The 72,089-nt window shown below is 35.7% G+C and overlaps 3 protein-coding genes across 4 annotated transcripts; all 3 read left to right on the top strand.

The window, feature by feature from the left end:
- The first annotated feature begins 8,256 nt into the window (after positions 1 to 8,256).
- On the top strand, positions 8,257 to 11,904 carry LOC107803968 (CASP-like protein 2C1). Its single transcript, XM_016627770.2, has 3 exons — positions 8,257 to 8,500; positions 9,469 to 9,610; positions 11,586 to 11,904. Exons 1-3 carry the CDS (start codon positions 8,349 to 8,351, stop codon positions 11,862 to 11,864), a joined length of 573 nt encoding a protein of 190 aa, XP_016483256.1. The 5' UTR covers positions 8,257 to 8,348; the 3' UTR covers positions 11,865 to 11,904.
- A 14,707-nt stretch (positions 11,905 to 26,611) lies between these two features.
- On the top strand, positions 26,612 to 36,683 carry LOC107803966 (mitochondrial outer membrane protein porin 4). Of its 2 annotated transcripts, none has more exons than XM_016627768.2 (7): positions 26,612 to 26,730; positions 27,920 to 27,988; positions 29,261 to 29,328; positions 31,434 to 31,544; positions 31,701 to 31,787; positions 33,604 to 33,812; positions 36,082 to 36,683. In XM_016627768.2, the coding sequence occupies exons 2-7, from the start codon at positions 27,940 to 27,942 to the stop codon at positions 36,386 to 36,388; spliced, it is 831 nt and encodes a 276-aa protein (XP_016483254.1). In that variant the 5' UTR covers positions 26,612 to 26,730; positions 27,920 to 27,939; the 3' UTR covers positions 36,389 to 36,683. The 2 variants fall into 2 exon arrangements, with proteins under 2 accessions (XP_016483254.1, XP_016483255.1); XM_016627769.2 differs by having other exon boundaries at positions 26,645 to 26,730; positions 27,940 to 27,988.
- Positions 36,684 to 40,348: 3,665 nt separating this feature from the next.
- LOC107803965 (4-coumarate--CoA ligase 2-like) lies at positions 40,349 to 48,023 on the top strand. The gene is made up of 5 exons (XM_016627767.2): positions 40,349 to 41,446; positions 44,191 to 44,389; positions 46,041 to 46,254; positions 46,943 to 47,045; positions 47,771 to 48,023. The coding sequence occupies exons 1-5, from the start codon at positions 40,409 to 40,411 to the stop codon at positions 47,888 to 47,890; spliced, it is 1,674 nt and encodes a 557-aa protein (XP_016483253.2). The 5' UTR covers positions 40,349 to 40,408; the 3' UTR covers positions 47,891 to 48,023.
- Positions 48,024 to 72,089: the final 24,066 nt, after the last annotated feature.

Raw genomic sequence — 72,089 nt, 5'->3', positions numbered from 1 at the left:
ATAATTGCGATAATTAGGCTTTGAACTTACTTGCCTTCTCTGAATGCATGGAAGGAGTGACTAGCATATAATTGATATGCGAAAAGTGATATGCTTTACACGTTCACTTCCAAGACGTTACGTCCATGCGCCTCTTGGTTGTAATAGTTACGCTTGGCCTAGTCGATTGTAATGTGTAAGCCTTCAGATGCCTCCAAGCAAGCGAAAGTTTTCAAGGTAATTATCGGACGTATATTCGTGACATTTTTAATTTATTTTTCTTGATTCGATGATTAAGCAACATATTTCTAGAGCGTAGAATTATGTATGATGAGATTGTTTATGTGAAAGTGATTTGTAAGCATCATTCAAGTGTCAAGTGAATTAAAAACATGGGAAGCAAACGGCTTAAGAATACTTTTCTAACTTATGTATATATCATTTTATCAGAAATCAAATCTAGAAATAGCACATTAATATTGTTACATATATTCTCGGAAAAGAAAAACAAAAAGATTTTCTAAATACCACAACAACAACAACAACCCAGTATAATCCCACTTTGTGGGGTTTGAGGAGGGTAGTGTGTACGCAGACCTTACCCCTACCCTAAGATAGAGCGGTTGTTTCCAAATAGACCCCCGGCATCCTTTCCTCCAAGAACTTCCCACCTTGCTCTTGGGGAGACTCGAACTCACAAGAGGTTGTTTACCATCAAAGCAACCCCTCTAAACTTAAAGAGTCATTCTAAATTAACATTACAGGTCACAGATGCAATAAGAACAATAAGATGAGTATGAAATGGAGCTCACAACAACCAATGCATGCAGTAATGTAATCAAAAGCGGATCCAGATTTTGAAGTTTATGAGTTTCTGTAACGATTTCAAGTTAATAACGTAACTGAATTCATAATCAAATTAAATATTTATAGATATTTAATAAATTTGTTAATACATATATAAGGATTGTGCAAAAGCTATTGGGTTCTGGAGAACCCGCACGTTGCCCTCTAAATCCACCACTGAATGTAATTGATTGAAAAGGGATGCCTAGGACCAGCGGCAAAAGTAGGATTTTTACCGAGAGGATTCAAAAACTAAAATAAGTAAATACGTGAAGAAGTTAAGGAAATTTAATATCTAACATATATGCATATCGATGTAATCATAAAAAGTGAATTGTTTTAGGGATCGGATAAACTTTGATTTTTGATCATTTCGCAAGCCTGTACCCTTATAAAAAGTCCGCCCCAATAATTTAGCCTGAAAAGTGGGGAAAAATAGCTTTATATATATAGTATAATTTTTTACGAAGAAGATTTGGTTGAACCCCCTTCCGTCCACCTAACTTTGCCCCGGCCTATGACCAGTAACAATTTGTCCTCGGACCACAATAACAATTTGTCCTCTCTCCTCTCGAGCCAGGACCAAAACCCTCTGGCCGTTTGATTATCGGATTAGATTAATAATTTTATATTTTATTATTGATATTAGCTAAAATCAGTATAAATTTTTTGTGAAACTGTTAATATTATCTACTCCATTTCATATAGGATTTGGCTTGACCTGAAGCAGACAATCCCTCAGCGTTCTTTCCTTTGTCATATCTTTACTTTGAGACACCATAATCTCAAGTTAGGCGTACAACACAAATTATTTAAAATTTATTGGCATTTATTTACTTATTTATGAGATAACGAGCAAAATCAGATAACCTGTTTGATTTGCACCATTTTCCTCTCGTTTAAAGTCCATTTGGAGGATACGAAGATATAACCCAAATAACCGTTCATCCAACGGCTTAAATTAAAAATAATCGACCTATATATAATGTAATTCATACTCTTATATAATATATGTGCAGGGGCGCTCCGACAAATTTTGTGGCCTAAAGCCAAATTTTATGAGAGGCCTTAACTTTTTAATTTTTTTTTTATTATTTATTTGAAGTCTGTTTTTTTAGCTTTTTTTTAGATACAAAGTTATTTAATTTTCATATAGTCAATAACTCCTAATAAGTATTTCTTAATTGACAATATAGCTAATCCACTTAACCTTTCTTGTGGCATTATTGTTCTTAGGTAAGATTTTATCAATTTTAATTTTGAAAACATTCTTTCCGCTGAAGCAACGATAACTTGAGTTATGAACATTATTTCATAAGCAATTTAGGCATTTGTAAAAGAATTAAATCTTTTTATTTGATTAGGTGTATCAATTAAACTGTTACTTCTAACTGTACTATTTTCCTTAATACTTTTAATTCAGAACATAAATCTAAACCATCAATATCGAATTGATTATTATGCTATAAGGAACATTCATGATTAAGGCAATATTTTTTTCAAATTTCTAACATCTAGTGATCTTAACTTTTACTGCCAAATAGAAAATCAAAAATATTTTCATATGCTTCGAATTGTTCAAATCTATTTTGAAGTGAAAAAATAACCTTGTCTATTATGTATAAAAGTAATCAACTCTAAAAGACTCCTCGAAAGATTTTGAGATTTCATTATCAACATTTGCATCAAATTGTTACTTCATATATATCACACGTTTCTTACGAAATTCGGGTTCGATATCCATTTCAAGTGCAATTTCCTTGGTAGAAATTATAGCATTTGCAAATCCTTCTTCTTTATATTTCTTAGAAAGAAATCAAACTTTTTCACTTTACTAAACTCTTTTTTAAACTTATACATAATATATTAGGTGTAACAAAAAATGGGGCCCCCACAAATATGAGACCTAAAGCGGTTGTTTTACTTACTTTATGGAAGGGCCACCCATATAAGGTGGATTGGGCTGAATCTACATTCTTTTTGGATTGCCTATGTGTTTGACCAACAAATTTGACCCACCAAGTTCTCCAAAAGTTTAATTTTTACCCAAAATTTGGTACATTTGAGATATAAGCAAAATGGTGGGAAGCATTTTTCTTGTGAGTGGTTGAAGTAGGTTTCTTGTTCTCTTTTTAAGACCAATCTAATTTAAAAGTTAAATCCTGTAAATCCTAATTTAACAGAGAAAATCATTATAAGGAGCATCTTCTTTCTTTTTTTTTTTCCATTAATCATCTGGTATTCAAAATTTATTGGTCCGACTAATCTAGATTCGCATCACATAAAAAATTAAGAGGAAAATACTTCCTACCAAGAAAACTTTTTCGATCCTGAGCTGCTGGTTTCACTTTAAATACCAACTTAAATTACTCTCCTGTAAGCAACTGATCCTTCAAACTTTGTTACATTCCTAGTTTAATACTTTATGCGTCTGTGGTTTTATGTTGGGCAAAGATCATTTTTAACCGGCGCCCGAAACTATTTATATTTGATAGTAGTAAAAATGTATAAAAATTATATATCTTTTGTATATAATATATGAAAAATATGTATATATACAAAATTATTTATTCTTCCCGGTTGGTGCATTTCCTTAAGAAGGGGAGCCTTGGCGTAGCTGGTAAAGTTGTTGTCTTGTGACCAGAAGGTCACGGGTTCGAGCCGTGGAAACAACCCCTTGCAAAAATGCAGGGTAAGGTTGCGTATAATAAACCCTTATGGTCCGGCCCTTCCCCGGATTCCACGCATAAAGGGAGCTTAGTGCACCGGGCTGCCTTTTTTATTTCTTTTTCTTTTGAGAGCAACTATACAATATTGTTTTCCTTTTTTTGTTTTCTTTTGCTTCTTGGAGTGTCAATGGAACTCTTTTTTTCTTTTTTTTTGAAAATAATGTATAGGAATATTGACTAATCTCAAAATTGCAGGTAAGTTCTTAAGCTTTGTAAAATAAAGTGGAGGGACCTAACATTGAAGGTCAGTTATTAGGTGTCGTTTGGTTCGGAACACTATAATCGTAGGATTAATAGATAATATAACTAAAATTTAGATATAAAATTTACAATGATAGAGTACTTCTTAATACTATACTTATAACCAAACATGGAATATAAATATAATTTTAAATATTATCCTGGGATTAAAAAAAGACTCTTATATATAAGTTTTATCTATGCCATCCTGCAAATAGCGGTGGAGGCAGAATTTCCGCTAAGGGGGTTCAAAAAAAAAGTTGAAAATTTAGAAGAAACTGTGGACAATGGAATACGATTTTGAACCCCCTTGATCATTGAACTTTATTGTGGGATACATTTTGAACCCCCCCCCCCCCCCGACCATTAAACTATGCTTTTGAGTTGTGTTATATGAATACAAAATAAAATATATACAGGTACAAATCAAATTTTGCATTATATGTGCAGTGTAATTTTCCGGCGAAGAAGTTTGGGTGAACAATCTTCCGCCCCTTAACCCGTCCCTGCCGCAGAAGGTGACAGTATTGAGGGATCGAGTTAAATGCGCTAAACACAATAATTACATATCAAAAATTTTGTTAATTAAAACCTCATAGTGCATAATTAATGTTGTCCTTAATTTTATCTGGTTGGATCTCATTGTCGTGCGGTAATAAAAGAAGTTAGCAAAATTAAGATATGAAGTTAGGTATAAGAGACAAATTTTATGTACTTGTAATAAAAGTAGAAAAATAATTATTGTTGGTTGTTGATCATCATTAATCCCTAAAACAGAACATATGTGGTGTTTTGAATTCTTTATAGGGGTGTCAATGAATATTCGAAAACCGATCAAACCGACCGAACCGTACCGTATCGTACCTAATCAATTTTTAGATTTCTTTTTAAGAAATCGTAGATTTTTATATAAATTTATAATCGCACCGATAATTAGGGTAGGTTTTTTATTTTATAAAAATAAACCGAAAAAAATCGAACCGTACCGAATAAATTTTACATGTAGAAAATATATTTATTTAGTAAGTTTAAAAATAATAATGCATTAAATTTTCTTTGAGCCTTGGAATTATGAAAACTATTACAAGCCAACAAGTAATTAAACTCAAAATACTAATTCCTGAAACCTATTATGCTACTTCTACTTAAACTAAGTTATTTCAAGTATCTTTATTAGCAAGTTACAAAGTATTCTAGCGATTATGAGTAGCAAACTACCATGTATTGAATATGTTTCCTTTCATATAATTTAGATTTATCTTTTTGAATATTTAATCTTCTATTGACTTTATTCTTGAGTCCCAACTTGGTATATCTTTCAACTCGTGTGATTATATTTTCTTTGCCTTTGTTTAATTTCTTTTACGATGTTGCAGAATAGTTGATGGATCTATACTATAGCTATTTTTTTTAATTCATCACCCTTTAAACAGTAAAAATGTCTAGACAGTTTTGCTAAGTCCTATAAAAGAACGAATGTTATTGCGATTCTACTTCTACTGGTGAATTTTACATGATATTAAAAAAATACCAAAAATTGACCGAACCGTACCGATACCGAAGAGAAACCGACATGATTGGGACGGTTTCGAAAAGTTTAATTTTGGTTATACATAATAGAATAACCGAAAAATTGGTATGGTACAAATTTTATAAAATAACCGGCCGAACCGAACCATTTACATCCCTAACTCTTTATATCCAACATGATGTGAAGGCAAATACAAACATATTGATTTGATATATATATATATATATATATATATATATATATATACAGCAATTTAAATTATAAGGCTTGAACTGAAGCCATAGTAAACTTGAGAGATCCTACTATGAATAGGAGAAGAATTCCTGCGTAAACACCATAATCTTAATCAGCTAAAAATTGATCAAGAAATTGCTTTGCATCTGCTTCTATTCTCGCCCAAAGTGGGGTAAATTAAAGCAGAACCTTTTGCTATTCTCATCCCAAGTAATGACTTGCTTAGTTGCTTCTTTCAACATTCTTATCTTACAGAAGTTCATAATTGATATAGTAGCTTCATCTTTGTCCTGGAAAATAAAAGACAAAATAGGAACCATTTGCATGTGTCTCGTAGGGGTGTACAAAGGAAACCGACAAACCGCATCAACCCGATAAAAAAATCCCGAATCGAGGAAAAGATTGACTCTGTATTACAGTCCGCGATCCAGAAATTCGGATAAGGAATTCTGTTAACCCGGGAGAAGGTGTTAGGCATTCTCGAGTTCCGTGGTTCTAGCACAGTCACTCAACTGTTATTATTGGCCTATTATCTGATTTTAGAACATTTTGATTCTACGTGCATTTTAACTCTATAACCGTTTTTATTCACTTTTAGGAAGAAAATGAAGCATATCCTGAGTGAGTACCAAGAGAATTGTAAGCATATTCTGAGGGAGACAATATAAAATTCAAATAAACAGATTAAGAGAGAAAAAGAAGAAACAACTACTATACAACAACAACAACAACAATCCGTGGGGTCTGGGGAGGGTAGTGTGTACGCAGACCTTACCCCTACCCTAGGGTAGAGAGACTGTTTCCAAATAGACCCGCGGTATCCTTCCCTCCAAGAACTTCCCACCTTGCTTTTGGGGAGACTCGAACTCACAACCTCTCGGTTGGAAGTGGGGGTTGCTTCCCACTTTTTTAAGTATGTGACTTTTTGTAACGGTTGTAACTTCTTCTTTTTTAAACCTAAGTTGAATTGAGTTGTATATAAATAATAAGGAGAAAATTACAAATAGATTTCTTGGCATTAGAGATATGCCACACCATTGTTGTCATTCCCGCTTTATATAGATATATAGATTTGATTTCTTTTACACTGCTTTATGATGATTTCTTTTAGACACTGTTTTTATATTTTAAAATTTTAAATTTCTCATTCCACTTTTAGGGAGTTGATTTATAGTAATATAAATATTTGACTTATTTTAGACCATGAATTTCAAAAATAATTTTTTCAAAACTTTTGTCCTTAAACAACATACATAAATTATAAAAAGGTATACTATATGTTTATGTAAAGAGGATATTTGTTTCCTCTCTCATATTCAATTATTCAGTGAGTAATTTGGTATGCTACTTCACTTTTATTTTTCAAATTTTCTTTAATGAAATTTAATTATTATCAATAAAGGGCAAGAGTCTAGCCTAGGACGCAGTTTCGTACAGTCGTCCTATATAAATAGGTTTTAGCCAAGGACTCTATAGACTTCTTTCGGTCCATAAATAAACGGTAAAAGGTCAAATATACCCCTATATTATAAGAAAAGGTTTAAATATTTGGGTCCAAATATATCTCTAGCGTAATACTATTGGTTCAAATATAGCCCTATTTTATTAAGTTTTTCCAAGATGGACATTCAATCCTACGTCGCACTGATATTTGATGAGCTAGATGCTACAATGCATGTCACCTCAGCGACCCTAATCTATATATAAAAAACTAAAATTTAAAATATTTCATGGTAGCGGTAATGGTGGCAACAATGGTGGAGGGGAAGGAAATTTTAGTGGTGGAAAAAAAATAGAATGGAGGAGTAAAATAGGTTAGGGGTGCTGAGGTGGCAAGCCACATGACATCCACCTCATCAAATATCAGTGCCACGTAGGATTGAATGTCCATTTTGGACAAACTTAACGAAAAGGGGGTATATATATTTAAACCGGCCAATTGTATAACAACAGGGGTATATTTTGGCTTAAAGTATAGCGGAAAGTATATTTAAACCTTTTTTGATAGTACAAGGCTATATTTGACCCTTTTTCGATAAATAAACTGCAACCCAAAAAGTTGTGGTTGCATGAAATCATATAAAATCCCAAATACAAATAAAATGAACCAGATTATTTCTACAATTTAATACTCATTCGAATATATATTTTTAAAAAATTATCATGACTAGTACATAAGATATTCCACATTCATGCAGAGCTCGGGGAAAAACTGCACTCCAAGAACTATGATGTAGACAGTTTATCCTAATGCAAGCATTAATTGTTGCTTTCACGGTTCGATTCTCCAATCCGTAACCTATAGGTCCGCAATGTAAGTCTGTCTCTACGCTCGAACCCGTAACTTATAGGACCGCAACATAGATCCGTCTCTGGACTCAAACAACTTTATCATTGCTTCAAAAATTCTCCTTAATTAAAAAAAAAATTGTCGTGAGTACCCACAATATACAAGATATAATTAAATTGTGGTAGTTCTAATCCATATCCTATATGAATAAAGCATGAACCCTTTGAAAATTGAAATTGCATTATCACATAAGGTCCCCCTCTTCACGTGTACCATTTACAAACCAGAAACTCCCTCCCCCAACCCCTACAGCCACAAGCCCACAACTAACAAAATCAAAGCATTAATGATTTTGAAAATTACATGAAGATGCAAAATAAGTTTTATAAATGCATGTTAACTTTGCCATTATCTCTTCTATTCAGTTAGTTCACAACTCTGAAAGCCGAAGACGAAACGAGGAAGACAGCTACAGAACAGCAGTGAAAAGGATCATAATATGGATATTGTGAGAAAAGAGGGTTTCTTGAGGCTATTTGCGATTGTATTCTTGGTTTTGACTGCTTGTTTAATGGGATTTGATTCTCAAACTAAACTCCTTTTTGACACAGTTGAAAGAAAAGCCAGCTTCAATGATATGGATGCCTTGTTGTGAGTTTCTATTATTAATTCTTTCTCCTCCATTTGAACTTCTTTTTTGTTACTTGAAGACTATTACATCTTCTGCAAAAAATGTTACATTTATGTAATGGAAGGACACTTTTGAGCAACGGTAAAGTTGTTTTCGTGTGTTCTATAGGTCACGAGTTCAAGCCGTGAAAATAACCATTAATATTACTCTAGGGTAGGTTGTATATATTACACCCTTAAGGGTGCGGCCCTTCCCCGAACTCTGCATGAATATAGAATAATTTTTTTCTTTTAGTAAAGAAAAACATATACTTAAGTACGTTGCTCTAGCTCAACCTTTTTTTCCTTCAAAAGGTTTTGTGCAGCATATGTACCTTATATACCGTCAAACCTCTCTATAACAACCTTATTTGTTCCAAATATTTTTGGATATTATAGCGAAGTGCTGTTATACAGAATATATATTATAACACAGCATGAAAATTGGTTCCGGAAAAACTTAACTTTTATAGTGAAATATTGTTATATAGAGATGCTGCTATAGAGATGTCTGGTTGTATAAGAGTATATTGTTTATTATCTCAATCTCTGATATGTGCATCGAATATGGACCAATACGTAACATTATTTCATTTGTTCTAATTTATGTGGCATAGTTGAAATCGACGGGCTTTTAGAGAAATGGAGACTTTCGAGATAGACTATGGTCTTAAATATACCATAACATGCCGATACAAAATTTTAAAACTTGTGACCTTACATGTCATAGTATTTACGTGGTTATAAATTTTTTTATGTAAAGGCGAAATAAGAAACGTAAAATTAATTATTTCTAAATTTAGTAGTGTGCCATTCTTTTCAAACTAAAAAGGGAAATATGTCATACTTTGAAACATTAAATTACATCAATTTTCTTGTATTCTTTTTTCTCTTTCCTACCCCACTATGTGCTAATTGTAACTAAAGTCAATTTTTTGTTTTATATATAGTTTTTTGGTATGGATTGATGCTGCTGTTGCCAGTTATAATGTACTCCATGTGTTAAGATGTTTCCTCATTCCTACTACTGCAAAGGGAGATGTTAAACAAAGGTCTTACAAGAACTATTGGTTGTTTTTCTTCTTAGATCAGGTAATTCTCTAGAAACTAGACTTATTTTAAAAGATGTTCCTTTTTCTTAATTAATTTTATTTTTATTTGGTGTTTCTTTGCTTCAGTTATCTTGATTTTTTTGGATGTGGCTACTGCTTTCTTTTTCATGGCTTATTCATTACCATATTTCTTTTTCAACGCTACCGTAATTTTACTTTTTTTGAGTCGAGGGTTTATCGGAAACGCCATCTCTACCTTCATAAGGTAGGGATAAGGTCTGCATACACAATACCATCCTCAGACCCCACTTATGAGATTACATTGAGTATGTTATTGTAATTTGTTCTTCCTCCGTATAATATTATTAAACGGTAAAAGAAGAGATATACAAGGTTTATTGGAAATCTTTCTGCCTGCATTAGGTAGGGATAAGGTTTGCGTAGAGACTATCCTCCCCAAATCTCATCCGGTGGTGAAGCCACCTTATCCAAACGGGTTTCAATTGATACCCCTTCGTCCAAAAAATTTCACTGTGTATATTACTATATGTTGACACCCTTAACTTTTTCGTGTGTTTACTTTTATACATTTTGACACGTCTTAATAAAATTTTACCTCCGCCACTGATCCTATACTGGATTTATTGTTGTTGTCGTTAAAAAAAGAGATATACAAAATGGGGTTATTGATACTGTTGATTTCACACAAAATAGAATGTCAAATTTTCAAAAGAAGTTAATTTATTCTACTGAACAGATCAATGAAAACATAAAGGAAAATGAGAGTTGGAACTAGTTAGGTGATTTAGTTCATTGATAAGCATGCTCCACGTTGTTGCTTTAAAAGCTAAAATAGTTGAGATATTAATGTTATTTAATGCTGTAACCTAGAGCAATTAATTGCTTCGTTTTTCTTCTTCTTTTGTCTCCTGCATCACTGGTTTGGGATTTTTCTATTTTAAATAATGCAGGTATTATTTGATACTTTTTTAATATGGTATATATATATATATATATATATATATATATATATATATATATATATATAATTACACAGGTTTATATTTTTTCTTTCAACAAACCAAACGCTACATAAATTAATTGCATGAATTATTTTTCTAATCCCCCGAACCAAACATAATATTATCTTATGCAAGATTATATACGAATATGAATTTTTCAATCCTGCAGCCAACCAACCACTTAAGTTATATACTCTGTCAGTGTATAAAATAGTTATAATATTTATATATTTAACCTCTCATAGTAGTTTTTTTCCAAATTGCTTCTCGCTATAGTATAGACGGTTACATAAAGTTAATCCTCAAACAATTTGATCAAAAGGGTAGTCCGGTGCATAAAATATCTCATATTTAGGGGGAAATTTAGGGGGGCGGATGGAGTGTGAATCTCCTTCGCCGAAAAATTACACTGTACATATAAGACAAATTTATTTATTTTTTACCTCTATATTATATTTTGAATTCCCATGACACAACCCAAAAGCATAGCCCAATGGTCAAGGAGGTTCAAAACCTTTGTGAAGTCACTAGTTTAAGTCCCACTTGCTATAATTTCTTCTAATTTTCGAATTTTTTTTCTTTTTTGAACCCCCTCAGGGGAGATGCTTCATCTGCCACCGAGCATATTCATGCAGGTCCCTGGAAAGGGTCGTACCTCAAAGGGTGTGATGTAGACAGTCTACCCTAATGCAAGCATTAGTGACTGTTTTCACGGCTCGAACGTAACCCATTGTTCAGTGTCAAAACATTATCCAGTCTAGTGCATAAAATATCACATATCCACGCAGGGTCCCAGAAAGGACTCCTGCACGTCAAAGGATGTGATGTAGACAGTCTATCATAATGCAAGCATTAGTGATTATTTCCACGGCTCGAACTCATTGTCACCCTAATACAATCATTAATGACTGTTTCCGCGGCTCGAAACTATTGGAGTGTCAAAAAGTTAAAAGTACTCTACCTAATTTGGCATGTCTATATATTTTTTTCCAGGCAGCTGTATACACAGTATTTGCAGCACAATCAGCAGCAGTTGAAGCATCAGCAATAGCATTGGCTGGAGTGAGAAGTTTGCAATGGATGAAATTGTGCAATAGATTCACAAGGTTTTGTATCCAAATTGGAGGTGCTTTATTATGTGGCTATGCTGCTGTCCTTGTATTGGTTGTGGTCTCTTCACTTTCTGCCTTTCAATTATTCAGACTCTACTCACCTAAGAAGTTCCTTCAACTTAAGGGCAAATTAAATGATCATCACCTGCTTTCTATGTAAATTTATTAATTATGGAGTGTGCTATGCATGTGAACTTATATATTTTCGTGTGGGCGCAATTATATATCTTGTATTGTACGTAATAGACAATATTAGGGAAGATAGCGAAATAATTAAAGACAGAGAGAGTTAATATTGTGAAAAGAATTGATCATACAATTTATGTTCAATAGGTACTACCTTTGATTTAAATGTCAATACGAAAAGAAATTGACATGTTTAAAGAGTCGTTTATGTATTTTGCCTTTTTTTTTTATGTTCAATCAAACAAGCAAAAGAAAAATATTTCCTTCACTTTCTACTCACCATTTAATTTCTCCGATGATTGAATCAGTAATACTCTTTCAAGAAATTAAACCAAATAAAAATAACTAGTAAAGAAATAAAAGAGGAAATTAAAGTAGTTGAATAACTAGGCTAAAGCAGTTGGTGAAGTCGTAACTTTTTCTTTTCTAAATTACAAGAATCTCTCACAGTAGCTATCTTCATTTATCAAACGTGAGCTTTATTTGGTCTAAATTGTAGTCTTCATTTTCTCAATACCTTGTGAAGTACGTAATAATTATGTTGATACTACCACTTGATCATGATGGGTGGTCCATCAGTTTTAACGAATATATTGAACCCTTTTTAACTTATCTGATAGATTGCGTAATAAATTTAAAATAGATACACTTGAGTGAAAGTGGATGTCAAAAGATGATCATCAATCGACTCAAATGGAAGAGGATGTCTATGATTATAGATGTATACGAAATCGGGCTCGTCTATGACATGGTAGATTGGGCTCGGAACATGAGGGACTGAAGATCGACCTCAGTCCCCAAGTCCCACCGGACCAGAGCCCAAAGTCAAAATGTATGTCTTCGGGAATATTGAGTACGTGATCCCGGAATCGACCCTGATCCCCGACGAGCTCGAAGAAACATTGTTAGCGTAACCAACAAAAGACCGAAATATTTGTGACCGGTTGGATATTACGGCGAAAATCTCGGCACGTATCAATGAGGGACTGGCAATCAGTAAATCAAGAGATATTTTTACCTTTTATAGAATTGCACCTAAAGTAGGACTCATATGTTATATAAAGGGGGTCTGATAATTCATTTAGAGACATTGTAACACGCACTCAGAAGCAATACACTGTTATTTTTCTCTTTAAGCTTTTATTCAACTGTGTCTTGATATTGATCGAAGTGCATCTTGTTAAAAAGTGGTCAACCCCCCAAGGTTGTTTTTTTTTATTTTTTATTAAAGCCAAACACCCAGGTTCTCATTACCTGGAGTGTTGGGGGTTTGGTGAGACCCTTACCATGTCTATTCCGACAAAAAAGGATTACGTACAATGGAAGGGGACATGGACCTTACCTCTTGAGAAAACGATATGAAAGGCAAGGCAATGAAAATATATCCTGCCTCTCATATCTACAAAAGAATGAACATCAACTTACAAAAAATGGCTTTATCATAACTAATTCTAAAACTAGGTAGTTGCAATTTATCCGGTTGGAAAGGTCCTTTAGCATTTCCTGGGAGCTGCTGGAAGGTGTAGTAATAGCTATTGTTCCCGCTTTTTGTTGCATTTTTTGCCAATTTATCAACCACTTGGTTTGCTTCTCTGAAGCAGTGTGTAATGTTAACTTCGACATGGTTTATGAGCCTAGTAATGTCTTCAATTAGGCCTTTAAGATGAATGTTGTCGGTGTTCCTAACAATGAACATATTGGCTACTATCTGAGAGTCAATCTCCATGATCAACCTAGGATACTGGGGAGCATTACCCTCGGATAACGACTTTAAAAAGGACGGAGACTTTGTGATTGAACGGTCTCGGCTCGATCGATAGGATTTACTGTAAGGGCCAAACGATCATATGAAATGTGCCCGCATAGACTACTCGAGCCTTGGCACAAAGCTTGTACACATGTGTAACTATTAAGCACAAGAATAAAAGGAAGTCTCTACCTTGCTGATAAATATCTTGTCCTTTAAAAAAAATCATTTCTTAAGGAATTTCCTACATCCGATCCCTAAAAGGTATCGAGCCCAAGGGCCACCTTAATCCGAGTTCAAAAGATCACTCCGCCTCGGGGACTACCGTCCAAAGACAAACTCGGGCCGCCCTGGCTATCAAAGCCCGGGAGGAAAGACCTATTGGCAGCGCCCGAACTTTAAAGGCTACGGTCATCCCCACTTGGAGACTTATATCTTGGGCAAGCCCGAATAACTTGGGATAAAAAGCCCACTGGGCAACACCAGAAATAAAAAGGCTACGACCCTATTGAAACGGTTCAGAGATGTCCGAGATCCGTAACAAAAACAACAAGGCCTTAAAATTTCTTAATCGGTTCTAAAGGCTACCCTGAACAAACTATAATCTAAAAAATTATAAGTACTTTGGGGAAAATTTTCCAGTCACACGGAACCCCTATGATGCCTTAAACAAAATAATGTTGAAGGCAAGGCCTGTTCGAACCTCCGAACGTAACCTAACTATTTCATGCTAAGGCATTTCAATCTTTGCAAATATAAAATAAAGCAAAGGAGAAACATATAAATTGTTGAATGGAAAAAAGCCTTATATACATATCAAAAGATTTTTTACAAGGGCCAAACAGCCTTGATATAAATTTTTACAAAGGCCAAACGGCCTCAATAAAAAAAGAAGGTAATACAAAAAGCAGAAAAATAAAAACATCTGTGAAGCGCCTAAGTGGCCTAGTCTTCGCGAGGGACCACCTCATCACCAAAACCTTTGGGGTATCCTCTACCCTCGGATCTTCTCAAACCCTCAGAGTCTTCATCATCCTCAGTATAACCAACTTCTTGGCCTCGGCTTCGAGCCCCTTAGCACTCTCAATTTCAGCCGACAAGTTGAAACCCCGAGCATGAATTTCCTCGAAGGCCTCCTTTAGGGATTGCCGTTTTGCGTGCTCGACCATATCCTTCGCTTGATCCTGAGCCGCCTCGGCATCGGCCTTATATTGGGCCACCATCTCATCGCCATCGACTTTAACCGCAACGGCTACCGACTTGGCCTTTTCAAGCTCCTTGGCCAGAGTTTCTCAATCGAAGACGACCAAACTTAGTTGAGACCGGAACTCCTCTATCTTTTTGGCTTGCACTATGACCTTTTCCTTTGCCGCCCGAAGCTGGACCTTAGCCGAAGCCAATTGTACCCAGGCATTTTCCTTTTCCGAGGCCAAGCGGTCCATTTTACTTTTTCATTCTTCGGCCTCGGTCTTTACCACGTCCATCTCTTCCCGAAGTTGGTCGATCAGATCAAGATTTTGTTGGACCTGCGGGTTCAGAGCGTTAGTCACTGAGTCTAGTTCATCGCCACTAACCTCAAAGACTTTTACCTTTTCCACCAGGTCGACGTGCTCCTTCCAAGCCGCCTCCAGCTCAGCTCGGATGCTCTTACCCTCCCCTTCACATTGTTTGCTGAGAAGTTTGTAAGCATCCCTCTTCTCAATGAGCCCTCGAATCTCGACCTCATACTGGTTTAGCTCTTCCCGATATCAGAGAAAAGTCTCGTGATGAAGCACTGAGGCCTACAGACAAAAAAAATTTAATTACGGTTATTTACGACTTAATCTAAGTACATAATATAAGTCATCAGGAGGTATTCAAAGTTACCCGGTTTAATGCTTGTTGGGCTTCGTTGAACAGGCAGGGCACGTCCACCTCGTTCATCTTTACTTGATCATCTTCGGTCACCATGCACCAAAGATAACTTGCAACCCCTACGGGGGAAGAGAGGACCTCGGCGTCCTCTAGAATAGACATAATAATCGGCCGCTTCTGGTCAGGATCTGCAGCTACGAATCAGTTGATTAGTTTCGGACTTGAGGAAGTCTCGCTTATTCCAGAAGATGGAATCTTCCTCGGTACCGCCAGGTCACCCAATCCGGTGATGTCCTCCGTGGTGGCCGAATCCACGCCATCAAAAAAGACGCGGAAAGGGTCTTCTACTCCTTAGTCCCCCTTGATAGGACATTCTTTCACCGTCTGAGCCTCGTTGTACATAGACTCAGAATGAAGGCGACTCGGTGATGTCTATCACATCGAGTGTATCCTTCGGGGCATTAACTATATCCCCGGAGGCCTCAGTCGCGGCCTCCTCGTTGGCCTTGTCCACGGACTCCCTGTCGGCCTCCCTGGCTTACGGTAGATCGGCCTCGCCTCTCTCTGGTTCGGAGGCCCATTATCCCTTGAACTGCGATCGCAAGCGGGCCACCAGTTTAGAGGCTTCTTCTTCGGATTCGTCCCTCAGCTGGTAGAGTGAATCCGAGGGTGGTGCTCGAGGCACTAGTACTTTCCCTAGGCTTGCGCACCAACTTTCTTTTTGTTTTCTTCTTCTCCGAGCTTGGAGAGCTCGGAGACCTTTTTCTTTTCTTCTCTTCGGCCCGTCTCGAAGCAGGAGACTCAGTAGGTAAGTCCTCACCACCAGATGAAGGCCTCAGTGTGACATCTTTGGACAAACCTACAAAAGGAAATGAAACAAGTGAGAACTTAATAACATAAAATGAACCCTAATATTGCTTACTCGGAAAAGGAGTCTCACCATGTGAACGAGCCTCCCACTGGACCTTCAAAAGTTTGTGTCATGAGTGACAATATGCCCCTGTCATGACCCAAACTGATGGGCCGCAATGGGCACCCGGTACCTTACTCAACCGAGTACCTATGTAACATATCTTTCGTATCATACTATTATAGGTAAATGATCCATAGAGGTTGTCGTGAGATAAACAGAATAAAACTATGGGTAAATACTCGATATTGGATGCCCCAACATGTAATCCATACTTATACATATGACATACTGGCCTACAAGACCAAAATGATCACTCGTACACTAAACATAGGCTTACAAAGTCATACAAGTATCTGTATACATGAAATATGTCTATAAGCCTCTAAGAGTACAAAATTGTCATAAAGGTCAGGACAGGGACCCGCCATACCAAACAATACACGTCTAAATTATACTAACCAAACAAGCAACTCCGGAGCAAATGGAGCGCACCAACATATTCTACTGAGCCGATAGCCTACTTGGAGGACTCTCGACCTGTCTATCGGGACCTGCGGGCATGAAACATCGCGCCCCCAGGCAAAAGGGACGTCAGTACAAATAATGTACCGAGTATGTAAGGAATGAAAATCAGTAAATAATAGACATGAGAGAAACATGGAATAAAAGACTCGACATGTAAGTCTGAATAACTGTGTGAATCATTAATATGTATAATGCCATGCATATGCGTATAAATGTCGTGTCATGCATAGGTATATGTGTTCATAACATCATCAAGCCTCTGAGGGCATCCCATTATATTGTCTCGGCCACTGTGGGCAACATCATCAACATATATCAATGGATCAGGTAGTGGTGCATATATAACGTCGTAACCTTTTTCTCATATCCCATATATATATATATATGCGTCATCTATTCATGGGTCAATGTACATGTATAAATGAATGAAATGCAAGAAAATATGTTAATAATCTCAATATTCCTTTCGGATAAACTTTAACAACTGTGTATTATTCTGAGACCCATGAACAGAAGATATAATAATATGTCACATGGGGAATCAAGAACATAGAGACCCCTAGTATCTCTATGAATAGAATCATTTATGAAAATTGTGTGTTTGCTCGTTTCTTCTGTATAATTTGGATCATGCCAAAAAGAAAGAAGGGATAGCCTTAACATGCCCGAACCGATTCTCTTAGCAATCCTTTTAACATACGGAAATTGCGACGAAACACGTAACGGCAGATCGAAGTAGGGAAAAATTCATATAATATTCTTGAGGAAGATTGTACCGTATTCTCTTAGAATTGCATCTTACGTTTCTATTTTATGATATCATACGAATTTGCTAAAATAGATCCGTTATTATTGTTGAAGATCTCATCATTTACCCCTTTCTGAAGCTTTTCTCCATTTGAAACTTAAGGAAATATTTATGTAGAAATCAAACTAATGTTGAAAGGAATTCATGTATGCCATGGCAGATCCATACGATCTCTTACCTCAAATGAATGAAGGAATTTGAAAGTTCCTTATTATAGTGGTGTGGACCCCACTTGATAAGGGTTACTTGGCTAAATACTTTCTCAACTATTGACACCTTTTATGTGAACTTAGTAGTCACTATTTCCCTAAGGCAAGGGCTGCCACGTTCAAGTGTCCTTAATCTTTATCACAAGAACTTTAATTTCTTAGCTAATATTCCCACCAAAATCATTAAGTAACCCAATTATTCACATAATTACGAATTATCTTCAATTACTTAAAATACTACTCACTTTAGCATACCTTATACACCTTACTATCATGGTCATGTGGTACCTTGTATGGCACTAGTCCATAAATACTGGGTATTATTTCTCGGACCGTATTTTATCCCAAATTGACAAACTTTGACGAAACTCATTTTTTCGATTCGCTTACCCTTCACCTTCACGAATTTACTTATCACTTATTTGAAATAGTGTAATACTTATAATTCCAAAACAATCTCATTCCCGAACTTACGTCGATTAATCTTACGACGAAGCTTTAATGTACGAAAATGCGGGATGTAACACCCTCAACCCACTCCATGAGTCGAGGGATTGTGTTCGGGACCCGAGCGACAGCTGCACCATCACAAAGCACCGATAAGAAGAAAGGACAAAAGCGTAAAATGAAATTTTGAAAACAAAATTTTACTTACGTGATATATTCCACTTCTCGAGGAATGGCATGCACTCGGGTGAGATCAATTCTGAGGTCCTCACTCAGACAAAACGGCCTAGCCAACCTCGATCCCGATCTTTATCGATACTCGAGAATGGGGATTTACTAGCCCGACATGCAATCTTGATCAGTCCCCCTCCCCCGAAAGAGTCAGGAACTGTATAGGCGCATGAGGTGGTCGACGGTAAACGAGCATCCATCAATCTTGCTCACGAAGAACCGAAGAAGGATCACAATCCTCTAGAATGAAGGGTGAGTTTGACCGAGGCATACCTCGTGTCTTTTGCAGAAATCGATAATAACCGGATCCGATAGGCCCAGCATAAAGGGATAAGTGTAAATACTTAAGTATCCCTCGACATGTGTGGTGATATCTTCATCGGGTCCGGGAACCACCACTTGCTTGTCAACCCAATTGCAATCTTTTTTTACCATAGGGAGGACTTCTTCAGTAATCGAGCATACGTATCTCGAGACCTTCTCACACCGGCCTAGTACGGGGGAAAGTTTTTCGACCTTGAAATCGGCGGTTACCGAGCATCTACTAGGGATAAACGTGTTCAAGAGGGGTTCCGCTACTGGTTCCTCAGCAGCAGTATGCGGAATGGTCTCTTTGATATCCGCAATGTAGAAGGAGTTTCTTTTCGAAGTGTTCGCCATTTCTTTTAAAATGGAGGAAAAAAAGATATTTAAAGGAGTACACTTGATGATTTGGGATGAAGATGAGCAAGATTTCTCACAAAAGATCTCAAAAAACCAGGATGTAAAATGACAGAAAGTATGCAGATTCTAAGGAATAAGGATAAGGGTTCGGATGTACAATATGAATAATAAAGAAGGGGGTACTTATAGTGGCAAACGACATTTCCCATCCAGAAGTGGCCGACCGGCAACTGACAAGCATTTAATGCTATTAATACTTGACTGACGTGACGTTTTACTTATTTTATCGTTTCTATCGCGGGGTATCGAAGTGAGAATCGGAAGCTCATGTCGTTTCTCGTTGTCTACTCTCCGAAAAATGAGGGGACTATGTGTAAATGATCGAAATCGGGCTCGTCTATGACATGGTAGATCGGGCTTGGAACATGAGGGACTGAAGATCGACCCCAAGTCCCACCGGACCAGAGCCCGAAGTCAGAATGTCTGTCTTCAAAAATATTGAGTTCGTGATCTCGGAATCGACCTTGACCCCGAACGAGCTCGAAGAAGCATTGTTAGCGTAACCAACAGTAGACCGAAATATCCGTGACCGGTTGGATATTGCAGCGAAAATCTCGGCACATATCAATGAGGGATTGGCAGTCAGTAAATCAAAAGATTTTTTTACCTTTTATAGAATTATACCTAAATTAGAACTCCGCTACTATATAAAGAGGGTATGATAATTCTTTTAAGTACACTGTAACACGCACTCAGAAGCAATACACTGTTATTTTTCTTTTTAAGCTTTTATTCAATTGTGTCTTAATATTGATCGAAATGCATCCTGTTCAAAAGTGGCCAACCCCCAAGGTTGTAACTGTTCAATTCGTATGGTTTGAATTTACTTTATCATTATTTATTTCAATTGTAATTTAATTTATCGCTTTGTGTCAATTTAATTCATGTATCCTTAAAATCACTTACAAGTTCAATTGTTATCCAATTTTGTGGGTAAACAATAGAGTCAGACTTTCTATAATAATTTTATTGATTTCGAATACTTTTAGCTTTCTATAGTGAATAGTTGTTATAAAGATTATACTCTCTACATTTCAATTTAGATGTGATAGTTTTACTCGGCACGAGGTTTAAGAAAAAGAAGAAAATTTTTAAAACTTGTGGTCTTAAAAGCTTAAGGGGTAAAAGATTTATGGGGTCATGATATTTGTGTGGCTATAAAAGCTTCTTATTAAGGGTAAAATGGATACAATGAAGAGTTTAAAGTTGAATTATTTCCAAATTTAGAAATGTGTCATTTATTTTGGAACAAACTAAAAAAGAAAGTACCTCATCTAATTTGAAAGGGATGGAGTATATTATAACATAACATAAAAAATTAGTTCCAAAAAATATTTGGCCGTTATAGTAAAGTATCAAAGATAAACTTAAAATACTTTCGCCTGAAGTTTGACCTGACTTGCAAAGGTAATCAGGCAAACTTGAGTTTATAGTGCAAGACAAACTTTAGTTTATAGTGCTAACTTTAACAACAGAATAGCCAACAATGCCTTAGTGCACAAACTATGTTGTAAAGCTTCAATTGTGTATGTCTGAAATTTGAACTTCAAATTTTTTTTCCTGAAGTGTGGCCTTATCAAATAAAAATTCAAATATTTTCGCGTGAAGTTTGGCCTGACTGGCAAAGGTAATCGAAAAAATTTCAGTTCATACTGCAAACTTCAGACAAATTAGTCTGAAGTTCCTTAGTTTGTAGTGAAAACTTCAGACAAAATCAAAAAATATTTGGCCGTTATAGTAAAGTACCAAAGCAAAACTTAAAATTTCGCTTGAAGTTTGGCTTGATTTGCAAAGGTAATCGGGAAAACTTCTGTTCGTAGTGCAAGACAAACTTTAGTTCATAATGCAAACTTCAACAATAGAACAACCATCAGTGCCTTAGTGTACAAACTCTGTTGTAAAGCTTCAATTGTGTATGTCTGAAATTTGAACTTCAGAATTTTTTGCCTGAAGTGTGGCCTTATCAAAGCAAAATTCAAATATTATCGCCTGAAGTTTGGCCTAACTTGCAAAGGTGATCTAGAAAACTTCAATTCATACTGCAAATTTCAGACAAATTAGTCTGAAGTTCTTCAGTTTGTAGTGCAAACTTCAAACAAAATCAACTTGTGATATTTGAAACTTCAAATAATTTTTTCTGAAATCTGGCCTGACAATTGCAAACTTCAAACAAAAATTTAACTTGGTAATTTTTGAAGTTTGGCCCTGTTGTCCCAAACCTCAGACTCGTATCTTTGAAGACATTCAATAATTAAGTCTCGGATGCTTCTTCAAGTTTCAAACAAATCTGGCCTGACAATTGAAAACTTCAAACAAAAGTTTAACTTGGTAATTTTTGAAGTTTGGCCCTGTTGTCCCAAACTTCAGACTCGTATCTTTGAAGACATTTAATAATTAAGTCCGGGATGCTTCTTCAAGTTTCACACTCTCGGACAATGTTCAATTACGTTTTCAACAAGGAATGCAAGTCCAAGGATTTCGGTCAAATGATTTTGAATTAACAAACCTGAAATTGTAGTAGCAAAGTCTTCGAAAATTTAAACTTGAGACTCAAAAAATTTTAATGGAATTTCTTGCTGTGTACTTCTAGTTCAAATCTTCAAATTAATGTTGGTATACATTCATTCAACTCCATATTTAAATACCGAGATGATTTCAAAATTAGATCTTCGACATCTCAATGTTGATGTTCCTTTAATAGTGATTTTACTTCAAAACTCATATCCTATGTTAAATCACTGTGTACTTCATATCCAATCAGTAATACTTATACAGAATCTCATGTGTTTGAGGGAGAAAAGAATAAGAAGAGGAAAAGAAGAGGAAGAAGAAATGAGCGCATAGGTCACAAGAGGAAGAAGTGGAGGCGACGACTGGTCTGAAGTTGTCAAAATTAGGGTATATATTAAATAAATTTAAAAATATGGGTATAGATTAAATGGGGGCGAAAACTCTGTCCGATTTTCTATAAAATACTGATGGGGCTTACTTGGGGCACTTGCTACTTAGCGCCGGTCATGATCCTAAATTGGATCGTGATAATACATCCGTTAAAAAGGTCGGCCAATAAGCAAAACCCATCATGATGTATTGGAAAATCCTCTCTTTGGATATTGGCTGCAAAGACGTTCGTTGGATACAAATGTTCCAAATCCCCTATTTTGTGAAATGTTGTTTAATTAACCTTTAACTTGGATAATACCTCATTAATATTTATTTGATAAATAAATTTTCTATTTATCTTAATCTTTGTACAAGTATGTCTTTATCCTAAAGTTGGACATGTAGCCCCAACTTTAGTGTGCATCTCTAGCCTCCTCTACTAACTCTAACCTTCAGAAATCTTACTACTTAGTATCGCATATCTTATTGCACATGGTTCGACCTTCTCCTTTGTTGCTTCATGGGTAGAAGTTTAGGCCGGCCATCTGTTTTGCTAATCTTGGTACTTTGCTTCCTCTGCAGTGTACATCTTGTATAATCATCTTCACAATCACCTCCTCTAATCTACGTTTATTCTGGAATAGTTTTAGGTTTCTTTCCTGCCAGATATAGTAGATGCTCCCAGCTAATGTCATTCTATATATTTCAGTTTTCCCACATTTCCCTCGTGCATTATTTGTTGCCCATGTTATCTCATCAGACCCCCATTGTAGCTCTACATATACCCTGCCATGTGAGTAATTTTTTCCAGATTCTAGCTGCTATATTGCATTCAAAGAATATGTATTGTGTGGTTTCCTGTTCTTGGTCACATAGAATACATAGCGGATTACTCTGCATCCCCCACTTGATGAGCCTATCTCTTGTATATAGTCTATTCTGTGCAGCCATATATAATATGAAAGACCACCTTGGACTACTTTGATTGTTACATATCAACCTCCTCCAATGAACTCTGGAATATTTACCTCTCAGGTTGTTATACATTTGCCTTAGGGAGAACTCTTACTTGTTCATAATCTCCTCTAGTGTTAGCCCAGCCTCTTCAATATATTTCCTTGCATGAGTATCTTTGCCATAACCCAGGATGCATGTTTTGGCTTTACTTCATGCACCATATTCTCCTTTATATAATATGTGTGGACCCATTTGATTCACAATCTATCTTTTTTCTGCCCCAACTTTCAGTAATGCTTTAGGATAACTGCTTTTTTCCATAAGCCAATATTTATTATGTTCAATCCACCCCGCAATCTTTGGTAAGCAAAGTTTTTCCCCGGCATTAGGAGCTTTTTTGGAACCTTCAACTGTTGCTGTATACCTCATAATATTTATCTTGTAATATATGTATATATATGTTTCATGCGAAGAAAATGGATAAACTGGTTTTAGAAGATTTAAAGCTAACAAAAATATTAACAAATATTATATTTTGAACTCATAAGTTTGAAGTACAATAGTTTTGTGCGAAGACCTTCATGGAAGAATAAACCTATATAGCTGCTCATTCAATCACTTAAACTAAAAATAGTCGGCGGATGTATGATAAATGTATAATTTATGTACAATTTATATATTAATAGGTATAATCAATGTATAATCTATATATATTGTCTTGTTGTTTTTATTCTGCTTTTATATGCCTTTTTAGTATTGTTCCTTCTTGTCTATATTTCATTAATGTGGTGCTTATACTTTCCTGTACCGAGGGTCTATTGGAAACAACCTCTCTATCCTCATAAGGTAAGGGTAAGGCCTGCATACACGCTACCCTCCCCAGACCCTACGATGTGGGATAATACTGGGTATGTTATTGTTATTGTTGTAGTGAATTAACTGGCTAATGGTGTAAAAATCCCAACTTAATAAGACTTGTAAAAGTTAGAAAATATATATTGGGCCAACCTGAGAGTGAGCTGGTCACAAAAAGGGGATTTTTACCTAATTATACTATACTAGAAACTTATTTACCAATATTCTCTATGTTTTGCAGTTTTAATAAGTATCTAGTTTTTTCTTACAACTTGTATACATTGCTTCTTAAAAGGCTCTCACCCCATTATTAGTGACTTCAATTAAGAGATTCAATTATATCATTTCCTTTTTTCCCCTTCTCCCCTTCTCTCTCCTTTTTAAAAAAAAGTCAAAATCCCTTAATCTACATCCAGAATCTCCATGTTCTCTCTTCACCATTGCCTACAACTTTATATTATTAAAAACTATTCAGAAATTGTATGATAAATGTATCATAATTGTAGTTGAATTATATCAGATACATGAATGACTAAAACATAAATGTATCATACTTGTATCACAATTGTATCTAACTTGTATCTAGTACATTAATATCCAAAATAATACATGATACAATACTAATAAATTAATATACAATTATCATATTTGTGATACAAATTGTGAAATTCGTCATGAATTTACAACTGCTCGTAATAATAGATAATGAATAATAATTATTATCATATATTTGTAATACAATTCCTGCAATAATTATGATACATATACAATTATAATACAATCGCGATATATTTCTGAAAAATTGTGATACAATTATGATCTTTATTTTCCTCAAGTTTCAATCACAACTCTACTCTAAAAATTTAATATAATGGTATTATAATTGTATTAGTATTGTATCCACCACTTACCCATAACTTGATTGTAAAGCAAAATTTTGAATTTCTTCTGAATTGAGATTTTGGATGATTGAAAGAGAGAAATCAGATATCAAAAGCTTTGGAAGAAGAAAGAATCTGCAATTTGAGGGGGGGGGGGACAGTGGATGATTGAAAGAAAGAAATCGAGTAAGCGAGATTTTTGGGTTAGAAAGATTTTGGGCATCAGTGGGTAAAGAAGAATTCTTACGGTGGGTAAGTACAAAATTAGAAGATGTTTTTGTAATGCTTTGAAAAAGGAAGAGAATCTTAAATGTAACTGATACACTATATTTAAGGCATGTTGCATTTTCTCCTTTTTATAGTTTTGTATAAAATTAGTAAATATAGGTATATAAAGTAATTAACAAGGAACCTAAATAAAGATAATAAATAGGTTTCTATTATAGTATAGCTAGGCAAAAATCGGGGGAAGTGCACGGTTGGCCACTAATAACACATGTATTTATTTTTAAGCCACCGTTTAAAATGTCTTTAATCTTTAGCCACTGCTTTAATAAACTTTAACTGCCCGGACGAAAATACCCTTCTGCTCATGTCCTTAACTTCAGGACTTCAGGACTACATGTCCTTAACTTTTGAACTTGGAACTCTAAGTTCAGGACTTCATGACTACATGTCCTTAACTTTTAAACCTGTAACTCTAAGTTCAGGACTTCAGGACTACATGTCCTTAACTTTTGAACTTGAAACTCTAAGTTTAGGACTTCAAGGCTACATGTTCTTAACTTTTGAACTTGGAACTCAAACTTCAAAACCAAACGTCCTTAACTTTTGAACTTGTAAGTCAAAGTTAAGGACCTATTGTCCTTAACTTTTGAACCTGTAACTGTAAATTAAGGACTGCTTGTCCTTAACTTTTGAACATGTAACTATAAGTTAAGGACTATCTATCCTTAACTTTTGAACTTGGAAATCAAAGTTAAGGATCTATTGTCCTTAACTTTTGAACTTGTAACTGTAAGTTAAGGACTGTCTATCCTTAACTTTTGAACTTGTAACTATAAGTTAAGGACTGCCTATCCTTAACTTTAGAACTTGTAACTGTAAGTTAAGAACTGTCTGTCCTTAACTTTTGAACTTGTGTCCTTAACTATTGAACTTAACTTTAGGACTTCAAGACTACATTTCCTTGCTACCAAGTACTTGTATTTCATCTGAAGTGACTGAAGGAGTTTTCTGTTCAACATTTTGCGAGACTATTTCTATCTCTAGATCAATATCATAAGGAACTTCTTCGTCACTATCATCATTTGACTCAGAATCCGCAATCTTTGTATTAGCAGCTGTTTTCAAAACCAAAAGCATCGTTGTCAATCATAACAGTAGTGAACAAGCGCAAATTAAAACGAAGTCTTTATGTTTTGAATGCATCAGTGTATTTCCATTTGGGGAGGAAAGGGTAACACAATCTTTTCATACTATTTTTAATAGACTAGTGACTACTATTGCTAAACATTAAAAATGCCGGATAAAAAGTAAATACCAGGTTAAACAGTGGCTACCCCACGCCATTTCTACGTAAAAATCCCACAAAAAACGCTTGAGCTCATAGGAACAAGCCCAAGCCCAAGATCAAGCCCAAGCCGAAATACTTACATGGTCCAACATGAAGAAATGACATTTTGCATGACAAATCTACCCTCAGTGAAGTAAGAGAGAGAGTTTCAAGAGGTTTAAGCTAAGGTTCCGTCATTTTCTTTGCACCCAAATCTCGACGCCGATTTCCTGGTCTCTCTCCACAACCAAGGTCAGTGTGTGTGTGTGTGTGTCGTTTTAGTTTCAAAGCTTTAGTTTTCTCTTTGATACTTATTATAATGATGCAATATGTTTAGCAGATATTTAATCTTAAAATATTCATGTGATTTTATACATCTACTATTTCTTTATAGCTGATTACTGTGCGGAGGGGCGGACGGGGTTTTATTTTTGGTGTTGTTGGTTGATCATTGATTGCATTGATTTCTAATATTAGGTATTACTGTTTTTGATGCATTTAGGTATAGTCAAATATTGAATTTTTTTTCTAAAGACTTGTGTTTTTGATATCTCACTGTTAGTAATATGAACCAAATGGGGTTTAAAAAGACATCTTGTTCTCGGTTTCGTTGATGATTTCAGTGTATTTATGGCAAAGTGAAAAAATTCAGTATGGAGTTTGGGGTACCATTTGTCCATTAACCGGATGGCTTATATAGTCGACGAAATGTAATTGGCTCATAGTAATCATGGCGTAATCATACTAAGACGATATATACTGCTGACGTTGGAGAAGTATTTGCCAATTCAAAAATGATAAGGTGCACCCAAGGGTGTGGCCTAGAGGTCTTAAGCTCAAATCCCAATGGAGGCAAAAATACTACTTGGTAGGTAGAGTTACTCGGTAGCAGGTGCCCAGTGGATAGTGGAATAGTCGAGGTGTGTGTGAGTTGGCCTAGACATTACCGTCATTAAAATAACAATGAGTTATCACAAATATTCAAGTTTTTGAGATGAAAACTCTACTTTTCATGCCAGTCGACAAGTTGTTAGCTATACTTAGTGTAAATTTGTTATGGTGTTGTTGGAATTGGAACAACTCAACAAAGTAAATTCATGAAGTGTTCTTTTGGATATGATAAATTTTGGTAGATATGTATTCTTTGTCTATATGTTCTGTTTGTGAGCGAGGCAATATCATAGAGCTAGTGAAGAAAAGCATATGATATTGAGATGGGAAAACAGAGAAACAAATTCATTTGGCCCGTTAGAATGTTTAACCTGTCAACTGTAAATACAAAATGTCATGTTGCTTGGTTCTGGTTAGGGTTGATGTATAATGTGCGGAAATTTGTATTTCCTTCGTGTTCCTTCATTATCTCTTTCACTAGCTAACAATGTAGCTCTGGATCATGTGAGGATAACCTATTTTATGCTAATTGTTTATGAATATTGATCAGTCATTTAACTTGAAGAATAGATGGACCAAAGCCCGGCACCGTTTTCAGAGATTGGGAGGCGGGCAAGAGGTAATACTTCACCCTCATTTAATGAGTACTGAATCTATTTATGCTTTTGATAGTTGTTTGGAAGGTAGAAAGTAAAAATAAAAATATTAGTGGTGCTATGGAACATAGTTCTTAAACTTTATCAGCATAGCCATTTGTATTAGGAACCAAGCATGTCTTTCTTTCTAGGCTGTTTAGGTAGTCAGACCTCTTAAATAGTCAACCAGGATAAACTAAGTACCCTGCCAACCTTGATATAACCTGTTACGCAGGAGGTGCTTTCAACATTTGAGCCTCGGGATACTGTATCTTTTGGAATCACACTAGACTCTCCCGAGCGTGTACCGATACCATTATTGAGCCAGTTGACAACCATGTATTGGTGCTTCACATAACCAACTCTACACAGTCTCCTGTAGGAAGAAGTTGCATGTTTCTTCCCCATTTATGTACTTATAGCCTGTGGCTCATATATTAACTCTTTTATTCGGAGTATAGTAAATATATTATGTAATGCGGAATGTTTTATGTAATTCAGATTATCTCATAAGCTTTTAACAGTTGTCGTATTATGCCGGAAAGAGAAAATTTGTAATACGTGCTTTTGAAAATACTTTATGCCCAATCCTTCATTAAACCCCCCCAAAAGAAAAGGAAAAATAAAAAAGAAAAGTAAAAGACTTTATGCCCAATCCAAAGTACAGAACTACAGGTTGCATTTTCATCAGCCCTCTGAACACATGCCAAATATGTTCTTGATTATAAGCAGAGAAAAGTCATAAATAGATTGGGTTTCAACATTTAAATGTGAGAGTGTTTCAGGCCTTAGACGAGCTGAGTTTGCCCGAACACGCCTCCTGAACTTGCTGGAATCGGTTATTCCAAGCCTTGAATAAGAGTAAGTCCGGCTAAATGTCAGCTAACATCAGGTCATTGTGAAACTGTGCAGAGATTGCAGCAGGACAAATTAAGCTCAGATCTTAACCAGTTTGCTTATATCGATTATAGATAGCCTATTTGTTTCGTACTGATTTCTCCCATTTAGATTGTTATAACAAAGTGAAGTATATAGTTTTGAGTTTTGATTCTTTTGTTATCATAAAAAATCCCTTAAATAGATTTCTATATATTATATAATCATCATCATGTCAAGACTAATCTAAAGATTTAGTCATTTAACAATTTGGGCAACTTCTATCCATCTGATAGATTATCTTTTCTCGGAAAGGGAGCTTGCATTTCTTATTAATTAGAATCTCTTCTAATGGGTTGTAAATTTCCCGCATTGTGCAGATCTATTGACCAAAGACTACAACTATGATCAGAAGTTCTCCTTCTCTATTCCGAGCTCCAGTGGAGTGGTACTAGCTTATTCTATCATTTTCTCTTTCATTTAGTTTACTTGGCCTGTCAAATCTTCTATTGGGCTTCAGAAGACTGTCAAACTTTTCCACTTGCACATTATCTCTTTTTCTTTATTGTAGTTTGTTTATTTGTTATGGGATAAAAATGTATACTCTATTTACAAAATCATCCATTTGCTCTGAAATTCATTATAATGTGGCTTCCAGTTTGAGAGTCTGATGTCCTAGAATTGTCAAAGGTGAAAAATGTTTGCTGGGCTTTAAGTGCACAAGGTATTTAATGCATGAAATATGATTTATAAGACGCTAATGAAGAAAAATTAACTATAATGTGTGGAATGTAATAAAATAACTATATACACAAACTATATGTTGGATTAGGTAAAACTCCTTCCTCGAAAAGCGAAAAGGTACACAAACTGGAACAGAGTGAGTATTATAAAACAAACATACGAAGTAGAGGATCATGTGAAGGAAGTTCAAAACCATTTTAAATTTCTAATGTAGATGTAAAGATGTAGTTTTAAGTTTTTACTAATTAGTTTTCTTATAGTAAATTCTATTTTGTTAACAACAACAACAACAACATACCTAGTATTATCCCAGACCCCGGTGTGGAGGGTAGTGTATACGCGGACCTTACCCCTACCTTGTGAGGATAGAGAAGTTGTTTCCAATAGACCCTCGGCTCAGGAAAGCATAAGCACCATATTAATGAAAAGATATACAAGTATAAATTCTATGTTGTTATTCCTAATATAATACTTTGTCAACTATATCTATTGTCTAGTGTTGCCCTCTTAAAGGCAGAGCAGGTGGCATGGGTGACATGGCTTGATGCCTGCACTAAAGTACCAGATAAGCAAGGTGAGGTGCCCAACTTGCGCATCAGTAGCTTCAGGGTTTAAGCGCGCCTCTACCAAGCCTGTAATGCATTTGTTCGTTTAATAGTGTAACTGATGTTCATTAGTGAATTGAAGTTAATAGAAAACGAAGAGAGTTTCAAAGTAATATAATCCTACACTGTCACACTTCCATGTGCCTATTAATAGGGGTATATGCATAAACCATCCTGTAGGGTTAAATTAGCAGATTGTACTCCATCTAAGAATGGATGTGAGTGTGTATATAACAGACACAATTTTTCTGTTGAATTTTGGTAAGGCATTTAAACTTATTTACTCATGCCGTGTTGTTTTGGTACATTTGTAGTATTCCAAATAGTCCTAATTATCAGGTAAGAAATTTTCTATTCCACATATGGCTGACCACTGATACAATAGTAATTAGCACATTTTCAATTTAATAATTGGTGTAGGTGAGGGGGTATATGAGGGAGCAGAGGAGGTAAAGGGGGCAATATTGACATTTTATGAATGTCGAGATAAAGAGGAGGTTAGTTGGAGATCTGATTTGGGTGGGTAGCATTCAATCAAATAGGAGAAATAAGTAGGGAGTGATTGGAGAGAGTGATGGGGGAAGATAAGGTTAGGAAGGCGAGTTGTACAGGCGATAAGGCCCTGAGATTGGATGGATTCACCTTGGCTTCTTCCGGACAGTGTTGGAGTACTATCGAAGAAGAGGTTATGGAGATCATCGCTGCATTTTGGGAGACTGGAGAATTTGAAAGAAGCATTAATGCATCCTCCATACCCATAATACTGAAAAAGGAGGGAGCATTAATGCACATGCTATATAATTTTTCAAGGAATTTTTTTTATTAGAAGCTTGCTTGATCTAAGTGCTTCATTGGCTAAAATAACAGGTTACATTTGCTAATGCATCTTGATTCTGCTTGATTATGTTGTTCCATTAGATAATATATATTCATTTGAAAATGATCTTGCAATGCTTCATACATTTGCATAAGATTGCAATTTGTTTGGTAGTGATGGGGGTGAATTTGTTGGTAATCATACTTGGCATGCTTTCATCTGTTGTGTATTTGAACCTTTACCAATAGATGTAGCTGGTGGGTTATGAAGTTTGGCGTTGCTGACCCTTATCATTGTCATGTACTGTGAAACTTTTTTCTATGTCTTATTACTTATTCTAGAGTTCTATTTGAATTGATCCTAACTTCCCTTGTTTTCTCATGTTAGGGAATAACAGCTACTGGTGTGAAGAAAGATCAAATTTTTGTTGGTGATATAAGTACTCAATATAAGCTCGGAAGTACAATTGTTGATGTCAAAGTTGATACCTACTCCAATGTAAGAGCAGAATGCTGGCCTCTAAGACCAAACAACTGTTTGTTTTCTTGATAAATCTAATAAGTGATCATGAGATATAGTTAACACTTTCTTCTCTTGTTTATTCCTTTGACGAATTGACTTCTCATTGAAGTTTATGTGTTATCTTTTATGCAGGTCTCAACTAAAGTTACTTTAAATGAAGTTTTCCGATCTGCAAAAGTGTCCCTTGGCTTCAACATACCAGATCACAAGTCTGGCAAGGTTAATACTTGTGTTTACTCTGTAGTCTGTACTAGTCAAAAGAATCTTTGCTCTGTTACTTATTCTAACTCTCTCCTTCAAATTTTCTAGCAAAGTATTTTTTATGATTGAAGGTGAGCACCTTTTTCTGATTGTTCCTCGATATGGTCTGTCTGATACACATATTTGTGCCAAAGAATTATATTAGTGTGCGTGATATCGCAGATATTATGGCCAAAGAGACAAATAATAGAATAAAAAATAGCTGCTTTTCCTGATAAAGAAAAGCTGCTTTTCCTGATAAAGAAAAGCTGCTTTTCCAAATAATTATTGCCAATTACGACAGAATAGTAGTAAGTTTTAGAAAGAGTTCCTTTTTTTTTTTTCATTTTACTTTTGACGTAAATAATTCCTTTTTGCATAGATAAATGGCCGGCTTGATGGAAGCTAAAGAGTAGCATACCTATATGAACGCAGATGCAGGAAGATTGTAATATGTTTATGTCACTATCATTTGTGATTTAATACAATGAAAATTGACTCATCAGAAATAGGTGATAAGTCATAGTTAGAGTTAGAAAAAGTAAAGAAAAACAACAGAGGTGAAACAGATGACAACTGATTTGATGTGCTAGAATTACTGTTTGTTTCACTGCAAAAAGATTGTGAAATCATCTATTAGCCTTGGAGACCAAATGGTCCTTTTGACTCTCTCTCTCTGTCTCTCTCTGTCTCTCTCTTGTAGTAGTAGCAGTATTGGTGGTCAGACACTGCGATAATTACTGGTATTACATAATCAGCCTAACTGATACAACAGCTCATACGGCTACTGGTTTATTTCTTTCTGACTTGTATATGGCTACTGCCTAGTAAACTCCAACTTAGTTAGTACATCTTGGTGCAAGCAACATCATTCTGGCCGTACAGGTACAGGCAGATAATTCTTTGGTGAGTGATTAGGTGTTAATGGTGAACTAGCTGATACATGGTGAGATGTCTCCTTGGCTGCTAGGTGAACTAAACTTAGGAATACTGCCCACCAGGTGTTATTCTTAGATATTTTCAGTGCGTGCAAGTAAATTATGTAGTTCAATTTAATGTATTATCATCCATGACTTGTTCACCTTTGCCCCGTAACATCATCTTTTCCTTGCACGTCTTAATGTTCAGAATGTCATGGTGTGCAATGTGTGATGAGCCATAGAAAGAGTTAGACACATGCACTTGAATATTTCATGGATGTTGGACTTCTTTTTATTTTCTTATTCCGATTGTTCGGTAGTTTTTGGTGGATAACTTATAATGTGTGAAATCTAGACTCCCTTGTTCACACGCCACACTTTAAGGACAGTTGTTCTTGTCAAGTTGTCTTTGAAAGAAGAGATAGTATCAGAGGCTTTACTTTATATCCGAATGGGCGTGCGTTTAGTGAAGACCCTTATGCAGGTCATGTGGATTAGTATTCTATTAATTTGTTTTCCAATGTTGATATTTCAATCTTTTTTCTTTTTCAGATGATGCAAATGTCATCATTAGTAAAACCTCTCAGTTTCTAAATTATAATTGGGATCTATTTTCCGATCTAGTAGAACAGGGATAAAGCAGTTGAACCAATTGTTTCAATTAGGGGAGCAAGCTCTACGTGTTAATATCTTAGCGTCTGACTCATGCACATGTTTGTGAGAGTCAAATATGTTGATACCATTATTTGTTTGTGGTACAGTCTTTTTCTTTCCTAGATTTTAATCTGCATTTTGTTTTGCTGATATAAAAAAACTGTATTTCATTTGGTTTGTGAACTCTTATCAATCTTTGGAATCAATTTTTGTATTTTCAGCTTGATGTTCAGTACCTTCATCAGCATGCTGCCATCAACTCCAGTATTGGCTTAAATCCCTCCCCCCTCTTGGAGCTCTCTGCTGCTATTGGTAGCAAGGATTTAGCCCTTGGTGGTGAAATAGGTTTCAATACTGCTTCGTCTTCTTTTACCAAGTGCAACGCAGGGATTAGTTTTAACAAACCGGATTTTTCTGCTGCACTTATGTTGTAAGTACTTGAATTTTGTTCTTTGCTTGATATGCATTTGATGTTCTGAGTTCTCCAAATGTGTTCCTGCCAGTTATGTGAAAGTAGGATGCAATCCAACTGCGGGACATGCAATTATATGGCTTTTCTACATCCCTTGTTTCATTTGCTTTTTGTTTCTTCCTGTCGTATAATGATCTCCCTCATCACTGTTGAGATCAACGTATGCTAAAGCTGTGCTTCTCTATGTTAATAAGAGGGAACACTCCAATGATCCCCTTCTGTTCTGCAGTTTATGCCCAAAGCAAAGACATTTGTTGGAATCCCATATCCGCTTAAGTGCATGGACTATAGTCTTCCTTAAGGTCTTTTCCAGTTCTCATCACTTGAGCTAATTTTTGGGGTTGAGGTCGGGTCAAGATACATTTTCCCAACTTGGTGTAATGGTGTCATAGCCAGACATCATGATGTTGGGCTAAAAATGTTGGGCACATATGTAATGTTACTCCACGCTCGAGATGTTCAGCTTTGAGCGTGCAAGAGGAGAGGGAGTGTCATAATACCCGATGCTAAGTGTATGAGCTGCAGTATCCTCATATAGTCTCGGACATCTTCACCATTTGAGCTAGCTTCTGAGGTCTTAGTTAGGCTCGACATTCATTTTCTTAATCGAAATCCGGCTATAATACCAACTATGTGTATAATATAGACCTCCGGCCTAACTCAATCCAAAAGTTAGCTTAAGTGGTTAGGATTCGCTGAGACAATACAAGAAGACTATGTCCCACATATATTGGCGATATGGGATTCTAACATCATTCACCAAATATTTTCTCTGCCAAGCTTGAATATAACCTTCTTCGGAGAGAACGTTAGACTTGAAGATGTAACTAGTAGTCATCAACACACCAACTTTGTCTAAATAGGGTCTACAAATAGCTATGCACTGGAAAATTAGAGAACAATCCTAAGACTAGAGAAACTAATCTTTAGACTTTTTAGGAACAATAATCCGATGTGGAAACTACTTTTTGCTTCCAAAAAACATCAGTCCAGAAATAAAATTGCAAATAGTAACACTCAAATTTAAAGAAAGGCCGACTGATTAGGTTTCATATTAATTAACGAGGAATTTAAGAAGCAAAAATGAAGTATATTGAACACCCATTACTGAATAAAATCAAGGTGAATCTGGATTGTAAGTTTCCTAATCAATAGAACTGAAACATAAAATGGCTTTGTATTTGTTGTCTGTCCCGTTGCTTCTTCTTTAGGCCTCCAAAGTGTGTCAATATTGTCTAGCCAATCAATTTCATTACATTGGCCATGTTGCTTAGAATCTAAATCAGGTTAGAAGGAGTATATGAAATGCTCAATAGATCGTGCTAGCAAAGAAGATCTCTTTCTGTTTTATGTGCAAGCTGTATGTATGTTATTGTCCTTTGTTGGGATTAGGTAGAGAGCTGGTTAAATTGAAATATACATTGATTGTCTAAAGCAATATCTAATTTTATATGGATAGAAAGGTAATGAAGCAAAACCTGGAGATTCAAAGGAAAGTACAGTATCAGATTAGGGAATACAGATGTTATCTATGAAATTTGCTACACATCTCTGCTCTCCAAGCATTAATGACAGTTTTTCTATTTCAAGATTCTTATTTAGTTGTAGTATTAAAAAGAAATGTGCAACTGTGGCGTGAATTAATTTGCTGAAGTGTGTTTTTCCTGTTGAACATATAAAAAAAAATTGTTATCCAAATTTCCTGAATTGCACATTTTTGTTGAAGCATTTACATCACTTGGGATATTATATTGGATTAATAAAATCTGCCATATCTGAGATTATAGTCTATATGGTGGCTTTGGAAATGAGGGGTTGTATTTGGCATTTCAATTTTCATTTGTTTCTTGAGCTCATAAAGTGGCACAGAACTCCCGTTTTCCCTTCACTAGTAGGGGGAACCATGTTCCTATGCTGCTGGGTTACCCAGTCCTTTCTTTAGTAAGTGTGTGCCTTTTATAATGCGTGTGGGTTTCTGCACATTGCTCTGATGTGGCTGAAGTTGCATGCATTGTCAAGGCTTCAACTACCATATTAATGTAGCAAGCTTTAGTCTTTTGTTTTTTTACCCCCCTTTCAATCCCTCAGTTGTTGCATTTAAATGCACTCATCATCAGCTTTAGTCGTTCAATAAACTAGAGATTTTAACTTGTGCTTGTGCAATATGTACAACATTTCTTTGATATTTCTGAGTGTCTAATCTGCAATGTTGTTGCTATCCTTGTAGAACTGACAAGGGACAAGCTGTGAAGGCATCATATGTACACTCTGTCGATCCAGCAAGTGGAACTGAAGTTGCTGCAGAGATGATTCACAGATTATCTACCTATGAGAACAGCTTCAGCATTGGGAGTGCTCACAAAGTCGATCCATTAACATCTGTGAAGACTAGGTTTTCTGACAATGGGAAGGTTGCAATGCTTTACCAGCGGGAATGGAGGCCCAAGTCACTTATTACTTTCTCAGCGGAGTATGACACAAAGGCAAAGAATCCAGTACCTAAGTTGGGTCTTGCCCTTGCTTTGAAGCCATAAAAAGGTGCTATTTCTAATTCAACCAATTTTTACTTGGTAGCTTGACGTTGTTCAAATTCTTTCGAAGGCCTAAAGTGTGGCCGTTACATCTTCCTCACATCATTCCAGAGGACACTGGGAAATCAAACCCATTTTTGTCAGATTCATATAATGATGATAAATTTGAAAGAATACGTTACAGGAGCATTGTTGCATAAGGTTCTTCAAGGTGTACTGGCTTTCTATTACCTTGAAACTTGATACTATATATTTTTTTGAGAATGAAATATTACTGATGCCTCGTGCTTTCGCGCAAGTGTTTGTTTTACTTACATTTGCTTCCATCATTTCTGGCACCTCGTTAGGATGCATCTATACAAATTTTAGGATTTTGTTATATTTAACATGGACTAGTTACTCTTTACTGAGCTGGAAAACGAAAGAAAAAGAAAATAGGAAAGTCTTGGAGAAAAAATAGTTGATGGCTTATCTAAATATAGTAGCTTGTATTTATTTTACTGTGTGGTTAGACACGCGGTTAATCAAGTCGTTGATGAATGCCGTTGGAACATTAGTCAATCCAAAAGACATCTATCAAGAACTCATAGTGAACAGAACGAGTCTTGAACGCTATCTTAGGAATGTCTAAAGCTTGAGTCTTCAATTGGTGATAACTCGATCCAAAATCAATCTTGGAGAATGTTTTAGCACCTTGAAGCTGATCAAAGAAATTATCAATACAAGACAATGGATGCATATTCTTGATGGTATGATTATGTCGATCGAACTAAATCGCTTCTTGCTTTTTTTAGCACCTTGACTACTCTGTCCTTTCAGGGGTAGTGGTAAGGCTGCGTACATCTTACCCTCCCCAGACCCCACTTGTGAGAAACTACTGGGTTTGTTGTTGTTATCGACTACTCTGATTACTTAACCACAAGTCTTATTTTGTGTTTTTTGGGTTGATAATGATGTATCATTCAAGAAAATCATGGATGGGTATAAAGTGATGAACTTCGTAGTTAACGTCTTTAAGCTTTGTCAACGAGATATGCAAGTTAATAAAGTTAACGAAGCACACATATGTATGCCTAATGACTAAATCTCCACAAAATTTAATCTGCCATATGCATCTTTAGAATGGAAGTAGGTAAGCTGTACCATCTGTTACACTGCGATGACTATATCAAACTTTCGGCCTCTATTTAATTTTTTCGTATAAAAATACATTATTAGAAGGGGAGCTTTGGAGCATCGGTAAAATTGTCGCTGTCTGATTTATAGGTCACATGTTCGAGTCGTATTAGCAGCCACTAATGCTTGCATTAGTGTAGGCTGTCTACATCATACTCCTAAGAATTAGACCATTCCTCGAATCCTGTCTGAGATGCTTTGTGCACCAGACTGCTCTTTATAAAAATATATTATTACATATATTAGTGTATTTTAAGTTATGTTTTTGACTAGTCATTAATAAGAACCTCTATCCAAATGTGGCGTCACATACTCCTATAATAATAAATAAATAAATAAATATATAAGCAAGTTGGAGAAATAACAAGGAAAAAAAAAACAATAGAACACTAGCGAAAAGGGTTTGTTACTAGGCTAACAATGATTACTCGTTTTATATCGAATAATTATCCTTGTAGAATTTTTGGACTTAGATTGAGTTGAAATTATAAAAAGAAAAATATTTGAAGTTGAAGTGTGTCAATTTTGTTTAATTTGGACATGAATTTTAATTGGAAAAAAAAGTTGAAGTTTTCTGAGTGAAAATTAGAAATAGAAAATCGTTTAATTTCGATTACCAAGGCCAAATTATTAGTTAAGTATGTGTTCTTTTAGCCACAAGTATGACTTGTTAGCAAATAACCGTTGATTATTACACCTTTTAACTTTAAAGATGAAGTTTTTCATATAAGAAAGATATACAGAAATAATTAAATGGCCTCATTTAATTATGTGCACTCTTACATTTAAAAAGTTTCAATTGACATAGTACTTAGCAATGTTTTAAAGGGCGGGGGCTTGAGTCGAGGCGTTTTATCTCTGACGAGGCGAGGCGTAAGCCCTGAGATATGGGGCGTAATTCCCACGAATCTTTAAATTTTACTAATTTCAAGAATTTTAAAATAGTATAAAATAAAAAATAATTATAATTACATTAAGATTACAAAATTATAATAAATAATCTATTTAAAATATTTATAAATTATAATTCAACTATAAATAATATGAAAAGTTTGACATATATCATAATATGCAAATAAGCTGCAACGTCATTACAACTCAAACATCAAAAGTAATGTATTCAATACGAATTCTTATATGTATCTCTTAAGGAGTAATGAATCTTGAAAGAATTTTGATATTATAATTTTATATTATTTTTAAAACGCTACTTTTATTTAACATGCTTTCTATTTGAAAGAGAATTTATATAAAAATATAATTCACAATTTAAATATGATTCTCTAGCATCATTTGTTTTTAAGTTTCAACAAGTTAATAAAGTGACTCATAATTCACCATACTATACGATGATAACTAATTATTTTTAAATTGTTACTAGCAAATACTGAGCTATTAAATTAATATGTATTATATCTAGTAAACGTGAAAAAATAATATTTAGGAAAATAATTATAAAAAAATTATGGACTATTATATAATAAATACATAACAAAAGTTAATAAATACTTTTTAAATAAAAGATTTATTTAAAATTTACTATCATAGTAGTCTTAGTGAATAAAGTGCAATAATTTTTATTTTAATTATGACATAAACACTCTTAAAATAAGGAAAAAGTAATTTTGAATAGTCAACAATTTATTAAGAAAAATTAAGGATTTACAAGGTTAGTACGCACAATTGGATAAAGTTCTATTAGGCGAGCCCAGTACGATGAGCGTTGAGCATGTTCGGGGCGTAAGTCTCACGAAACTAAGCCCCACACATAAGTCCAGGGGCGTTTTAAGTCTGGATGATCGAGGCGTAAGTCTCACGAAACTAAGCCCCACACATAAGTCCAGGGGCGTTTTACGAGTGCTCCGCCCCAGAGCGAGCCTCGGGCGAGTCTCAATTCTGCCTTTTAAAACAGAGGTACTTAGTATAGTATCATATCTTGCGACATTAATTTTGACTTAAAACCAAATTGTAATCTTTATGATATAGCCGGCCGTATCATGCAAGTAATTATATTGTGTTATAGCTCATGCGCTGTCATAATGCTAAAATTGCTATATTAATTGTATATAGTCAGATATAATTGACGTAATAATTCAATCGTAACCGTAAGAATATACCATATTAAATTTATTTGACAAATTTGGATGAAAGCTGACAAAAAAAGAAGAAACATTTTTAAGATGACTGATACCTTAAATATGTTAATATTTTTATTAGTTAGCTGGATAAAGCTATCTAATCTATGTAGTTTAACTAATATCCACCCATGTTATAAAGAACTGGCACCCCAGTGCACAAGGTGTCCCGCGTTCATGCAGGATTCGGGGAAGAGTCACACTCGAATGAGCGTAATGTAAACAGTCTACCCTAATGCTTGCATTAGTGGCTGTTTTCACGGCTCGGACTCGTGACTTATAGGTCATATAAAAACAACTTTACCGTTGCTCCAAGACTCCTCTCCTGATATAAAAAACTGTTACACTATATATATGAGTTAATCATATTTTTCTTTTGTAACATGTTACCTATTTTATTTTCAAAATTACAAATCTTATAACTTTTTATGGAGAAGTTCATGTAGATAATTTTTGAGTGACTTATAATGCAAATATTTTTTTACATGATCATTATATATAACTTAAAATCCATCTACTTTTCTATAACAATTATAAAATACTAATCCATTAATTTACCAGTTCCTCTACCATCACCTAACCCTCTTGCCTTTGTCTTTAACTTCCTACCAATTCCCAAACAAACCAAAGATAAATTAAGCTTCATCTTAATTATACCTCTATACCAAAAATCCACCTTCTCTTTTCCTCTCCATAACAAAAACAAAAGATTATGGAAATGGTGAAAAACAAAGAAAATCACAATGATCAATACATTTTTCGATCAAAACTTCCTGATATTTACATTCCAAATCATCTCCCTCTTCATACCTATTGCTTTGAAAATATCTCCCAATTCAGTTCACGTACTTGCTTGATCAATAGTGCCACGGGTGCAACATACACCTATGCTGATGTTGAACTCACCTCCAAAAGAATTGCTCTCGGACTTTACAAACTTGGAATTCAACAAAGAGATGTTATCATGCTTTTACTTCCTAATTCGCCCGAATTCGTGTTTGCGTTCCTCGGAGCATCGTTCCGAGGAGCGATAAGCACGACGGCGAATCCGTTCTACACGCCGTCGGAGATCACAAAGCAAGCAAAAGCATCAAATGTGAAGCTTATTATTACACAATCTTGTTACGTTGATAAAGTCAAGAGTTTCGCTAAGGAAAACGAGGTGAAAATTATGTGTACGGATAACTCACCACCAGAATATGGTCGTCTCAGTTTCACCGAGTTAATTACTCAATCAGAGGAAGATAATCATAATCATGATCATAATACCCTTATATCTGATATAAAAATCTCTCCTGACGATGTCGTGGCGTTGCCTTATTCGTCGGGCACGACGGGGTTACCAAAAGGAGTAATGTTAACACACAAAGGGCTAGTAACAAGTATAGCACAACAAGTTGATGGTGAAAACCCTAATCTTTATTTCAATAGTGAAGATGTGATTATGTGTGTTTTGCCATTGTTTCATATTTATTCACTCAATTCTGTGTTGCTTTGTGGGTTAAGAGTTGGGGCAACAATTTTGATAATGCAAAAGTTTGAAATTAAAGGATTAATGGAGTTAGTAGAGAAATATAAGGTGACAATTGCACCATTTGTGCCGCCTATAATTTTGGCCATAGCAAAAAGTCCATTGGTTGATAAATATGATTTGTCAAGTATAAGGATGATAATGTCTGGGGCTGCACCAATGGGGAAAGAGCTTGAAGATACTGTTAGAGCTAAACTGCCCAATGCCATACTAGGACAGGTAAAATACTACAAAATTTTGCTTCTTGCATTTCTTTTTATTTTATGAATTTAGCATAAGGGTAGGCTGCCTACGTCACATGTCTTGGGGTGCGCCCTTCCTCGGACCCGCGTAAATGCGAGATGCTTAGTTCATAAGGGTGTCTTTACCGTTATATATATGTGCTCAGTGGCGGAGCCACATGCACCCAAGGGGTGTCAACCGACACCTCTTTGTCGGAAAATTATAGCGTGTAGCTGGGTAATTTTTTTAAAAATGTATACATACTATATATTGACACTAGGGGTGGGCACAGTTTGGGCAAACCCAAAATCCAAACCGAAATCCGAATTTCTTGGATTTTTGGTTTGGATTTTCGGATTACGGATTGGATTTTGGATTTCATTTTTACATTTTTTGAATTTCGGATTGGATATTGGATTTGGTACTTCGAATTTTTGGATATCCGAAAATCCAAAATTCCTATACTTTATATTTGGTCCATTATCTATATGTCAATAGTAATAAGTTCAATACCCTACCCATTAGATATTATCTCATATATTCAATATTAATTACTAAGTTACTATGAGAATCCTTTCTATTTGGACATGAGTTTAGTATTTCTACTTCTTAATTATCTGCCGTATTAATGTCTCTATTGTATTTTATTTATTTTTTTATGTAATAATTAATTACTTTATACTTCATTTGGATGATTGCAGTGAGCATGAGAAATTTTTCAGTCAATTTAACATGAGTACTTCATTTGGATATTCATTTTTATAAAAAGAAGAAACATCTCAACTTATAAAGCTCAAATCCGAAATCTAAAATATCCAAACCGATTAATCCGAAACAGAACTTAAAATTTTTTATCCAATCCGAACTTATTTGGATTGGATTTGGATTGTCATTTCGTCAATCCGAAAACTGAAAATCCAAATCGAAATTTCATATACAATTCGAATTGCCCGAATGCCCACCCCTAATTGACACCTCTTGACTTCTTGGTGAGTTTATTTTCTTATATTTTGACTCCTCTTAATGAAAATTCTGTCTCCGTCTCTGTATGTGCTGCCAATGCGGAATTGTTTGAAATATTCATGTATTTTAATGTGTTACAGTACGTTATTTACTCTTATTTTTCATGATATTAGCTCTTTCTTGGTATTTAATTGCCCAAATCTGATATGGTATGGGGACTAGATTTTAGTTGAAATTATAAATGATGATATAGAAAAATGGTCCTTGATCTTTGACAAACTTGACATTATATCTCAAAAAAATATTAATATTGTGCAGCGTTTGACCTTATTAGAGATATACATTGCAATTTGTATAAAAACCAACGAATAGTAGATCTACATAATGATTTTCTAAATGAGAAATTCTTTAGACATAATGATTTTCTAAACTTATAGTTTAAATATATAATAATATTTGTTTCGACATACAATTTTAAAACTTATGATATTTTAATATACCAAAATATTTAGGAGTATATGAGATTGTGGCCACGACAGCCTGAACGTAGATACGTTGTAAGTTGAGAACATAGGTTCGGACCCCTTTGAGTCAGGGGCGGAGCTAGCCCTTCGGATACGGGTTCCGTTGAATTCAGTAACTTATGTTCAAACTTTATATTTATCTTAAGAAATTATTAAATTATATAAAATTATTAATTTAGAATGCAGAAAAGAATTAAAATATTGAACCCATTAATTTTAAATTCTAGCTCCGCCTCTGCTTTGAGAGGCAATAGCCTGATGTGACTAACATATTGATAGCTCATTCTTAATTTTCACTATATTTTTGATTGACTAATAGAAAAATAAAAGGACAAATATTATTAAGATGGAAACATTGATGCGATTATATATAGTCAGACTATTGAACGTCGATATGACCCTACCCCCCCCCCCACCCCCTTCCAATAAATGTCTTAGTTTACTGGTGTAGTGGGGTCCATATGACTTTTTTTCTTCGTTTATTGAAGATGATAATTTAAAAAAAAAAAAAAAATTAAGACTAATTTACTCTCTTCAAACCTCAACCAAAAAGGGGGAAGGAAATATCAAGGGGCCATATTCAAAAATTTAGTACCATCGGACAAAAAAAAAATTTTAGTACGATATAAGCATATCATATTTTTGTATATGGAGAGCGCACCTTTTGCGCATATATATATATATATATATAATGAGAGAAATCTTGAAGTTTTACCTCCTTTGTATCTCTTCCTGTATTGCCTTTGATCCGACGGGTTGTAGGCGTGCTTAAGCACCTACGCTCTCTTGTTGACCTAAGTTTGAATCCTGGCTCCAACAACTTATATTTTTTAGAAGAATTAATCCAAATAGTCGTCCACCCAACCACTTAAACTTAAAATGATCGGTTGAGATATAATATATGCATAATTTATGTATTATATGTGTATAATTATGTATAATTAATGTATAATCTATGTATATTTTTAGAAAAAATAAACAATGAATATGCCCGACTATTTGTGTAAATATCCCTATTTTTTATTTTATCTTTTAAGTTCTGCCCTCGTGATACTCAAAACCTGGGTCTATTACTACTATATCCATTTCAATTTAAATGGCGTAATTTGGCCGAGTACGAATTTCTAAATAAACAAAATAAATGAACAAACAAATGACAGACTAGAAGCTATTGATTATAAGGTAACATTATCATGTGCATGTAATTAGGGATAAACTAATATTATTACTTGATGTAATGTGCAAATTAAATAGGGATATGGAATGACTGAAGCAGGTCCAGTGTTATCAATGTGTCTAGCTTTTGCAAAACAACAGTTTGAAGTCAAGTCAGGTTCCTGTGGGACAGTTGTTCGGAATGCTGAGATGAAGATCGTCGACACCAACTCCGGTGCGTCGCTTCCCCGGAATCATGCCGGAGAAATCTGCATTAGAGGTGATCAGATTATGAAAGGTACGTTTCGTTCATGTTCGAATAAGCACCGATAAAGATCAGAGGCGGATCCAAGATATCATTAAAAGGGATTTGTATGATTGTTGTTATTATATAGGGATGAAGTTAAAATTATTAAAATATTAGGAACCCTTTTCTGGAAAGCAAGATCTTAACAGGGGAATGAGCGGGATTTAAAGCTAGTGAAATCGTGAATGAGTGAAGGAATGAAGATAGGACGAAAATGGCGAGAAGAATATGGGGGAGATAAGGTATTCAGGTAGAGGTGGGATAAGGGTTCTTATGGAGGAATTGGGAATGATATCTGGTGGCTAGATTCAGGCATTACAACAAGGAGAGGATGATGATGGAGAAGAAAGAAAAATAAAGAAAAGAGGGAGGAAAGATAAAAAGTTTTTTTTTCATGTAATTTTTTTAAAAAAAATGCTGAAGTGGCATATTTTTATTTGATATGGATTCTAGTACCATGCGATTGAGAGACACGCAGCGTCAGAGTTTAAAATATTGACTTTGAATAAGTGTAAGCGCTTATTAATTATAGGGACCGTAATGACAAATGAGAACAAGTACAAGTGTCTATTACGCTATTCTGCCTTACATAAATAGCCAGCTAAATTCACTGTTTGCTTTTCCAACAATAATGGAATCTCCCACTGGCATGGACACATAGATAGGAGAACTCAAGGAATCATAGGATATATATATATATATATATATATATATATATATATATGTTACACATCCTCCAACTATTTTTAGTTTAAGCAATTAGGTGGGCGACTATTTAGATTAATTATTCACAATATTAATTCTATTGTTTTATACTTGATTGCACAAATTCCATGTAACAAATAGTGGAATTGGAGTTTACGGGCCCAAATAATAGACTTTAGGTGTGGATTCATTGCTGCGTTTTGACCCAAGTTATATGGGCCTATGAGATTTCCTACTGTGATTTGGGCCACAGGAAGGCAATGGGTTGGCATAGAAATGACACCAAGTAGCCACTCTCAAGCGCTACTATTTACAAATTAGCCAGTGCATCCTGAATTCAGTTTTTGAGTTCAATTTTTTGGGGCAAAAATATCCTGAATTATCACAAATCTAAGATTTTTAATTTAAAATTTCAGGACAAAATAAGTAAGTACTTGCTATTCTTTAAATTTTCTGAGAATGGCTATCTGTGCACTTGTTTGGCCCAAGATAATGGTCCAGAATATGAAGTATCTCGTTTATAACTCTGTAAGCCATATATACATGATGCATAATTGAACAAAAATGGTCACAAAAAGAAATCAAAATTAATAATTTAATATATGCTTTAATACACAACAACAACAACCCAGTATAATCCCACTTAGTAGGGTCTGGGGATGGTAGTGTGTACGCAGACCTTACCCCTACCCTGAGGTAGAGAGGCTGTTTCCAAATAGACCCTCGACATCCTTCCCTCCAAGAACTTTCCACCTTGCTCTTGGGGAGACTCGAACTCACAACCTCTTGGTTGGAAGTGGAGGTTGCTTACCATCAGAGCAACCCCTGATTTAATATATGCTTTAATAGTATTTAGATAATCTAATATTTCTGAAAAATTATGAATATTAAGACTTAGCTTTTAAAATCCTTAGGCTTTCACTTTATTTTTGCACAGGATATCTGAATAATCCAAAAGCGACAGAGGAAACAATAGACAAAGAAGGATGGTTACATACTGGTGACATTGGATACATAGATGAAGATGATCAAGTATTTATTGTGGATAGATTGAAGGAATTAATCAAATACAAAGGATATCAAGTTGCTCCTGCTGAATTAGAAGCTCTACTAATTTCTAATCCAAATTTAACTGATGCTGCTGTTGTTCCGTAAGTCCCTTTCTCTGGCTTTTACATTAATAACGGCAGTCCGATACACAAAGCACCCCGTATTCATGCAGAGTTCGGAAAAGAGCCGTACTCCTAGGGGTGTAATGTAGACAACGGCCTACTTTTACATTAATAATGGCAGTCCGATACATAAAGCACCCTATATTCATGCGGAGTTCGGAAAAGGGCCGTACTCCTAGGGGTGTAATATACACAACGGCCTACTTTTACATTAATAATGACAGTCCGATACATAAAGCACCCTATATTCATACAGAGTTCGGGAAAGAGCTATACTCCTAGAGGTGTAACGTAGACAACGGCCTACTTTTACATTAATAATGACAGTCCGATACATAAAGCACCCTGTATTCATACAGAATTCGGGAAAGGGCCATACTCCTAGAAGTGTAACGTAGACAACAACCTACTTTTACATTAATAATGGCAATCCGATACATAAAGCACCTTGTATTCATGCAGAGTGCGGGAAAAGACCGTATTCCTAGGGGTGTAATATAGACGACGGCCTACTTTTACATTAGTCTATGTCATTTTTTTGAGTCTTTTTGTCATGCCCAAAATAAATATACAAAACATAGTAGTACAATTCTTTAAAATTTATTTTATTGAATAGACTGATGAATTATATTATTTGTCGTACTTCATTTAACTGACTTATGCACAGGATGAAAGATGAGGTTGCTGGAGAAGTTCCTGTTGCTTTTGTAGTGAGAGCAAATGGTAGCAACATTTCAGAGGAAGAGATCAAAAAATATATATCCGAACAGGTAATTGTCATATCTTATTTATTCTTTTCTCTTTTAGTTTCTTACCTGGTATATGGTAATATCGGAAAAAAATAAAAAAGATAACCAGATTTACAATTGGTAATTGAAAAATAGTCATAGTTTTAGAAGTAATTGAAATTTAATCATTTTTTTATGTACAGATAAAATTGAACAAAAGCACCCTTAAAAATCCGAAAAATTTCCAGAATAATATGCTGGAGTTTGAATTTTTTACATATGAGATTCCAACACAATATGCTGAAAGTTTATACGCATGAGTTTTATAAACCAGAATGTTATGCTGGAACGTGTTTCAGCAAAATAGCGCCTATTTTTCAATGACTTTGCAAACACTGGCTATTCCAAAACTGACTAACCTGTGTTATTTTCACGACAATATCCACATGAAGGTCTCCATTAATCTGGATTCGTTCAGCGTAAGTCTCATTAAAAGGGGAAGCGCTCCGTATCAGAATTTTTTCATTCCCAAAGCTTAAAATCGTGACTAAGGGTGAAGAGATGTTATCCATCCTACCACGACACTTGATAATATATCCTATTTATTCCACGCATAGAGGAAGAGAAGCTTGCAAAAAAGAAAAAAAAAACACTTTCCTAAACAGGAAATGCATCTTTGATCTCCATTGAATACATAATTTATTTTCTTGATTGATCATAAATAATTAAACCTGACTGAAAGAAATTCAAATATATAATTGATGCAGGTTATATTTTACAAGCGAATCAATCGAGTATTTTTCACAGAAGCAATCCCAAAAGCTCCATCAGGGAAAATACTTCGAAAAGATTTAAGAGCCAAGCTTGCGGCAAGTTTAGCTAGTTAATTCAAATATGGAAATAAATACTTATATATAATTGTTTTACTTCATAGGAATTTGTACAATATTGAATTATGTATGCATGCTTATTTGTATATTGAACCAATTATGAAATCGCTTAATTACCCTTTTTGATTAATTATCTATGTATTTTATAAACGAATTTTAAAAAAGCTCAAGTTGGAACTGCAGTTTGTAGGGTATCCTCGAAAGAAATACCTTCAGAAATTAATTTCCATAATCTTCTAGTAGTAAATTGGGTTTGAGGGATTATATTTACTTTTGTGGTATATATTGTTTAATATTTGTTACTTTTGGTTTGGGGTGTTCAAACCGAAGCGAAAAACCGCATCAAATCGAAAAGTCAAACCAAGCCGATTAAAAAATCCGATTAGATTTGGTATTGAGTGAAAAATCTCAAACCAAACCGACATATAAATATATAATTTTTATATATACTTTTAAGACTTTATATTGAATTTCTTTAAACAAAATATCCAAAAATATTTGAAATCTTCTCATGGGATATAATATTTGATAAAATTATGAAGTGCTTTTGTTTTTATTTACTTTAAATAATTCATTGTATCACTAACCATTCATATGTCAATATTTCTTATATATTTTTTGAATTTAAATGGTATTTCAATAACTTAAAATTAAATAGAACACACATATAATTATATAGGTATCATATTGATTTTTATGTTTATTTATTAAATTCGATAAATTTTGAAAGTGTACATCAACAAAAAATTATTGTTAGAGGACTAAGAGAATATTTTAATAGATCATATGTTTGTCAATTTTTACCAAACATATGTTCACTTATAAAAACTTTATTTATAACACAAAGTAAGATTGAAATAATATTTATATAATAAAAAATTCGAAAAATCCGACGAAATCGAACCGATCCACTGATATAGTTGTTTTGGTTTGATTTTGATAAAAATCGAACCACCTTAAACCACGTACCCTACTTTTGGTACATTAATTGCTTACTACTTGGCGTGTTTTTTTGGTAATATATGGATGCATGTACCGGATCTACCGTCTTTTCTTCAAAGATCATTGAATAAAGTAATATTTTTTCTTTGATGTGGCTTATCCAATATAGTAATTTTTTTAAAAAAAGAATTTGATAAATTTCGTATAGGTCAATTTGAGTTATATATATTTAACCCAAACCAGCCTGCCTTTTAAACAGGAAATAATCATTTACAAGAACGGCTATTAAGAATTTTGTCACATATTAATTTCGTATAGGTCACATATTTTGGTACTCCCTCCGGTTCACAATAAATAATTAATTTTTCTCGAATACACCTATTAAGAAAATATTAAATTCTACACAAAAATAATTAGTGTAACTAAATTACCATTAATTAAATATTACAGCATAGTTATAATAACACTTACTTTTCTTTTTAAATGTGAGGAGTAAAAAAATATTTTAGGAGTACGTACATAAGGATAATTTTAAAAAAACTAATTAATTTTTTTTAATTATATAAATAAATATTTATTTTGTATCAAAATAAAAAAATAAAATTGATCATTTATCGTGGACGAGATAAAGTTTTCTAATACTACTACACATTAAAGTCAAAAGTAAAAGGCCTCTGAGCAGAGCTGAACCCCCACCTAAATGTACCAAGTGGTGACACATCAGCATCCAATAGTCGACGTGTCAATATCTAGAGTCAAGTTCTAAACTTCTAATGCCTTTGCTGTCTGCCACTTCTCTCAATTTACATTTCTCCCGCATGTATTTCTTTCCTGAAATGACAAATGAACGGCGGGAGCCAGGATTTGACGTTTATGAGTTCAGTTAACATAAAAGATAACTATCGAAAATTGTGTCCAACGAATTTAACTACATAATTATTGTTTTTACTATTTAAAACCTTATTTTTATGTGAAAAAGGCAGTTCGATGAATAGAGCATCTCGTATATGGATGTTCATGGTTCGATTTGGATCGATTTTTCCCTAAGAAAAAACCAAACCAAGTAAGTCGGTTTTTCAAATTAGAACCAAACCAAACCAATTAAGTCGGTTTTTCTCGATTTGATTTATGTTGGTTTTTTCGGTTATTTATCGGTTTTTTCGTAAATATAAGACATACACTACCAAATACATATTCCGACGACCACATTTTCAATATAACACTATCAAATCAATTGCCCTTTGAGAAATCTATTATTTACCAAAATATATTGATGATAATTGAATCAAATAGTGATGAATAATTTAAGGACTCAATTAAAAATATGTTATTTTTAACACGAAATGGATTCTTACACTAAACAAAAGAAAACTACCAATCAAACTAGAATGTAAAGGTAAAGAACTATATTAAACGTGCAAACTATTAACATTTACCATAATTTTTTGAAACTTTGTATAACAATATACACACACATATATATAGGTGTAATAATAAATTTGAAATAGCTATTCCTATAGTCGGTTCGGTTCAGTTTTTTTCTGATTAAAATCAAAACCAAACCAAACCAAACCAAAATGTATCATTTTTTTTGGTCGATTTGGTTTGGTTTTCGGTTTGGTTTGATTTTTCGAGTTTTTATGAACACCCCTAATCCCATATTTTAAAAGTGTATGATATAGATAGTTATCCTGATGCAAACGTCTTTGACTGATTTCACGACTCTAACTTGTGACCGAAGAGATAACTTAACTACTACTCCAAAGCTCCCCTTCCTTCCTTTTATGTGAAAATAATACTAAGTATTTTTCACCTTTTCTATCTAAGCGTCACATTAGAAACAATGCCATGATTCAAATAGAAAACTATTGTGATAAAGATTAAAGAGATGTAGAGAGAATAGCTTGTCTTTTAGTTTGTCGTAAAGTTGGACATATATAAACGCACATGTTATAAAGAAACTGCTCCTTTAACCTTTGGAGATTATGAGAAGCCTATCCACGTTTTCACTTACCATTGAATAGCTTTCTATGTTAGTTGGATCTCTGGAACAAAGGATGTTTGTATTTATATGAAATAATTATATACAAAATGCCGACATAAAGAGTTATATATCGCGTAGTATGCAGAACAAGGGATCAAAAGTTGTAAGAGATTATTAGTTGAAAGTTCAAACTCACTAAGTTTAAAGTTGATTTTAAAGCGATTAAATTTATAAAAATTTATAAATTTTGACTGTGTTTAATAAAGTAAAATCAGGCGTAAAAGCAAGAGGATGTGCTAGTATGATGGTGAATATAAAAAATTTTGGAAATCTTGATTAGGAATATTTTCATTTTGCATGCTTTGATTCTTACTTTGGAATATCTTACATTTAATTAATTATCCATGCTTGTTATTGACGTACGTTTCGAAACTCGATAAATAATGAACATATAAATATTTTTTCGGTGCAGCTTATACACGATGAATGAAGCTTTTGAGTCTTTTGACAAGGTTAAGAATGGATGGTATACCTAATTACCTACAATGTGACACAACCGTTGTAATACCTGAGAAAGAAAAAATTCTTCTCTTTTTATTATAAAGTTACTACCGATTTTTTATTTGTTATCCTGATGTCCTGTATGCAAGGTTGTTCGAAAATCCCTTTACAACTTCCGGGACGATCAATTTTCCAAATAGAATGTAAAAAATATAAATCGTGTTGTAGAGTTTTATATGACAAAAAAAGAAAAAGGTATAATGTCACACGTGAATTTGGATAAAACTAGAAGGCGAAAAGCGACCTTTACAACGTATTAATCAAGTCTTTAAAAACATTTCATAGTGTAGGTCCATCTATGAGCGCACTAGTGTTTGTGTTACCTTCCAAATAGAAAATTGAGTGTTATGGATAAAATTTAGTACCAAGTTCCACTTTGTTTGGTTACTAATTTTGTGATAAGTTATTATGATGATCTTTTGGGTCATCACTTGTTTTAAAATGAAATTCTGTGTTTCAAGGCTTTAAAAACCTCTTTTAGCATCATCTCGATTTGCGTGCGCAGTCCGGGCGCGTAGCCGGAAAGCATATATGTGAAAATCTGTGAAAAATGATAAATTTTGACTATAAAATGAGTTAATGTGACTTCGGTCAACGTTTTGGGTAAACGGACCCTGACACGTGATTTTACGGTCCCGGAGGGTCCGTAGGAAAATATGGGACTTGGGCGTATGCCCGGAATCGAACTCCGAGGCCCCAAGCCCGAGAAATGAATTTTTAAAGAAAATTATTTTCTGAATTGTTTAAAGGATTTGGAAATGAATTTTGATCAGAACATGTTGGTATCAGACCCGTATTTTGGTTCCGAGCGCCCAGTATATGTGGTTTAAGATAATTCTGTGAAGTTTGGTAAGAAACGGAATCCATTTGACGTGATTCGGACCTTAAACGCAAGATTTGATGTTTTAAGAAGTTTGAAATAATTCATTGATTTTGAGGTTTAATTTGATGTTAATGATGTTATTTTGACGATTTGATCGCCCGGATAAGTTCATATGGTGTTATTGAGTTAGTACGTATGTTTGGTTTAGAGCCCCGAGGGCTCGAGTGAGTTTTAGAAGGTTTTTGGAACTCAAAAAGTTGCAAGTTTTTGATGTTCAATGCCCAGGGATTTTACTCTTCGCGTTCGCGTGGGCACTCTCGCGAACGCGTAAGGCAAATCTCCCAGGTGCCAAATGTCTTCTTCGCGAATGCGAAGCTGGTGACGTGAACGCGATGCTAAGGGGGGATACCCTTCGCGAACGCGACCCAGCACCCGCGAACGCGATGGCTTATGAGCCTTGGCAGGGGGAGGGGTATTAAACCTACGCGAACGCGACCACCTGGCCGCGAACGCGAAGGCTCGAGGAGTTACTTCTACGCGAACGCGAGCCCTTTATCGCGAACGCGAAGGTCTGTCAGGCCTAAATCATCACGAACACGTTGAGCTTATCGCGAACGCGAAGACCAAATTCGCCCAGTTATTTTATGTTTCAAAACCATAATGCATTATGGAAATTCCACCATTTTTCATAAACTTCATCTTCTCCACATCTCTTGGGCGATTTTTGAAGAGGAACTTCACCATAGCTTCATAGGTATGTAATCCTAAGCTCGTTTTCTTCCATTTTTATCAACACCCACTATATTTCTAGGCCTAAAACATGAGATTAAGGGTAGAAAATTAGGGATTTGGGTAGAGTTAGGGCTTTTTGATTATTTGGAAATTTGACGTCGTTTTGGGGTCGGATTTATAAACAAATTATATATTCGGGCTCGTGGGTGGATAAGTGACCGGGTTTTTGTCCGAACCTCGTGTTTTGACCAAGCGGTCCTGGGGTCAATTTTTGACTTTTTGGGAAGAATGATTAGAAAGCTATAATTAAGCATTGGAATTGGATTGTTTAGCGTTTATTGATGTTATTAAGTCGATTATGTCTAGATACAGTTGATTTGGAGCCGAATTCGAAAGGAAAGGCGGTGTTTGAGGCTTGAGTTGGCCGTGGAAGTTCGAGGTAAGTATTTGGTCTAACCTTAGCTCGAGGGATTAGGAGTTGTGTCTTATTTGCTACATGATAATTGTGGAGTACGACATATAGGCATGGTGATGACTATCTATACGTTGGTGTCAAGCATGCCCGTGAGTCTTGTATTATAATTGTTATGACTCCGTTATGGTGTATTGCGCTTCATATGTTATTATCACCATTGTTCCCTTGCCATGATGTTTGCTGTATATTAATGATCCCTTGCCAGGATGTTTGTTTTGATAGTATTATTCCCTTGCCGGGATGTTTGTTTAATATTATTGTTTCCTTGTCGGGATGTTATTAAAATATTATTGTTCCCTTGCTGGGATTCCTTGTGATTATTGTTGGCTTGTAAATGGGAGCGGGTGGTACGCCTACCACAAGATATAATGAAATGGGAGCGAGTGGTACGCCTACCACAAGATATAATGAAATGAGAGCGGGTGGTACACCAACCACAAGGTATAATAAAATGGGATCGGGTGGCATGCCTGTCACAAGATAAATGAAATGGGAGCGGGTGGCCCGCCTGCCACGAGATAAATGAAATGGGAGCAGGTGGCACGCCTGCCACGAGATATAGGAAATGGGATCGGGTTGCACGCCTGCAACAAGTCGTGAAAAGAAAGTGAAATCTGCCTTTGTTTTCCTTATTCTTGTTAGTGGTTGGATTTTGATTCCTATATAATTCTCTTGATATTCTGTTTTTACCTGTTATTCCCCGAAGCATGTTTTTCCCCTCCCATCTTTACTTGTTTATTCCTGTTTTACTTTCCGTTGTATATTATATAACTTCACAGGTTTATTTGGGGGTCTGGTCCTAGCCTCGTCACTACTTTGCCGAGGTTAGGCTAGACACTTACCAACACATGGGGTCGGTTGTGCTGATACTACACTCTACACTATGTGCAGATCCCGGAGCAGCTTTTGGACCATTGTTGGAGGCTACCTTCTGTCCACGCGGAGATCCAAAGTAGCCTGCAGGCGTCCGCAGGCCCTGATGTCTCCTCTATATTTATTTCCTGTTTCATTTTTTTGCTTCAGAAACAATGTGTCTTTTATTCTCGGACCTTGTATTTAGCAGTCTTAGGTCGTCTGTGACACCGTGACACCAGATTTTGGGTTATTAAGGCTTAAGTAGTTGTAATAGCTACAGATTCAGATATTTTATTGTTTTTCTTCCGCTTAATTAAATATCCCACTATTTTAACGTTATCACTTTGTATCTGTTAAAAATATTAATTGGATAATGGAGTAATTAGTTTAAAGGATTGGCTTGCCTAGATCACATTAGTACGTGCCATCACGACTCCCGAGGGTGGAAAATCCGGGTCATGACAAGTTGGTATCAGAGCCCTAGGTTACATGGGTCTCACAGTTCATAGACAAGCTTAGTAGAGTCTGAGGGATCGGTACGGAGACGTCTGTATTTATTCCCCAGAGGCTACAGAGTTAGGAAAAACCTCACATTTATTCTTTCCGATCGTGCGATTTGGTTTCTCTAAGTTGATTGGATTTCTACTCTGTTCTTTCGCAGATGGCGAGAATACGTGTTTCCTCATCCACTGACCAGTAGCCCGAGCCCCCAGCAGCAGCTCCCATGAGGGGCAGAGGGCGATACCGAGGCCGTGCTAGAGGCCGAGGTAGGGGCAAAGCTTAGTCTCGAGCAATAGCACCAGCGGCGGAGTGGGCCTCGCTCATGTCCCAGAGGAGTTTATTGCTACCCCAGTTCTTTAGGATGCTCTGGTCCATCTAGTGGTCCTCATGGAGAGTGTCACTCGAGTAGGCTTGCTTCCTGCAGCACCAGCCATCTCTCAGGCTGGAGGAGGAGCCCAGACTCCTACTACTCGCATTCCGGAGCAGGTAGCTCCCCAATTCCAGACTCCAGCATTTCAGCCAGTTGGAGTAGTTCAGTCGGGTGTGGTAGCTCAGACCAGTGATATAGCAGCTATGTCTGCCGATGCTTTGTGGAGGTTGGATAGGTTCACCAAGCTCTTCACTACTACTTTCAGCGATGCATCTACTGAGGATCCCCAGGATTATCTAGACAGCTGTCACGAGGTTCTCAGGAACATGGGGATAGTTGAGACCAATGTGGTCGATTTTGCTACTTTTCGCTTGTTTGGATCCGCCAAGACTTGGTGGAGGGATTTCTGTTTGGCTAGACCAGCCGGATCGCCAACTTTGACTTAGGAGCAGTTTACTCAGCTATTTTTGGAGAAGTTTCTCCCCATCACTCAGAGAGAGGCCTAGTAGAGGCAGTTTGAGCGTCTCCAGCAGGGTTCTATGATGGTTACCCAGTATGAGACCAGATTCATCGACCTAGCTCGTAATGCTCTTGTTATACTTCCCACCGTGAGAGAGAGGGTGAGGAGGTTCATTGATAGACTTATTCAGCCGATTCGTCTTCAGATGGCTAGGGAAACTGGGAGTGAGATATCTTTCCAAGAGGCGGCCAATGTGGCATGGAGAGTTGAGATGGTTCTGTCACAGGGAGGTGGTCATGGGTCGGACAAGAGGCCTCTTCATTCAGGTAGATTCAGCGGTACCTCGTATGAAGGTAGGGATTCATATGGTAAGGGCCATCCTCCCAGGCCTTTTCAGTCAGCTCTTCAGGTTTCTCACGGTGCTTCAGGTGGCCTTGGTTCTCACATGCAGTATCCTGATCAGCAGCCCTACAGTGCACCACCAGCTCTTATCAGTACACCGCCGCTTTAGAGTTTCCAGGGTCGTCAACCCCAGCAGCCGAGGGCTTGTTTTACTTGTGGCGACACGAGGCACATTGCTAGGTATTGCCCTCGAGCACCGAGTAGCTCTCAACATCAGGGTTCCCGTGCCATGGTTCAGGCACCAAGTGTTCCACAGCCCGCCCAACCAGCCATAGGTGGGGGTAGAGGTGCTAGTGGTGGAGGTAGAGGTATTAGAGGTGGAGCTCAGGCCGCTAGAGGTAGAGGCCAGCCAACAGTAGGCCGCCCTACAGATGTAGTTTAGGGTGGTGGGGCCCAACCCCGATGTTATGCTCTTCCAGCCAGGCCCGAGGCTGAGGCTTCAGATGCAGTTATTATAGGTATGGTTCTGGTTTGTGATAGAGATGCTTCAATGTTATTTGATTCGGGGTCTACGTACTCATATGTGCCCTCTTATTTTGCACCGTATCTGGTCATGCCTAGTGATTCTTTGAGGGATCCTATTTACATGTCTACGCCGGTGGGTGATTATATTGTGGTAGATCGAGTCCATCGTTCATGTATAGTTGTGATTGAAGGTTTTGAGACTCGTGTAGATTTGCTTCTTTTGGACATGATCGATTTTGATGTCATATTAGGGATGGACTGGTTATCACCTTACCATGCTATCTTGGACTGTCATGCCAAGACTGTGACCTTAGCCTTACCGGGTATACCTAGTTTAGAGTGGAGAGAGACTCATGGTCATTCTACCCGAAGTGTTATCTCTTATGTGAAGGCTCGGCATATGGTCGAGAAGGGATGTTTGGCCTATTTGGCATATGTTCGTGATTCTAGTGCTGAGGTTCCTTCTATTGATTCTGTGCCCGTTGTTCGTGAGTTTCCTGAGGTATTCCATTCAGACCTGCCGGGTATGCCACTCGACAAGGATGTTGACTTTTGCATTGATTTGGCTCCTAGCACTCAGCCCATTTCTATCCCGCGGTATCGTATGGCCCCGCCTGAGTTGAAAGAGTTGAAGGAGCAGTTGCAAGACTTGCTTGAGAAGGGTTTCATTAGACCCAGTGTTTCGCCTTGGGGTGCGCCAGTGTTTTTTGTTAAGAAGAAGGATGGGTCGATGAGGATGTGTATTGATTACCGGCAGTTGAACAAGGTTACAATCAAGAATAAGTATCCATTGCCGAGGATTGATGATTTGTTTGATCAGCTCCAGGGTGCCAAGGTATTTTCGAAGATTGACTTTAGATATGGCTACCATCAATTGACGATTAGGGCATCCGATTTCCCTAAGACAGCTTTCCGCACTCGGTACGAGCATTATGAGTTCTTGGTAATGTCATTCGAGTTGAAAAATGCCCCAACAACCTTTATGGATTTGATGAACTGAGTGTTCAGGCCTTATTTGGACTCGTTCGTGATAGTCTTCATTGATGATATTTTAATATATTCCCGCAGCCGGGAGGAGCACGAGCAACATCTTAGAGTGGTTCTTCAGACCTTGAGGGATAGTTAGTTATATGCTTAATTCTCGAAGTGTGAGTTCTGGTTGAGTTCAGTTGCATTTCTGGGTCATGTTGTATCAGCAGTGGGTATTCAGGTTGACCCGAAAAATATTGAGGCAGTCAAGAACTAGCCTAGACCAGCATCGGCTACAGAGATTCGGAGTTTCTTGGGATTGGCAGGCTACTATCATCGGTTCGTAGAGGGGTTCTCATCTATCGCAGCCTTAATGACCAGGTTGACTCAGAAGGGTGCCCAGTTCAAATGGTCGGACGAGTGTGAGGTGAGCTTTTAGAAGCTCAAGACAGCTCTAACTACGACACCGGTGTTGGTTTTGCCCACAGGTTTAGGGCCTTATACAGTTTATTGTGATACATCTCGTATTAGACTTGGTGCAGTGTTGATGCAGGATGACAAAGTCATTGCTTATGCGTCGCGGTAGTTGAAGATTCATGAGAAGAACTATCCGGTTCATAATTTGGAGTTGGCAACCATTGTCTACGCATTAAAGATTTGGAGGCATTATCTGTATGACATGGCATGTGAGGTGTTCACGGATCACAAGAGTCTTCAGTATTTGTTCAAGCAAAAGGAGTTGAATTTGAGGCAGAGGAGGTGGTTGGAGTTGTTGAAGGATTATGATATCACCATCTTATATCATTTGGGAAAGGCTAATGTGGTGGCCGATGCTTTGAGTAGGAAGTCAGCCAGTATGGGCAGTCTTGCTTATATTCGGGTCGGTGAGAGACCGCTTGCTTTGTATGTTCAGGCTTTGGCCAATCAGTTTTGAGGTTGGATGTTTCTGAGCCCAGTCGGGTGTTAGCTTTCACGGTCGCTCGTTCTTCTTTATTGGAGCGTATCCGTGATCGGCAGTATGATGATCCTCATTTGTGTGTCCTTAGAGCCATGGTGCAACACGGAGGTTCTAAGCAGGTTACCTTAGGTGATGATGGAGTTTTGAGATTGCAGGGTCAAGTTTGTGTGCCTAATGTGGATGGTCTTCTAGAGTTGATTTTAGAGGAGGCCTATAGCTCTCGGTACTCTATTCAGCTGGGCGCCGCGAAGATGTATCAGGATTTACAACAGCATTATTAGTGGCAGAGAATGAAAAAGGATATCGTTGCATATGTGGCTCGGTATTTGAATTGTCAGCAGGTTAAGTATGAGCATCAGAGGCCTGGTGGTTTATTCCAAAAGATTGAGATTCCTGAGTGGAGTGGGAGCAGATCACTATGGACTTCGTTGTTGGACTCCCACAGACATAGAGGAAGTTTGATGCAGTGTGGGTTATTATTGATAGGCTGACCAAGTCAGTGCATTTCATTCGTGTGGCAGTCTCCTATTCTTCCGAGAGGTTAGCTGAGATCTATATCTGGGAGATTGTTCGTCTTCATAGTGTGCCTGAGTCTATCATCTCGGATCGAGGTACGCAGTTTACCTCCCATTTCCGGAGAGCAGTTCAGCGAGAGTTGGGTACGCGGGTTGAGTTGATCACAACGTTTCATCCTCAAACGGACGGGCAGTCCGAGCGGACTATTCAGATTTTGGAGGATATGCTCCGAGCTTGTGTCATTGACTTTGGAGGCTCGTGGGATCAGTTTTTGCCATTAGCAGAGTTTGCCTACAAAAATAGCTACCAGTCTAGTATCTAGATGGCTCCTTATGAGGCTTTATATGGTAGGCGGTGTCGGTCTCCGGTTGGATGGTTTGAGCCGAGAGAGGCTCGGTTATTGGATACGGATCTGGTTCAGGATGCCTTGGACAAGGTCAGGATCATTCAGGATAGGCTTTGTACAGCTCAGTCCAGGCAAAAGAGTTATGCCGACCGTAAGGTTCGTGATTTGGCATTCATGGTCGGTGAGAGGGTATTGCTTCGAGTGTCACCTATGAAGGGCGTGATGAGATTTGGGAAGAAGGGCAAGCTTAGCCCTAGGTTCATTGGCCCGTTTGAGATTCTTGATCGAGTGGGAGAGTTGGCTTATAGACTTGCGTTGCCGCCGAGCTTTTCAGCCGTACATCCAGTGTTTCATGTGTCCATGCTTCGGAAGTATCACGACGATCTATCCCACGTGTTAGATTTCAGCACTGTCCAGTTGGACAAGGACTTGTCTTATGAGGAGGAGCCGGTAGCTATTCTAGACCGGCAGGTTCGCCAGTTGAGGTCGAAGAGTTTTCCTTCTGTTCGTGTTCAGTGGAGAGGTCAGCCTCCCGAGGCATCGACCTGGGAGTCCAAGTCTGATATGCAGAGCCGTTATCGCCATCTTTTCCCTGACTCAGGTACTTCCTTCTTCTGTCCGTTCGAGAACGAACAATTGTTTTAGAGGTGGAGAATATGATGACCTTTTAGGTCATCACTTGTTTAAAATGAAATTATGCGTTCTGAGGCCTTAAAAACCTTTTTTAGCATCACCTCAATTTGCGTGCACAGTCCGGGCGTGTAGCCGGAAAGCTATATGTGAAACTATGAGAAAAATGATAAATTTTGACTATAAAATGAGTTAATTTGACTTCGGTCAATGTTTTTGGTAAACAGACCCGGACCTATAATTTGACGGTCCCGGAGGGTCCGTAGGAAAATATGAGACTTGGGCGTATGCCCGGGATCGAACTCCGAGGTCCCAAGCCCGAGAAATAAATTTTTAAAGAAAATTATTTTCTGAAATTGTTTAAAGGATTTGGAAATGAATTTTGATCAGAATATGTTGGTATCGGGCCCGTATTTTGGTTCCGGCGCCCGATACAGGTCTTATATATGGTTTAAGATAATTTTGTGAAGTTTGGTAAGAACAGAATCCATTTGACATGATTCGGACCTTAAACGCAAGATTTGATGTTTTAAGAAGTTTGAAATAATTCATTGATTTTGAGGTTTAATTCGATGTTAATGATGTTATTTTGGCGGTTTTATCACCTGGATAAGTTCATATGGTATTATTGAGTTAGTACGCATGTTTGGTTTGGAGCCCCAAGGGCTCGGGTGTGTTTCGGAAGGTTTTTAGAACTCAAAAAGTTGCAGGTTTTGCTGTTCAATACCCAGGGATTTTACTCTTCGCGTTCGCGTGGGCACTCTCGCGAACGCGTAAGGCAAATCTCCCAGGTGCCAAGTTTCTTCTTCGCGAATGCAAAATTGGTGACGCGAACGCGAGGCTAAGGGGGGGATATCCTTCGCGAACGCGAGCCAGCACCCGCGAACGCGATGGCTTATGAGCCTGGGCAGGGGGAGGGATATTAAACCTACGCGAACGCGACCACCTGGACGCGAACGCGAAGGCTCGAGGAGTTACTTCTGCGCGAACGCGAGCCCTTTATCGCAAACGCGAAGGTCTGTTAGGCCTAACTCATCGCGAACACGTTGAGCTTATTTATTAAGTCGATTATGTCTAGATACAAGTGATTTGGAGCTGAATTCGAAAGGAAAAACAGTGTTTAAGGCTTGAGTTGGCCGTGGAAGTTCGAGGTAAGTGTTTGGTCTAACCTTACCTTGAGGGATTAGGAGTTGTGTCTTATTTGCTACATGTTAATTGTGGAGTACGACGTATATGCATGGTGACGAGTATCTATACGTTGGTATCAAGAATGCCCGTGAGTCTTGTATTATAATTGTTATGACTCCGTTGTGGCTTATTGCACTTCATATATTATTATCACCATTGTTCCCTTGCCGGGATATTTATTTGATATTAATGATCCCTTGCCGAGATGTTTATTTTGATAGTATTGTTTCCTTGCCGGGATATTTGTTTGATATTATTGTACCCTTGCCGGGATGTTGTTGAAATATCATTGTTCCTTTGCCGGGATTCCTTGTGATCATTGTTGGCTTGTAAATGGGAGCGGGTGGTACGCCTACCACAAGATATAATGAAATGGGAGCGGGTGGTACGCCTACCACAAGATATAATTAAATGGGAGCGGGGTGGTACGCCTACCACAAGGTATAATGAAATGGAATTGAGTGGCACGCCTGCCACAAGATAAATGAAATGGGAGCGGGTGGCCCGCCTGCCACGAGATAAATGAAATGGGATCGGGTGGCACGCCTGCCACGAGATATAGGAAATGGGATCGGCTTGCATGCCTGCAACAAGACGTGAAAAGAAAGTGAAATCTGCATTTGTTTTCCTTATTCTTTTTAGTGGTTGGATTTTGATTCCTATATAATTCTCTTGATATTCTGTTTTTACCTATTATTCCCCGAAGCATGTTTTTCCACCTCCCATCTTTACTTGTTTATTCCTGTTTTACTTTTCGTTGTATATTATATAACTGCACAAGTTTATTTGGTGGTCTGGTCCTAGCCTCGTCACTACTTCGCCGAGGTTAGGCTAGACACTTATCAACACATGGGGTCGGTTGTGCTGATACTATATTCTGTACTATGTGCAGATCCCGGAGCAGCTCTTTGACCGTAGTTGGAGGCTACCTTCTGTCCACGCGGAGATTCAAGGTAGACCTTGTAGGCGTCCGCAAGCCCTGTCGTCTCCTCTATCTTTATTTCCCGTTTCATCTTTTTGCTTCAGAAATAATGTGTCTTTTATTCTCGGACCTTGTATTTAGCAGTCTTAGACCGTCTGTGACACCGTGACACCAGATTTTGGGTGATTAAGGCTTAAGTAGTTGTAATAGCTCCAGATTCAGATATTTTATTGTTTTTTCTTCCGCTTAATTAAATATCCCGTTATTTTAACGTTATCGCTTTATATCTATTAAAAAAATTAATTGTATATTGGAGTAATTAGTTTAAAGGATTGGCTTGCCTATCTTACATTAGTAGGCACCATCATGATTCCCGAGGGTGGAAAATTCGGGGTCGTGACAGTTATCCAATTATTAAAAATAATATTGGGATAATTAATATTTGCTAGAGGGTGGAATAGTAATCCCATGATAAGTTATCCCAAAATAAAGCAATAAAATTGCAATCCCAGGATTAGAATAACATATAAAATAGTCAATAAGAATAATACTCACTTCCGTCCACTTTAATTGATTTTTTTGGTATTTTTTAGTGGTCCACAATATTTGATTTTTTTCAGATATCAAGAATGAATTAACTTTTTTTTTTCTAAAGTTGCTCTTAGAGTAAAGAGCCTATGAGTATTTGTTATATTTCTAATTAACAAATGAAGGTTAATATGATTAATTTTATTGTTAGTTAATGCTAAAAGATGAATTTTATTAATATGTGTGAAAACAACCAAAAAATTAATTAAAGTGGATTGAATGGAATATTAGGATAACTAATCTCAATATAACTAATTTCAGCATAACTTGTCTTCGAACCAAACAACCCCTAACAATATTATCCTATCTTCTAGTAGGTCACAAAAGCGTGATAAATATGACCAAAGATTGCTATAGAATTGACATTTAAATCAAATGCTAATTGGAATTGCAATACTATTTTTGAGTGTGTTTAGTTCAACTTGTTTACTCGTCTCTTAAGTTAAACCAGTTGCGTAAAGCTAATAATTACAAAATGTTTCGTCTCAAACGGCATTTGATTGTGAAAACCTACTAGTATAAGAAAATATTATATTCCAAAATTAAATCTTAATAATACTTCACCCATATTCTTTAGAATTTGACACATTATCCTCTTACTTTATGAGCTGCAACTACAAATCTCTTACAGTCAAGTCATGACTCATAAGTTCAGAATTTCTGAATTTAATTAGGACACTGAGAAACATCAATTAAGAAATTAGCCAAAGTTTGATGAATAGTTAAGTGCATGAATATTGCCACTTTCAGTCAGAGTGTCTCTCTCTGAACAAGTTATTGGTTTTTGTTATTATTGTCAAGTAACCTGAAAACCGTGGGAGTGCTTACACTTTACATGTACCTCGGGAGTTTTGGAGCAACAATAAAATTATTTTCATGTGATTTATATGTTGTAGATTCGAGTCGTAGAAGCATTATTAATACTTGCATTAAGTTAGACAGTCTATATCACAACCCTCAGAGTGTAGTTAGGGGTGTCAATTAGGCGGATTGAACTGATTTTTTGGACGGGTCAAATAGGCCGAGTCAATAAATGGACAGGTCATTGACCCGTACAAAAGATACTTGGCTGAGATGAGCTTAGTCAAAATGGACTAAAATTTGAGTACTCATAGCCCAACCCACCAACTCTTAGCAAGCTTTAATTAATAATGCATTTGTTGTTTTCTTATAAATTGTATAATTACTAAATAAGATTTCCCCCCCTTTTTTTTAGGGTCATATATAATATATTAAACAAAAAACAATATTTCTAAGATATTTTGACAAAGTTACTCAAGGATTAATTTGGCTAAAAATTAACGCAACTTTAATTGGGTTGAGATGAGTTGTGTCAAGATAGGTTGAGTCAATAAATGGGTCGGTCAATAACCAGCCCAACCTTGGACAGATTGGGTGGGTCATTTGGGCTTGGGCCAATTTTAATAGCCCTCGGTGCAGCCCTTCCTAGTATCTTGCCTGAACATAGGATACCTTATACACCGGGCTGCCTTTTTAATATGTGAAAATGACACCATGTAGCACTTTTAAGCATGCTTTTTAAAATATATCCACAGTTTACAATGTATTTAAAGATTAGCCAATCTCATTCAAACATCAGGATACGACGTCCTAGAGTTTAAACCTCAAAATTCAAACTTCAGGACATCGTGTCGTAAAGTTCAAAAATTGTGTCCTTAAGTTCGAATCTTATGTCATGAATTTTAAATTAGTAGGTCAGAAAATTCAGGACATTTAGTCATGAATTTCAAATTAGCATCTCAAAAATTCAAGATGCTAAGTCCTGAATTTCTAAATTCTGAATACTTAGTCATGAAGTTTGGATGAATTGGCTAATCCTTAAATACATTATAAATTGTGAATATATATATATATATATATAAAATCGGACTTAAAAGTGACTATTGTTGCAGTCACCCTTTTAAATCTCTTCACCTTTCACTTGTCATATTTTCTGTCTTCTTTGAACCTACCCTTAAAATATAAAAGAGAACTCCAAATGGAAGTTGCAACTCATGTTTTTAAAAACCATTTGAAATTTATTTAAGAAATATGAAATATAAATTGGGCGGATCGGACTAGACCAATACATTTACAAATCAATGTTGAGAAAAGTGGGGATGTCCTCGATTTCCTTTTAACATATTAAAAAAACAGTCAGGCGCATAATGTATCTCGTATTTACGCAGGATTCAGGGAAGACCGTATTCCAAAGGTGTGATATAGATAACCTACCATAATGTAAGCATTAGTAAATATTTCTACGGCTCTAATACAAGTATCATAGATGACCTACCCTAATGAAAACATTTGCAAATTATCGAGGTGTGATTTTCGACTTATTATTAGAACTTTTCTAGTAATAGAAGTATCGATCATTACTGTAATAACTTTATTTTTTTGTTTTCCATTAGTCGAGTTTCCAATGATATTGAAGCACATTTTTCTTTACTCGTCTTTAATTTCCTTAAACTCAGCTAGGCATATGAATGAATGAATGAATGTCATCTTGGGAATTTATATTTGATCTTCTTTCCTCTGTTATAAGGTTCATTTAATTTAATTTACAGCTGACCAGAATTAGGTGCTGACACATTTTGACAGTTTCATGTATGAGGCTAATAATAGAGAGTCATCTCATGTGATTTTAATTAGTTAGGTACAATTATAAGACTCATGACACTGACTTATTTTGTATCATAAGATATGTATGTGGATGCCAGTGATGAATATTATAGAGACGCAATCAAGAAAAGATAGGAATTGACAATGTCAGAAACTACTAACGTATAACAACCACAACACATAGTACAATAGGTACATAACGTAGAAAGTTAATTTGACAAGACGGAAGTAGCTGTGACAATATAATGTCATTAGCTAAGAAACAATATTACTATGACTATTAGTTATCAATCAATATAAATGGAGAAACATGAACTGAATCAGATAATCAATTATTTTGCTTTTATAACCATTAATACGTCAATTATTTATCAAGTTTAGTGACTATCAAATTCAAATGTGTTGAAACTTCAAGCTGGAGTGGTTTTAAAGAAACTACTCAAAGATTCTTTTGAAGGTGAAAGTATAATGAACAACAACAACAACAACAACCCAGTGTAATCCCACAAGTGGGGTCTGGGGAGGATAATATGTACGCAGACCTTATCTCTACCCGAGAGGCAGAGAGGTTGTTTCCCGGAGACCCTCGGCTCAAAGAGGCAACAAGAGACACTATGTTAGTACTATCAATAGACTCATAATAAAACAACATAAAATACCATGAAATCCATAACATAACATAAATACCATAAAATGAACAACATAATGAACGATTGTTTATATTTCTTTAATTTTCCCTTTCCATTTCTCGTGAACTTTCTTTTGTTTTTCCTATTTCTTATTTTTTTTTCTTAAGATAGATGCTGCAATAAAAAGATTGTACTTGTCAAGTCTTTTCTTTTATATGCATGCATGGATAATGACCATCTGTTGGAGTTTGGACAGTGTTTTTAAGAGGGCGGAGCTATAATGCTAGAAACGTATTCGGACTAGTTCAATAACTTTTACCTAGACTTTAAATTTATACGAAAAATTCATTATATATATATATATATATAATTATAAATTTATGTAACTGTTATGTCGTAAAATTCAAAATCTATAAACTTCAAATCTTGGTTCCAACGGGGCAGTTTTTAGGGTTTGGTCATGACTAATGGCTTGTTATTGGAGCAATTAAGTCGAGAGTACGGGTCCCTTTCACTTCAATGTAATTCTTTGTAATTTAGGAATGGCTTTTCAAGAGTAAGATAGGCCAATATACATCTATAAAATTATTTCTCAGCGCAAGCTAATTTGAATGTCTATTTCCTAGCTTATTCTCAAAGTGATTTATTTCCACTTTTTTATTTTATATGACACTATTATTATTTAATTAGAGAGTCTTTTTTATTTTATAAAAAAAATTCATATATTTTTGAATATTTTTTATTACTAAAAATTGTAATTTATAGAGTACCTTTTTCTCTAGTTTCTAGTGGTGTATTTTTCATTTTAGAAAGATTAAGAAAAACAAAATTAAAAGGACGATTGACACTGATTATACTTCAAAATCCCTCCTTTTCGGAAACGGATGGATTTTTTCTTTTCTTGCATTTAAACTTTTAAGACATGTCATACGACACGAAAATTCTGTACTTCCCATTACAATTATTTGTTTCTAAGTTTCAAAGATTTAGAGCTCAATACTTTTTTTGAAAACAGACTTATATATTATATGCTATGTGTTTGGAAGTATTGTATGTATGAGGTAACGAATATATATGCAGATACCGAGGTTATATAATGTTTGGTAAATATGACATATATTTATTAAAGATGATATAGCGCTTGGGTCTAATTTTTTCAAGTCTAAGATGAGTTTAAATGAAACGACACGAAGAAGAATGAAGATTCATATAACAGATTATAACTTAATTTAAAATAAAAATTTACGACAACTATTTTGTAGACGTTTAATTACTTAGATCACATCAATTTCAACCAACTTCCAACCAAGAAGATCAGAAGAATCGCTCTACACTAGTTTCTGAAATACCACATTAATCCTATCACCAGTAATTCTAGGTTATCAGGGAACATTAAGCATCAAAATTCAAAAAGTTTTTTTTTTTAATTAGCAGATTTCACTAATCAAGTTCTACTCGTTAGAGTGAAACATAGTTGTTTGTTGTATTAATAGTATCTTTTTCAAAGTACTACTGATTATTTCACCTAACTAAAATAAATATGGAGCGAAATAGGTAATCTATGGTATGTCCAATTATTATTACAACCAAATCTCTCTATAACAGCCTCGTTTGTTACGAATATTTTTGAATGTTATAGTAAAGTTCTATTATATAAAACATATATTATAACAAAACATAAAATTTGGTTTCAAAAAAACTTGACTTTTACAGTGAAATGTTATTATATAAGAATGTTGTCACGGGGACGTCTGAGAAAAGACCAATCTTGGTGTAGATATAGTTGAGGAAAACCTATATGGTTTCCTATATTGTTTCATGACTCATCAACAACAACAACAACAACAACAACAACAACAACAACAACAACAACCCAGTATAATCCCACTAGTGGGATCTGGGGAGGGTAGTGTGCACGCAGACCTTACCCCTACCCTGAGGTAGAGAGGCTGTTTCCAAATAGACCCTCGACATCCTTCCCTCCAAGAACTCCCCACCTTGCTTTTGAGGTGACTCGAACTCACAACCTCTTGTTTCATGACTCATCAAATACAATAAATGAGAGGTAAACTTCCATTTGCATGGCCACTTTCTAAGATGTCTTAAAGATCCGACAACACATAAACATGTCCACTACACCATTCCCACATTTGGTGATCAGTTTTCTTCATATGAAATTCCAATCTCTATGCAAGAAAACTAGGATCCACACTTCAATCACTGTTCTACCTAAATCTCTGCCATTTTCCCATGTGACTCTCTCTCTCTCTCTCTCCCTCTAATTTGCTTTTTCAGATTCTTATATATTTTGTTTATATGGTTACAATGCAGGTGTTTTTGCGAATAAATAGATAGTGTGAGACATGCACTGAATGAGCATGTGTAGCTAGGGATGTCAAATGAGCGGGTTAGGCCGGATTAAGACGGATTGAGCCGATTTTGGACGGGTCAAAATAGATTGAGTTAATAAATGCGTGGGTCAAAGTTACTTAGGCCGAGATGGATTAGATCAAAATGAGCTAAAATTTGGATCATAACCAAACCTCGTCAACTCTTACCAAACTTTAATTAATTAATATGTGTTATTTTCTTATGAAAATTTATAATCACTAAATAAGATTTTGTTGTTGTTATGGTCATGTATAACATTGGAAATAAAAACGAACTATTTCTAAGATATTTTGACAAAGTTATTCATGAATTAATTTGGGCTAAAAATCAACCCAACTTTAAATGGGTTGGATCAAGATGGCTTGAATTCGGGCGGGGACTTGGGCCAAATTTGACACCCCTAAACATGTGAATTAACTTTAGACTCGCAATTAGTGCAAATTGATTATTACTTAAAAAAGATCTTTGGAATTATTGATTTCCTATTTTCTAATTTGATTTAACCATATTGGTATTTGAAGTTATACATGCTAATTGGACTTCATGTTGGGTGGGTCCACTAAGGGAGGTAAAACGATCTTTATTAGAAGTTTTTTCGTTCTCAAAGTTCGAAATCAAACCTCTGATTAATGCTGAAGGGATCCTAACAATCACAACATACTTCTCATGGTAGTACTACTATGTGCCTAATTTCAGGATATTTGCATAAATAGGATCATTCCGCGCAACAATTTAACTTTTGTCCTTGTTTACAAAAGTTTAGCAAAAATAGCTCGCGCTCCAGAACATGGAGCTTATGGATCAGAACATGGCCACAAATTCTGGCGGATTGACAGAAGTTTCGATGAATGAGCAAAGAAAAGATCTACTTCTATGAATTGAAAGGTCCGAATGATCAACTCTGCAGTCAGTTGTTAGAATCAATAAGTTACAAGTCCTAACGGATAGCAAGATTTCAGTACAAATCATGTCATAAATTGCTCCAAAATCACTTAATATATTCTACATTAACTTAGGACATAATTAAAACCAAGATCCCTTTAATATATTTGGAACAAAGGAAAAACATATACCATGATCGAGCTTCATTTTATCTTTTATGATATTGGTTATAGTCTTATCGAAAAGAATTGATGTCTTTGCCTTGGAATCTCAAGGCCTAAGTATATTCCAAACAGTTGGTATTAATTATGTGATGAGATTATGTTGTGTCTGTTCATAACAGACAGAAGTCACCACAATTATAGCCGACAAGGCAAGATTATTGATTAATGTTACAAACAATTAAGAAATATTAGTAACTTGTTAGGCAATGCCAGGAGAGCCCATCCTTTTATGTTATAGAGTAAATAGTGGGATTTATTTCCCTGTGTTTCTACAGTTTAAGACACATTCCCATGTGCTTGCCTCAGTTATCTTCATGTCTAGTGGGTTTGATGAAATGCCAATTTTGACCGAGAATAAGATGAGTATTTGATTGTTTATGTGATTGGAATTGACTTCACTTCGGATCTTGTTTACCCTAAAATCGGATAACAATTGAATTTATACGCGGTTTTAAGGACACGTGATATAACTTGGTACAAATTAAAAGGAATAAATTAATATTGATATTGACGATGAAAGAGATAATGCAAACCACACGAATTGAACAATCTTGACCCTCAAGTTCAATCACCCTTGAACCAAATATGTTTCAACTTGCTTATGAACAGAATCACAAGATCATAAAAGCTAGAAAATGACAGTATATTGCTTAGTATTGCGTGAATATGATGATCTTTACAAATGATCAGACTCCCCTTTATATAGTAGGGGAATCCTACTCTAGATATAATTCTATATGAGGCAAGAAATCTCATGATTGACTAATTAATCGGCTTCTTCTTGATACGTGCTGGGATTCGCACCGTGATCCTCGCCCAATTGCGGATATTTCGACTTTTCGTTATTTGGCTCGGTAAGCTTCCTTCGATCTCTATCTTGTTCGGTCTCGATATTGGTCGATCTCGATCTTGATCGGTCTCAGGGCCACGGGCTCAGCAACCTAGCTTTGCATCATGGTTCGATATAACTCGAGGCTGAACCTTGACCCAACATGTTTTGGTCTCGATTAATCATACAAAAATGGCAAACCCAATTTTAACCGCGTACAGATCCATAATTTACCTTAATCTCTAGAAGTTCAGTTTTATGATCCATTATAAATCTGCTTTCACTTGGGCCGAGGGTCTATCGAAAACAGTCTTATCAGATCTCATACCTTATTCTATCCTCCCCATAATTTAATGTGAGGGGTAAAAAACTTTTTAGAAATACGTATATAAGGGTAATTTTGAAAAAATAAATTATATTTTTTCTTAATTATATAAATTGATATTTATTTTGAACCAAAATAAAAAGACAAATTGGACCGGAGGGAGTATTACAAGTCTGACATTTCCTAAAATTTAATGGAGTTGATTCTTGTAAAGCGTAAAGCAATAAATATTTTAGGTTAGTCGAGTTGAATGTAACTGCAAAAGTAGCCAAAAAAATAAGACACTTGGTTACTAAAAGTCACCTCCACAATTCCCAGAATGAAATATAGAATATGCTAAGGCTCTTAAATCAAGTTTGTTACTTTCCTGTCCACAATAAGTGATTAATTTTTTTTCTATTTTGATTCAAAATAAGTGTCTATTTATATAATCAAGAAAGAATTCAATTTATTTTTACAAGATTATCCTTATGTACCTATCCTAAAAAGTTTTCTTACTCTTCATATTAAATATTTAATTAAGGGTAGTTTAGTCATACTAGATATTTTTGTATAGAATTTAATATTTTTTTAATGAATATGCCAAAAATAAAATGATCACTTATTATGGACCGAACGGAGTAATAAATAACACCATAACATAAGAATGAATGATCATCAAATGATGAATTCTGAGTTGTACTACCAAGAAATTGATGATCCCCAAGTGATCCTGTCAGGGTTGGACTAAAAATTTACCAAGTACAACTTTTTGTAATAAATATATATAATATAATAACAAGGGGTTTCTGTTGAATATATATATATATATATATATATATATATATATATATATATATAGGGGTTTCTGTTGAATATATATATATATATATATATATATATATATATATATATATTAAAATGCTCATTTGATGACAAATCTGGGTTTTGTAATTTCTATTAATAATCTTTGCTATTCTCCTATTATAATGACCTTGTCCAATTGTTGGCAAGTAGCAGACAAATCTTGATAAAAAAGTTGTTAATGTTAAGGTTTTTGTTGGAAATCAAAACCAACATATGTATACTTTAATGCAAGACTCCACTTCATTGAACTATGAACTTGCCAACTTTAAAAAGTGGGAAAATGAAACATGAATTTCTTAGTTATAAAGCACATGTTTCTAGTCAAGTTAAGCTTAGAAATAGTACTCACTAGCCCTCCCTACAAATAATTAAAGCATCTTAATAGAGTTACAAAGAAGGGAACCCGACAGTAAAAGTTATCCTCGTGTGATCTATAAATCACATGTTTAAAGGTATGAACCTTTCCCAAACTCTACGTGAATACAAAATATTTTGTGTACCGGCCTGCTTTTTAATAGAGTTACAAAGCAAATCATTGAAATGATATAATATGGTATTGATATAATATTTTAAGAAACCGAATACCAAAAATACCGAATCGAATTGTCTAAATACCGTACCGTACCAACCGACGAACACTCTTACTCACTAGCCCTCTCTACAAATATAAAAAGTAAGAAGTATTAATCCAAATAGTTGTTTACCTAATTGCTTAAATTAAAAATAGCCGATAGATGTACAATATATATATATATATA

The sequence above is a fragment of the Nicotiana tabacum genome, chromosome 9 (assembly GCF_000715075.1).
Source record: "Nicotiana tabacum cultivar K326 chromosome 9, ASM71507v2, whole genome shotgun sequence".
Taxonomy (NCBI): domain Eukaryota; kingdom Viridiplantae; phylum Streptophyta; class Magnoliopsida; order Solanales; family Solanaceae; genus Nicotiana; species Nicotiana tabacum.
The sequence above is the reverse complement of the archived record's forward strand: the minus strand, read 5'-3'. Positions and strand labels throughout refer to the sequence as shown.

Bases quoted from the DNA above. Each gene is read 5' to 3' on its own strand.
- LOC107803968 (XM_016627770.2), top strand. From the start codon at position 8,349: ATGGATATTGTGAGAAAAGAGGGTTTCTTGAGGCTATTTGCGATTGTA. The intron at 8,501-9,468 runs GTGAGTTTCTAT...TTTTATATATAG, and splicing joins AATGATATGGATGCCTTGTT to TTTTTTGGTATGGATTGATG. The intron at 9,611-11,585 runs GTAATTCTCTAG...ATTTTTTTCCAG, and splicing joins TGTTTTTCTTCTTAGATCAG to GCAGCTGTATACACAGTATT.
- LOC107803966 (XM_016627768.2), top strand. From the start codon at position 27,940: ATGGACCAAAGCCCGGCACCGTTTTCAGAGATTGGGAGGCGGGCAAGA. The intron at 27,989-29,260 runs GTAATACTTCAC...CGCATTGTGCAG, and splicing joins GATTGGGAGGCGGGCAAGAG to ATCTATTGACCAAAGACTAC. The intron at 33,813-36,081 runs GTAAGTACTTGA...CTATCCTTGTAG, and splicing joins TTTTCTGCTGCACTTATGTT to AACTGACAAGGGACAAGCTG.
- LOC107803965 (XM_016627767.2), top strand. From the start codon at position 40,409: ATGGAAATGGTGAAAAACAAAGAAAATCACAATGATCAATACATTTTT. The intron at 41,447-44,190 runs GTAAAATACTAC...CAAATTAAATAG, and splicing joins CCAATGCCATACTAGGACAG to GGATATGGAATGACTGAAGC. The intron at 47,046-47,770 runs GTAATTGTCATA...TAATTGATGCAG, and splicing joins AAAAATATATATCCGAACAG to GTTATATTTTACAAGCGAAT.